The sequence below is a fragment of the Saimiri boliviensis genome, chromosome 17 (genome assembly GCF_048565385.1).
Source record: "Saimiri boliviensis isolate mSaiBol1 chromosome 17, mSaiBol1.pri, whole genome shotgun sequence".
Classification (NCBI taxonomy): domain Eukaryota; kingdom Metazoa; phylum Chordata; class Mammalia; order Primates; family Cebidae; genus Saimiri; species Saimiri boliviensis.
The window spans coordinates 51,055,909-51,125,719 of record NC_133465.1 but is presented as its reverse complement, the minus strand read 5'-3'; the positions used below and the strand labels follow the sequence as shown (position 1 = coordinate 51,125,719).

At 52.8% G+C, this 69,811-nt stretch overlaps 2 protein-coding genes across 3 annotated transcripts in view; one reads left to right on the top strand and one right to left on the bottom strand.

The window, feature by feature from the left end:
* WNT3 (Wnt family member 3) overlaps nt 1-8,227 on the bottom strand; it is a 54,032-nt gene extending 45,805 nt beyond the window's left edge. The window contains exon 1 of the mRNA XM_003943595.4: nt 7,979-8,227. Within this exon, the coding sequence (XP_003943644.1) occupies nt 7,979-8,058 (80 nt within the window). The 5' untranslated portion in view covers nt 8,059-8,227. The remainder of the gene's footprint in view (nt 1-7,978) is intronic.
* Nucleotides 8,228-39,262: 31,035 nt separating this feature from the next.
* Nucleotides 39,263-69,433, top strand: WNT9B (Wnt family member 9B). Of its 2 annotated transcripts, XM_039477057.2 has the most exons (4): nt 39,263-39,397; nt 60,796-61,052; nt 63,340-63,605; nt 65,133-69,433. In XM_039477057.2, exons 1-4 carry the CDS (start codon nt 39,318-39,320, stop codon nt 65,604-65,606), a joined length of 1,077 nt encoding a protein of 358 aa, XP_039332991.1. In that variant the 5' UTR covers nt 39,263-39,317; the 3' UTR covers nt 65,607-69,433. The 2 variants fall into 2 exon arrangements, with proteins under 2 accessions (XP_039332991.1, XP_010329742.1); XM_010331440.3 differs by lacking the exon at nt 39,263-39,397 and having other exon boundaries at nt 54,030-61,052.
* The last annotated feature ends 378 nt before the right edge of the window (nt 69,434-69,811 follow it).

The window sequence follows — 69,811 nt, the reverse complement described above, 5'->3', positions numbered from 1 at the left end:
GACTCACAATGATAGTTAACTTCTCTGGAAAGTGCTTTCACAAAGATTATTCCACCTGAAGCTCTTCATGGCCCTGCAAACAGGCAGGGCAAGTGGTTATTATCGTCACCCAATCTGCAGATGAGAAAATTGAGGGAGGGAGGAGACGCATCCCCTGTCTCACAGCTGTGTGTGTGTAGAGTTTAGGGCTCTGCGTCCCCCCCGCCTCCACCCTTCCTCGAAACCAGCTTTCAATGACCACCCCCTCCACCAGGCACAGATGGTCCAAACAGCTGGGCAATCTGAACGCAGGACACAGCCTCCAGGATAGCAATCTCGGAGGTGGAAGTCCTTGGCCAGCAGTCTATCCAACTCTCCTATTTACTGAGCCTCAGAACAGTTAAGGGTGGTGCCTAATATCAAGATGATGGCAGAGTCAGGTCTCAGGTGCCCTAACTCCCTGCCCGGAAGCCTCCCACCTCCTCACACTGACCCCTCTCGCCCCAGAGCCCGCTCCGGTGTCTCCTTCCTTCCCTAGATGTATGGGTGTGCCTGACATTTCTGGAATTCACTCCACACCATATAATGAGGCCATTTTGAGAAGGCCCGCCTCAGGGGGAACCAGAGAGCTGTCTAGTGTCCCCACCCTGACCCCTGCTAACTCCTCCCGGCTGTACAAGCCAGGCTGCAGCAGATAAATTGACACTGCTGGCCTCAGCCACCCTGCCCTTGCCTGCCCCACACCTTTCCAGCCTGAAGAACTAGCGGTGAGGGATTTGGGATTCACAGCTGCGCAGGCTGCCCGGGAACTAAGCGGCCTTAGAGAGGTATCATCAGGTGGCTTGCCGCATGGGTCAGTGTTCGCATGGGAAATGCCGATGTCACCTCGGCAAGAATCGAAACAGAATGGGGGCTCCAGTCAACAGCGCAGAGTGATTGATCACAGCTGCAGCCAGTGGCATTGGGGTGACTCTCTGAGAAACTAATTTATCTTGAGGATGTGGGGCCGCACCTGCTGGCAGAACCGATGTGCACCTGGGGTGAGACCGGCGGCCTAACACTGAAGAACCAGGTTCCAGCCTCTGAGTGCAGGGCCTTCTCTCCAGCCCCCATGGCCTACTGAGACCCAAGTGACAGAAAAGGAGCAGACCCGCAGGCAGGCCCTCTGAGGCAGCAGCAGGACAGGGCACCAGAAGGAGAGTGTGGAGTTGCCACTCCGAAGATTCTAGAAACTCTGGCCCGGGTGCGGTGGCTCACACCTGTAATCCCAGCACTGGGAGGCTGAGGCCCGTGGATCACCTGAGGTCAGGAGTTCGAGACCAGCCTGGCCAACATGGTGAAACCCCCATCTCTACTTAAAATACAAAAATTAGCCAGGCGTGGTGGCACGTGCCTGTAGTCCCAGCTACTTGGGAGGCTGAGGCAGGAGAATCACTTGAACTCAGGAGGCAAAAGTTGCAGTGAGCTGTGATTATGCCACTGCACTCCAGCCTGGGCAACAGAGCAAGACTCTGTCACAAAAAAAAAAAAAAAGAAAGAAAGAAAGAAAAAAGAAACAGAAACTCTGCTCAGGTGGCTTAGCCACCTGTCCAGAAGCAGTGAGGAGACCCAGGGCTCCCTCCAGCAGCCTGTTTTCCAGCGCATCGCCATCCACCCTCCCTCGGAGAAGTCCCGGGAGATAGGATCCGTCCTCCTCCCTCTTTTGCCACCTTCTCTACTCCCAGAGGCTATTCCTGCTGTCTTGGCCTAGCCTCTCACTGAGAGCAGGGATTCCCTCTCTGGCAGAAGGATAAAGAAGGACCCTGCTTGGAGCCGGGACAGCCAAAGGGACAGGGCCTGGACGGGGAGGAGGTAGAAGTCTAGCCCCTGCCGCCTCCCCACACATACCTCCACCCCCCACCCCCGCCCCAAGAATGTAATTAAGCAGCAGCTTCTGCCAGGAGCCAAGCTTTCTGCCTTCCGACTATAAATCACCTTCTGAATCATCTCAGCTCCTAGAGAAGCAGCTTCTGCTCAGGCTGCTCCAGGCGGCCCTGGTGCCACTCCCCCGGGAAGCCTGCTTCCCCCACCCCTCCTGTGCCCAGCCCCCTGGCTCTAGGTCCCAACAACAGTCTGGCAGACTCTGGGGGTCGGAGGAGGATTAGGGGAGACTCCAGTAACCTTCTCTACCCTGCCCTCCCTGCCCGATCAGGCAGAGCTGAAGTGAGGTTAGCCTGGCCCAGCGTCCTCAACTTGAGAATAAAACTACAGCACTATGGGGCAAAACAGGCAAAAAGAAGAAAAGGAGAAAACAGAGCCAGGTGGGGCAAATCTGGGAGGGCTTCTTGGAAGAGGCAAGTTTGGCTCCAGGACTTCAGATAGGGGGTGAAAATGGCTAACATCGATATACTTCCTGTACGAAAGGTATCGTTTTAAGAAGTATTCACTCAGTCATTTCTGAAACCCTATGAAGTAGAGAGGCAATCATTACATTCATTTTACAGATGAGGAACTGAGGCTTGTGGAGGTTAACTTGCCCTAGGTTACCCAGGCAGTACATGAAAAAGCCAGATGTGAATGCAGACGGCCTGGCTGCAGAAGAGTGGGAGTGTTTGGGGCGAGGTTTGGAAGGGCAAGCGGGCTGGCTTGGGCGAGTGGGGCAGCCAGTTCTTTGGGATTTAGGTCAGATGGAGCCACAGAAAGAAAGGGGCGGACTGTCTTAATACAAGCCAGAATGTGTGCGGTGGAGTGTCGCGCTTCACAGCAATGGGCCCAGAACCTGTCCTAGCCCTGTGACTCAGAGGGAGAAGGGATCCCTCCATGTGCTTAAGGAAAATGAAGCCCAGACGGAGGCAGGGACCTGAATGAAGCCCAGAGAAGGGAAGTGACTTATTCCAGATGACAGGGTCTGTGGGTATTACACTTGGAATTCAGGCACGGTCTCTCCAACTCCCCGTTCTAATCATTTTCGAGCATACAAGGTAACGCGGGTATACAAATGTAACATCAGGATGGCCCTAACCTTTGGGGGGTGGGGGTGGGGCTAGGCATACCTCCTCCCTGAGTTAGGAATGAGGGGTGGAAGACATTTTGTCCTCCTTGGCAGCTGGAGAAAGTTTCTGTGGCTCGCATCAGGGTAGGTGGGAAAGGTTCTGCTCAACTCCCGGCTCATCACATTCTGAGACCAGAAATATCTTCCCTTTCCCCACTTCTTTTTCCCTGGAAGGGTCTGTTAGCTGCATCCTCCTCTGAAATAAGTCACCTTTCCTGTGCCATCCCCCGGTTCCTTGTCTCCCGCCCAGACCAAGGAGAGACTTCTTCCAATTCTACATCAGCCCAAGTACCATTCATGTTGATTAGCATTAAGTTCTGTAGTGAGGAGGATGGGGGATGCTTGCTGGGCTGAGTTCATTCTTTGGCGATTTCCACCCAGAGCCCTCTCTGCCTCAGTTTCTCCACCTTTGTCAGTGACTGAGCATGCAGCCAGAGGCCAGACTGTGGGCCCTGGTAGTGCCTGGCTGGGTTCGCCACTGGTGAAGCTGCAGCAAGTACCCCCTAAAGGACTTGGCGCCGGAGTCCAGCTCCTTCCTCTTTCACCTCCTCGCCAAAGGGCTTCCTACCAGGCCAGAATTCATTGCAGGGCAGACATCTCAGACCCAAGCCCTCGGGATCCCTGGGGTGGAGATGGGGGAGATACTCAGACTCCACCCATCTCTCACCTCTTGGCCCCAGAGCTGTTGATAACACGCTCTGAGAGTCTCGAACTTTCCCTGAGAGCTGCCCCTTCCCCCACGCCATCCCCCCCACATATTAAAGCAGGTTCTTCTAAGAACATAGCTCAGGCTCCTGATATTATTATGACATTTGACCTGTTTTCTTCTTTTTAAGCAAAATGTGATCCCTTCAGAAGAATACCAACCGATCAGCCACGACTTTTGCTCCCTCTGGACTCCGAAGCCCCGCCCATGATGGGGGCGGGGTGAGCAGGAGGGCTGTTAACTCACTTCCAAGAGACCTGGACTAATTTCCCCGCCACTTCCCCCCAGGGAAAGGTCTGCCCTGGAAGGAAGACCACCCGGTTAAAGCCTGGCCATCCAATTTGGTATCTGCCCATCTGTCTGTCTGTCTGTCTGTGGGATCAACAGCCTCCAGCCAGCTCAGCTTCTCGCCAGCCCCAGCCAGCCCAGCCCCAGCGAGCTGTAATTCCTGCCTGCTACAAGTGTTAACACCTGGCCTGGGGCCTTCCTCCCCCGCAGTCTCCAGGTGCCTCCCTGGGCCCAGCCCACTGACCCCCACGGGGTTTGACTGAACATGTTCACAAGCCTCTGAAAGGCGGGTGGAGGTGGGAGTGGGTAGGGGAGGCAACAGGACATCTGACAGACAGGGAAACTGAGGTAGGGCTTAGGCAGGCACTCAAGTGGGAGGATTGTCCTGGGACGACGGAACAAGAACTCAGGTGTCCTATTTCCCAGCTCCCTGCCCTTGTCCTCTGCAAAACACTTTCACCCAAGCTGTGAGGCAGGGACGGCTGGGGACCCCTGGGTGAAGGATAAGGAAGCAGACCCAGATAGGTGACCACTGGTCTTCAGTCACACAGCAGCAGAGTGAGCTCCTGACCCCCAGCAGGCCCCCTCCATCACTGGAATGTAGCAGGTGCTGGGCTAGGCCCTAATAACATAGGTTTATCTCCCCCCCATCCCAAGCCCCCAAGAAGGAGAAGAAAGACAAGTTTCTCCACCAGCAGCTGACTGGGACTGACAAGGGGAATTCGAGAAATCAGTGCTGCTGCTTCTGTCCCGGCTCTGTCACTACCTGGAGCACATCTCTCCTTTCCAGGGGCCTCAGACTGGTCTCTTCTGGTCATCCTTCACTCAGGACCAGGGTCAAGCCGTGTGGGCTGCAGGTGTCGTCCTTGAGGGGTGGCACGGACAGAAATCCCAGGTACAAGACTTCCCCTGTCAATGCTTCCTGGGGAATGAGTGAGCGGGTGGGGCAAAGAGGGCAACGCAAGATGGGCTTAGATGCTCAAAGTATTGGAATCTGATTGCCCGGCGGGGTGGCGGGTGGCTGGGAGGGGGAAGTGGGGCCGAAATGGGATCAGGAATCAGAGGCCCATCCACCCTACAGCCCCAGCGCCAGCCCTGAGAAGGTGACTCACCCTCCACCCCAGCTCCAAGACCAAAGAAAACAATCTCAGAGAGTGACTCTAGTGACTCTAGTGCCTGGACAGACAGGACAAGCTGGTGCCAAGGAAGCCCCTGCCCCTGCCTCTCCAGCATGCCATCCCTGGCCAGCTGAGCCCCCTGCAGCCACCTTGTGAGACTTTTGCTTCCTGTTGGACCTCCCCTCCAGGCCCATGGCTGCCCACCAAACACCCAAGCTCAAGTGTCATTCATACCCACAGGTAGCTGTCTGTAAACATATTCACAGCCACACAGCCCCAGGCCCAGCACCTGGGGACAGGATCACAGGCAGACTCAGACACAGCCCTCACACAGTATGGACTTGAGGCTCACTCTCCTTCTTACAAGCACAATCAGGTCATGGCCATGAGCACTGATATTCACTCACAAAGACATCTGTGGGGCTTTCCCCACACTGTCATGAAGGCATGCGCGCAGCACACACACACACACACACACACACACATACACACACTCACATGCCCAGTCATGAACACAGTCAAACCCAGCATCACAAGCAGACATAGGCACTGACCTTTACATGGGCAAAGATACTTCTAGACTTCTCTCAGTCTCTCACACAGGTACATACACACATCACAGCATCAGCCACTTGCTAACACTTGTGTGCAGAGACACAGCATACCCTACCATGGGCCAAGGATTCCCCAACACACCCACACGATTTCACATCCACAGTTGCCCAGTTGCAGGCACAAACACTTTTGCACATAGAGACACATTAGTGTATAGACAACACCTCTTAGGATCATAGACCCAGAAACACACACACACACACGCACACGCACACACACGCACACACACACACACACATACACACACACACCCCCCTCTCCTTGGCTTAGACAAAGCAGCATCCCTGTCCCCCACCAAATTCCCAAAAAAGCCATGTGTCTAGCCTGATGTGAGGGCCAGCGTCTTGACCTTCCAGCTTTCCCCAGCATTTCCTCTGATTGGGTAATTCCTATCTAGGTGGTCCCCAAGACACCATTTCACACCAGAATCTCCACCAACTGGAAGAGTGTCCTCTTCCAATCCATAGGGCTGGAGAGCCTGGTCTCTCTTCCCCAGTCCCTGCCACCTATGGGCCACCAAGCCTTTCCTTACTACCCTCCCCCACCCACCAGAGTCCCTGTGAAGACAAGGCAAAGAACAGCATGGCCTTGGCCCGGGAATGAGAAGAGGGTCAGGAATGGCTGGGTAAGGCTGGACGGGTGTGGGCAGCAGCCTTTTCCCAGACCCGTGGAGCCCCCTATCCTGGAGTCCCTCGCTGTCCCGGCCACCCCATGGACTTCTTTATGTGCTGGAAGCCTCAGGTTAGCCCAGCCCCACGGAAAAGTATGGGTTGGGCAGAAGAAAGACTTCCCCTTGGCTGGCTGTCCTGGGAGCAACTCTTAGCACCCTCTAAATGGAGACCCTTGGCCATGCCCCTACCCTCTCTCCCAGGGGCCCCCAAACACGCAGACACAAATGCTGCCACCCACAAACAACTAGAAGACTTGGGGTGTGGCCCCCAAATCCCGCCATCTCTGCTCCTCCTACCCAAGGCTCTGGGGTGGCGAGGCAGGGAGACTGGGGGCCTGCAGGCAGTACCGCAGCATGGTGGCACTTCTCTCTGACTTTCACCCTGGGGGCCAGAGCCCACTTCTCACTCACAAATCCCCAATTCTTCCTCCTCACCTCCCACCCCCAGGCCAAGGCTCTCCTACGTCCAGGAGGGGAAGATTCTTTAATTAAAGTTTTCCGGAATGCAGGGGGCTGGAGACTGGGGAGAGGCGGGGTGTAATTTAGAGAACTGGTTTCAGTGTCTTCTCCTCTGGCCCCTGGGACCTGCAGAGGGTGGGGGAGCGGCGATGGGGCCGATTGGAAAACAAGGGGACTCCTGGAGCTGAGGCTCCCAAAGGGATGTTTATTCCTCACACAGGCCCCCCAGACAAGCACAGCCCCCCAAGCACTGCACCCGGCTTCCCAGCCTTATTTACTAAAATGTCTTTTGTATCCGCATTTCTCGGGGACCGAATTCTCCTTTCCCTCTCCCTTTCTCCTCAGTCCTCGGTTTTCCAAAAGGAACAAATGTGACATGGAGAATTGGGTTTTTGGTCAAAGAACAACAAGCCTACCCCTCCAAGACAACTACATTTTCAAGGAACCCCCTTTTTGCCAGGGTGGACAAGCAGGAAATGAATAAAACCCGAATTCAATGGCATCCCGGATCAGCAAATACCATATTCACTCCAGAGGCTCAAGATGAATCTAGAGCAGTGGGGAGAATCTGATGAAATCCCCCCACTCCCTTGCCCCGGGAGGAGCCCTGACGCCTTTGGGGTCTGAAATACGAAGGCAAGGGGGGTTATTGTGGGGAATCTCTTGATGGAGGCGCCGGCAGAGGTGGGGTGGCAGTGAAGGAACAGGATGGTTTTGCCCATGAAGACCCCAAAATGGAGAAGAGGAGTGGCTGGGCCCCAGGGACAGTGCTGGATTTCCAGAAACCCAGCTGCAAGCAAATGAGGGGTCTTCGGGGGGGCCTCCAGATTGGGACGGGCAGAGGGTTAGGATCTAAGAATAAGAAACCTCCTGAGACGGGGAAAGTCCTCCAGCCTCTGCAGCCGGGAGCAGGGAAAATGGTGAGGGAGCCAGGAGTTGGATTCCGAAGGCGACACCAGCAGAAAATCCAGGAGGGGTGGGCGGGTGGGGGGCTGGAGGGAGGCGAGGAGAGGAGCCCCAGCCCTGCCGCAGCCCACCCCCAGCCGGCGCCCCCACCTTCCCCGGACGCGGCGGGGAAACCGGGCCGCGGGCAGACAAGAGGCGAGTCTTACCACCAAATTGGGTAGCCGGCGAGGACCCTGGTGCCACCGAGCAGGAGGCCGAGGAGCAGCCCGAGCAGGTGGGGCTCCATTAGAAGCGGCTCGGAGGAGGAAGTTTGCCCGCGACCATGAAGAGGGGGAGCGACGCCCCCAATAGTTGGAACAAAGTCCACTTGAGATTGGAAATGACTTTCGGGCTTGTCAGAAGCGCACCTCCACCCGCAGCCGCCCCCCTCCCGAGCCCAGCGCGGAGCAGCCGGGTTTGAGGATGTCAGCGAGCAGCCAATCAGCGCCCGCGGCCTAAGGTAAGAGATGAGTCTGTAGTTCAGCCTGTCAATCACACACCCCTCCCGCCCGGCCCACAACTCGGGCTCCGGGAAGGGCATCGCCCAGCAAACTTGGGCAAAGCCCGCGCCCTGGATGCCGCAAGGCTTCGCGGGGGCGCGGGGGACCGGACCCCCTGCTACCGCCGCGGCCCCCAGCCGGCCAGGGTTAGGGCGCGGGGGCTTTGACCCGGGCGTTCACACGGCGAGGGCTTGGCATGGGCATGAACGGGTGGCTCCTCCGCTGGCGAGGACCGTGACCCGTTGGGACGTGGGCCTGTGAGGAATCGAGGGTGGAAAACACAGGGATGTTTCCAGAAGCCCCACTCGGGTGGGTCAGGATTGGGGGCTGGTGGAACGCACCCCCACCCAGCTTCCAGCCTCCCGAGCCCGCCCGCCCTCCGGGCCCTAGTCCCGGCCGCGGGAGGTCGCTTTCCGGGCGTCCGAGGGGCGTGCGGAAGAGTCCGCGGAGGCTCGAAGGTCTGGCTGCGGGCGGCGCCGGGGGACCGAGCCGAGTGTCATTTGAGTCTTTTGTCAGGGATCAGATCGGTATCGGGACCTCCTGCTGCCTTTGCATTTCCTGCAACTGACACCAGCGGCCAGTCGCATTTCCTGCTCACGGAGTCGGGTCACTTTCTCCTCCTTGAGGGGTTTAGGCCCGACCTCGGGCCCAGGTCGGAAGCTTGACCCACAGCCTCATTGGGATTATCGGTGGGACCATCAGGGATCGGTGTAACGCGCAGCTCTGGCCAAGGGCGGCCCCGGTCCTCGGAGGACCCTGCTGCCCTCCGGAGCGTCCCTCAGCGCCCGACCCTCCCGCCTGAGGCCCTGGTTCTTCTACTGCTAGGGAGCTCCAGCCTGGGGTTTTGCGGTGAAGACCTTTGCCCTGTGTGGACACCAAATGACTCCCGATCTCCAGTCCTCCCCACAGGAAAGGAGTCCTTCCAGGCCCCCTCGGGGCTTGCTTCCTCTCCTCTCCCTCTCCAGAGCGAGGAATCAGGTCTCAGCCCTGGGAACTATCGACATTGTGGTCAGGCTTTGGGGACTCACGCCCGGCCACCTGGGTGCCTTCCCCTAGGCGCCCTCCCCGGCCACCTGAGGCACCAGGGCTCTGCGCAGCCCCGGTCTGGGTGAGGGAAGCCCCGCCGGTGGGGAGCCGTGGACCGCGGTGTAGGGAACTGTGGCAGAAGGGGCAGAGAATGAGCCGACCCGAGTCCTGCAGAGGCCTGGAACGGCGGGCGTTCCTTGAGGTGGGGGCCACGGCTGGAGGAAGTCTCACGCCAGGAGCCAGACATTCCTGGCCTTTGATCTGAGCCCCCGTACCCACAGCTCGAACCTGCGGCCCCTTCTGGTCTGCAAGCCCGCTCCACACGCGGCTGCTGCCGGCACTGGGAGCGCGGGGAAATGGCCCTGGGGGCACCAAGGGTCGGGAGAGCCGCCTGGGCTTGTCACGGCTCCTGCTGCGTTCCTAGCCCGGTGCTGGAGTGGAGGGGGTTGGAGGCGGGGGTTGAAAGAGAGGAGGGAAGGGGAGGAAAAGGAGAGACGGAGAGGAGGAGAGAGAGAGGGGCTCAGAGATGAGAGAGAAGCTGACAGAAACCAAGAAAAGGGGAGGAGGCTGAGCCACCGGCGTGAGGAAGAAAGGGACAGGGGTGAGGGGAGAGGACCAAGGAGCCGTAAGGCAGAGAAAAATCGTGAACCTGCCGAGGAGCGGTGGAGCTGGTGGGGGGCTGCAGAGATGGGGATCCCTAGAGATGCTCCCCATGGCTGGGCTGATTCTGGGGTGCCTTGCTTCTGATTCACCTGGAAAGGGGGTTGCCCTTGGCATGAATGCAGAGCCTCAGGACCAAGACTCTGGGAGTGGAGAGCCTTCCACATACAGCCTTCTTGTCTGGAGGCCTGCTGGGTCCTACCTGGGGTCCTGTCCTGCTCATGGAGCTCCCAGGTAGCTTCTACTCAGCGCTGCCTGCTAGAGTCCTGCCCAAGGGCTCAGGAGTTCTAGAGCCCCATGACAAGTCATGCTGAGAGCTGAGGAGGGCTACCTTCCCTGGCCACTCAGACGCCACTGTGGATGCAGTGTGATGGGCAACAGGGCCTGGACTTGATGACCTCTTGGAGTCGTTGCTGGGCCTCAAGATTCCACAGGGGCCAGCCCTGTGAGGTGGGGGCAAAAGATCTGGGGCTGCCGGTGGGAGGGTGTGTTGGCTGATATGTCCAGCCAGCATCCTGGGTGCTGTGGGCAAGACCGGTCATTCCCTGAAGGGCCGTGTGTACCTGAATGCCTCCTCCAGGGAGCCTGGAGCACTTGGAGGCCCAGCTCATGTGCATCAGGTGGGAAACAAGTGGGTGGGAGGGCGGAGTCCAGGAGCTGCTGGCAATGTGCACCTGGGAAGTGACAGAGGAGAGGACTGGAACCTACCACCGACCCTGTGGGGCGCCCTAGAGAGTGGAGGCGTGTGTGGGGATTTCCCCCACTTGAAAGCTCCTCAGAGGAGGGGAGCCTGAGCCCCTTCCCTTCCGCCAGGTGTCTTTCCTTCAACACAGATTTAATTTCCGTCCTCCTGCGAGGCTTGAGCTGCCACTAGTGAGACCTAAGAATGGTTTCTGTCAGGGGAGGGCAGGCACCCCAATCACAGGTCACAGAAACATCCTTCTCCAACAGGCACCCCAAGCCCCAGGGTGGTTTCACTTGGTGGAGAAAGGGTTAAATTAACTACAAGACCTGGAAGGGTGGGCGGAATGAGGCATCATGAGCCTCATGGACTGGGAGGCCTGTGGACTGGGAGGCCACCGCTCTGAACGGGAGGGTGGTCTCTTGGAAGAGGACAGAAGAGGCAGCAAGAGCCAGGGAACTGGGGACACGGGGTGGCACGTGGAAAGCACTTTTGTTGTGTGTGAATGTCTGGGACCTTCGACCTGGGAAGGGAACCCCAGCCCCAGCCCAACCCCTTTCCCTAGCTGGCCCGGAGGTTCCTTTTGATGTGCACTCCCCGGGGCTCAGAGTCAGCCTCTGTGTATTCGGTGTGTGGGAGGGGGAGGGGGAGCTCCACTGGACCCCCTGCGGAGGCAGCGGGTAAACAAAGAATCCCGGCCAGGCCCACACCCGCCCTCATGGGGCTACCCGTCTGTCGCCGGAGGAGGGAGGAAATCTCCGATCCGGGCACTGTGCGATGCATTTTTGCTTGAAACACGTCTTGAGACTGCCAGGCGGGAGTTGGGAGCCAGACCAACCTTCGTGGATGAAGAGAAAGGCAAAGCCGCTGCGGGCGGGGAAGGGCGAAGGGCCGAAGGCCTAACACCACAGGTCTGGGGAGGAACGGCTCGAAGGGGCGTAGGGAGCTCCAGGGCCACTGCGAGAGAAGGGCGTTTAACTTTCTCCTAGGAGCTGTAGGAACCACAGAGCGGTTTTAGGGGAGCTCCCCAGAGGCCACTGGAAGGCTGGACAGCAGAGCCTGGAAGCAGGAAGGCCCTAGCGTGGGTGGTGGGCGCAGGAGTAAATCAGATTCCTTTTCACCGCCCAGCTGTTTGCTGGCATAGAGGCGGAGTCCTGGAAGTGCAAGAAGCCCCCGACTTGCGCGTAGTAAGCGAATAGTAAGTGAGCAACAGATGTTAATCTAACACACAAAGCGCAGGTGCTCCTAGGTCGGCTGGGAGCCTGGCGGTCCAGGCACGCCCCCTGGCGGTGGTGCTGATAGCAAGGCGGAAAGTCAGCAGGCGAGGAAGGGGCCCCGCCTGGTCTCACTCTGCTCCCTGTGGCTCGGCCTGGCATCCTCAATCCTTGCTGGTGAGCAGCCCGATTGCGGAGGATCTTGGTTAAGTAGGTGCCCTCATGAGTGAACGCCCTTAAGCTATCTCGCAATCCCGGAGCTTAGCTGGGGATAAGGGGTGCCTGGCTTCAGGCTCCCCTCTCCTCCCCAGACAGGAGGAGGGCGGGCAGGCCCAGGTGATGCTTGTCCAGGGCTCGCTCTCCCAGGAACCGCCAGATCCACCCTGCAGATGCCTCCTGCTTCTGCTGACATATGGGAGGCTGCCAGCTGCAGGCCAATGTCACCGGCTCTTCCTGGACCCTGAGATCACAGGGGCCACTGTGGGCACGTGAGACATTCTTCCTGTGGCAGTAATTCCTCCTGTCTTAGCTCTAGCTTCCCAGAGCATTTTGTTTTATTTATTCATATATATGTATTTTTTTAGACGGAGTTTTGTTCTCATTGCCCAGGTTGGAGTGCAACCTGGAAGCTCACTGCAAGCTCCACCTCCCAGGTTCAAGTGATTCTCCTGCCTCAGCCTCTCAAGTAGCTGGGATTACATGGGCCTGCCACCATGCCTGGCTAATTTTTTTGTATTTTTAGTCGAGATAGAGTTTCACCATGTTGGCTAGGCTGGTCTTGAACTCCTGACCTATATTTTTAAGACAGAGTCTCCCTATGTGGCCCAGGTGGGAGGGCAGCGATTCTCCTGCCTCAGCCACTCAAGTAGCTGGGATTACAGGCATGCACCACCACACCCAGCTACTTTGTGTGTGTGTGTGTGTGTGTGTGTGTGTGTGTGTGTGTGTGTTTTCGTTTTGTTTTGTTTTGTTTTTGGTAGAGATGGGGTTTCAATATGTTAGCCAGGCTGGTCTTGAACTCCTGACCTCAAGTGATCCACCAGCCTGGGTCTCCCAAAGTGCTGGGATTAAGGTGCGAGCCACCATGTCCAGCCTCCCCAGAGCATTTTGGAAAGTGATTTGAGGTGAAAGTCCTTTAGAAGGGAGGGAATGGAGTGGAGCGGGGTAGTGTCCGGCTGCCTGTCATCTCTAAGCCCCTGGCTTCAGTTGTAAAGTGGAGATTACACTTTCCAGCTTGTAGGGAGCTGTCAGCGTTAAATGAGAACAGTGCTGATGGAATGCCAGACCACGGACGGTGAATATGAAATATTGGGTTTCTTTCTTCTCTTGAGGTGACGAATAAGCCTCTCTCTCTCTGGTCTCTCCTGTCCCAGTCAGTGTCCGATAAGCAGTCCCCCTTCAGATGTCCAGGAGCCTATTTCTACATATCTACTTCAGAGAGGCCCCTCCAGACTGCTCTCTGCTCCCCAGCCCTGTTCTGTTAGGCCTCTTATTCAGCTTTATTTTCCAGCATGGCCCTGACACTGATGCGATTAATATATGATTACATATTATTATTATAGTATTACTATAGTATTATTATTACTGAGAGCCAGGCTAGAGTGCAGTGGCACAATCCTGGCAACCTCCGCTTCCCAGATTCAAGTGATTCTCCTGCCTCAGCCTCCTGAGTAGCTGGGATTGCGGGTGCCTGCCACCACGCCTGGCTAATTTTGTATTTTCAGTAGAGACAGGGTTTCTCCATGTTGGTCAGGCTGATCTCAAACTCCCCACCTCAGGAGATCCCCCGGCCTCGGCCTCCCAAAGTGCTGGGATTACCGGTGTGGGCTACCACACCGGGCCTGATTATTATTTATTTATTTATTTAGATGGCGTCTTGCTCTGTTGCCCAGACTGGAGTACAATAGTGTGATCTTGGCTCATTGCAACATCCACCTCCAGTATTCAAGCGATTCTCCTGCCTCAGCCTCTGGAGTAGCTGGGACTACAGGCCCCCGCCACCATCTCTGGCTAATTTTTGTATTTTTAGTAGCGACAAGGTTTCATCATGTTGGCCACTATGGTCTTGAACTCCTGACCTGAGGTAATCCACCAGCCTCAGCCTCACAAAGTGCTGGGATTACAGGCACGAGGCACCGTGCCCTGCTAGTTATACACATTACATAACAGACAAATTCAGTTGCTTGTGTGTGTTATCTGTCTCCAGCTGTAAAATCTAAACTCCACAAGACTGCTGAACCCCCAGTGGTGCGGGGCCCAGCACCTAGCAGCCCCTCGAAAACACTGTTGGTGACTGGCCCGGAGGAAAGGGAGCAGGCAGGGCTAAGGTCTCAGATGGAAGGACCACCGACTCAGGTCTGGGCTGCTGTGACCCCTCAGGGGCCTCAGTGCCCCCATCTTTAGTGGCTCTGGCTCCTACAACTCCCGCCTACCCCACTACCCTGCTCTGTGGTTTGGTTCCTGTGTCCCTCTCGGTTTTTTTGTTTGTTTTGTTTTCCGGTTTTTGAGACAGAGTTTCACTCTTATTGCCCAGGCTGGAGTGCAATGGTGCAATCTTGGCTCACCACAACCTCCCCCTCCTGGGTTCAAGCGATTCTTGCCTCAGCCTCCCGAGCAGCTGGTATTACAGGCATGTGCCACCACGCCTGGCTAATTTTATATTTTTAGTAGAGACGGGGTTTCTCTATGTTGGTCAGGCTGGTCTCGAACTCCTGACCTCAGGTCATCTGCCCACTTTGGCCTCCCAGAGTGCTTGGATTACAGCGTGAGCCACTGCACCCGGCCTCCTGTGTCTCTCTCATATGACCCTGTGCTGCCTCCACTGGGGTGAGATTAAGGGTGGGCAGCCTGTTGGTAAGTCACTGTCACGTGGGGACATTGGGCTTGGTGGCCCCTGGTGCTGTCCCTCCAGCTGTGCGCCACACCTCTCCCTCCCTCCCTCCCTCTCTTTCTCCTCCTCAGCCTCCCTCCACGCCCCTTTATTCTGCCTTTGCCTCAGAACCTTGAGCCCCATCCCCGGACATGTCCGGCCTGCCCGAGGCTTTAGGGCTCTTACCCAAGGCCAGTTCCTGGCGTGGGTGTGATCCTATCTGAGGAGACAGAGCCAGGGCTGTGTTCGGCTGTCACAGTCTCTTTCAATCATCTGGAGCTAGAGCTCTTTGAGTTTCCTTTCATTCCCCGTGTATGGGACACAAACAGGCAGGGGAGAGGAGAGGAGCCCTCGTTGTGACCCAGGTGGGGCTTGGAGCCATCCTTGGTCTCTTCTGTCTCCAACCTTAGTCATGATGGGCCCCCATCTTCCACTTGGGCTCTGAGGGTGGGAAAGTGTCTGTGTTTCCCATTGCACACGTTGACTGCGTGCCTGCCGTGGACAAGGCTCTACAAGGAATGGGACCACCTCACGGAGGCTGCCTTCTCCCTTATAACCCACCTTCTGCTGATGCACACAGTAGGTGCTCTGTGAATTTCGGCTGGTGCATTTCTTTGACGCATCTTCATTGAGCAACTCTGTGTGCACAGCCCCTTGGCAGGTGAACACTGATGAACAAGGCAGCCCAGGTGCTGGTCTGCAAGGGGCTTGCCATCTGCTGGGGACAGTCACTCATCAGAGGACCAAATACATAAACGTGCCCTTAAAAACAAAACTCAGAGGTGTGGAAGCTTTTTCCATCTCAGGAGTCTTGCAGGGAAGACTTTTGTGGGGGCACATTAGGGAGATAGGCTCACAGGCCTGATATTATCCTTGGAGATGGTGAAGAAATTTCTAGTGAAGTCCTGGTTTGCATGTTCCAGAACTCTGCCAGCTAACAACCTTCTCCACAGACCACTATGGCCAGTAGTGGTCATTGCTGGGACCTCAGGGTAGCCAGCTGTGAGCCCTGAGTCCTGGGAGCCGAGTCCCATGGATGGAGGCCCAGGAGGCTGGTAACGAGGTCATAGCTGCCTCACTGGAAGGGGCCTAGGCACAGCTGGCACAGATGTGGGAGGGTCCTTGGGCAAACCAGGGACATCTCCTGGCATTGCCCACATCTCAGCAGGACCCACCTCGTATGCACCTTTGTCTTGGCTTCCAAGTAAGGCCTGAATGGGGATTCGCATGCCAGGCTGGGAAATCCTCTCTAGTGGTTGCCTTAGAACCCAGGTCTTATGCTACCGTGACCCCAGTGAATCCCAGCTCTGCCTCTTACTGTGTGACACCGAGCATGTTACCTAACCTCTCTGCACCTGCTTCATCACCTGGAAAATGGGTATGATAACACTTGTCTCAAAAGACGATTGCCTATTCAGTGGAGTGATAGCTGCTGTGTTTGAAGTGGCACCTGGGACACATAGAATGATTGGTGAGCATCCACTCCCTCCCTTGTGTCAATCACCTGCTTTTTTTTTTTTTTTTTTTTTTTTTTTTGAGACGGAGTCTCGCTCTACCACGCAGGCTGGAGTGCAATGGTGCCATCTCGGCTCACTGTAACTTCTGCCTCCTGGGTTCAAGTGATTCTCCTGATAGTTGGGACTACAGATGCAAGCTGCCATGCCTGGCTAATTTTTGTATTTTTAGTAGAGACGGAATTTCACCATGTTGGCCAGGCTGGTCTTGAACTTCTGACCTCAAATGATCTGCCTGCTTCAGCCTCCCAGAGTGTTGGGATTACAGGTATGAGCCACCACGCCCAGCCTCAGCTGCTGTACACTAAACAGCCTCAGGCTTCTGTTTAGGTTTAGTGTAGCTCACACTTCTGGGGGTCCCTTCCCCCAGGATGGCAGAGGCCCGCAGTTTGTTCTGGTCTTGACCACTCCCCTACCTTGCTCAGAGATAAATCCTGACTGATCTAAGCCAATTGTGGGGACCCATTCTGCTTTCCAGGGATTGGCCTAAACTGGGTGACATGAGCATGAGGGAGATCTGCTGAAGGGTGCAAGAGGGTTTCTGGGAAGAGTTTTTGGGGCTCTTAAAATGACACACAGTAAGAAATACCTTTTCCCTGCTTTTGGACGTTGTTGTGTTTGGGTTGGGATGCATGGAGCTGCAGCAGCCATTCTGTGAGTATGAGGAAAGCTGCCTGAAGATGAAGCTGACCAGCAGAGGAAGACAAAGCACAGAGAGAGATACAAAGTTTGTCTCTGACACTATTTCTGAGACATTAACTGCCTTCAGAGGAGTCCTTTGGAACCTCTCATGATACGAAATAAGACGTTTTCCTGGTTGGTTAGCTCACTTGACACCGTCACTTGCAGCCAAAGGCCTCCTAACTAATATCTGTATCCTCCTCACCCATCATGTCTAGTGTAGGGTAGTTGGATTAAATGTTGAGATTAACTTACAAGGTGAGTGGCTTTTGCTTAGGGATGGGTGAGTGGTAGGATTCCTTTTTCTTTTCTCTTTTTTTGAGGCAGAGTCTCGCTCTGTCACTCAGGCTGGAATGCAGTCGCACAATCCTGACTCACTGCAGCCTCCATCTCCCAGGGTCAAACGATCCTCTGACCTCAGCCTCCCAAGTAGCTGGGACTACAAGCATATACCACCACACCAAGCTAATTTTAAAAAATTTTTGGTAAAGATGGGGTCTCATCATGTTGTGTAGTCAGGCTGGTCTTGAACTTCTGAGCTCAAGTGATCCATCCACCTCAGCCTCCCACAGTTCTGGGATTACAGGCATGAGGTGCCACACCCTGCCAGGGCTTCTTTTTCTTAATTTGAGCGTTTAGTCTAGGTGGGGGTGAGATTGCAACAGGCGCCTGGAGCTGGGAGCCTCATTCCGAGATGACTTGTGGGGAGAAAGGAAACAGCAAAAGGGAGAGGTGAGATTTAAAAAGAATACAGGATGTAGTTCTACCCAGATCGGGCACAGTGGCTCATGCCTGTATTTCCAGAACTTTGGGAGGCCAAGGTGGGCAGATTGCTTGCTTTGAGCTCAGAAGTTCGAGACCAGCTTGGACAACATGGTGAAACCCCATCTCTAAAAAAAAAAAAAAAAAAAAAAAAAAAAAAAAAAAAAAAAAAAATTAGCCAGGCATTGGTGGTTCGCGCTTGTAGTCCCAGCTATACAGGAGGCTGCAGCTGAAGAATCACTTGAGCCCAGGAGGCAGAGGTTGCAGTGAGCTACTGCACTCCAACCTGTGTGACAGAGTGAGACCCTGTCTCAACAACGAAACAAACAAAAAGAATATTGTTCTGCTGAGCGCTGCCTTTGCATTTTCCTTAAGAGGCTGCAAATTTGACTGCTGATGGGTTTGAGGTTAATGAAATTTTTTTGGAATTAGTGGTGAAGGTTGCACAACTTTTCAATATACTGGAATCTACTGAATTGTGCACTTTAAAAGGATGATTGGTATGGTGTATAAATTCTATCTCAATTTTTTTTTTTTTGAGACAGAGTTTCACTTTTGTCACCCAAGCTGGAGTGCAACGGAGCGATCTTGGCTCACTGCAACCTCCGCCTCCTGAGTTCAAGCAATTCTCCTGCCTCAGCCTCCCTAGTAGCTAGGACTACAGGCATGCGCCACTATGCCTGGATAATTTTTTTGTATTTTTAGTAGAGATGGGGTTTCACCATGTTGGCCAGGCTGGTCTCGAACTCCCAACCTCAGGTGATCTGCCCACCTCGGCCTCCCAAAATGCTGGGATTACTATGTAAGCCACCACACCTGGCCTCAATATTTTAAAAAAGAGAAAAAGCACTAGCCCAGCCGCTTGCCTCTTACAGTCTTCCCTCTGCCTTCATTCTCAGGGAGTCTGGGAGCCATTCTCAGGCTCCCTGAGTGTGTGTGTTGGCGGGGGCAGGCATCAGCCACACCACACAGGAGCACTTTCTAAAGTCCCTGCTGGGAGGGGCTGATGGAAGACTTGCCTGAGGACACAGGGACTCATTCTTTCACCTGAGGGGATGGTTGTCTCCTAAGGTCTAGTCCTCACTGGCCGAATAGCCTCAGGCTGGGGATGGGGGGCATGATCCTGTGATAGGGTAGGGACAGCATGGGCTCTGTGATCAGAAAGAACAGGATCACATCCTGGCTCCCTGCTGCTGAGCTGTGACTTTGGGCAACTTATCCAGATCTCTCTGTGGCTGTTTCTTATCTGGCAAATGGGTATACTAATTCCACCCTTGGCAGAGTTAAGTGGCATAATTTACTAAAAAAGCTCAGGGCATCTAGTAGATAACAAAGGCTGACTTCCTAACACCTATTATTATCGTGAGACCAAACATAATGGCAGAATCCTGACCAGGCCATCTTGGTGATTGAGGGCTGATGGTGACAAGATGTTCACAGCTCTCCTGCTTTTCTCAGCCTGCCCAAAAGCCTTCCTCCCTCATCCTCATCATCCACCTGTACCTTGGCCTAACACAGCCCTTCCACCCCCACCCCCGGCCTTTTGCTATGCGCATCAGCAAGTGTGGTAATGTGGAAAATCTTATTTTCTTTCTTTTTTTTGAGACGAGTTCTCGCTCTGTTGTCCAGGCTGGAGTGCAGTGGCACAAACACTGCTCACTGCAGCCTCGACCTCCCAGCTCAAGCAATCCTCCCACCTCAGCCTCCTGAGTAGCTGAGACCACAGGTGTGCACCCCCACACCTGGCTGACTTTTATTATTTGAAGAGATAGTGTCTTCCTATGTTGCCCGGGTTGGTCTTCAACTCCTGGGCTCAAGAGATCTTCCCCTCCCAAAGTGCTGAAATTACAGACATAAGCCACCATGCCTGGCTGGAAGTCATATACTCTGAATTCCAAATCAGAATACATGGCATAACCAAAATATTTGTTCTTTTACTTTATTTTTTTTTCTCCAGAATTTAAGAAAATCTGAAATATAGTTTGGTCAAAGGTTGAACTTTTGAGAGAATTTTGATGGCTAGTGGTGACATTTCTCACAGTTAGAAATGGGCCACGGGTGCTCTAGGAGGTGAGGCATGGGTTAAGTAACTTTGAATCACACAGTGAGAAAGCTCATTTATTCACATCCTCTGTTCCATTCTACTTCATTCCTTCTAAGTATCCTCAGAGAGAAAGTTTATTTGGTCCTAATACGACTTCAGCGCCTCTGCAACACTTGCTAAGATCCTTTTCTAATAAGGAGAGAAAGTCACGCATTCAGAGCCTTGGCGCGGCCATAGTGTCTGGTTAGAATGAAATCTCATTGCTGAAAATCACAGTAATCTACAGTCTTCTCTTCACTCCATGTTATTAAGAACAATGCAAATCAATGGAAATAAAAATGTTCAGAAAATAGCAGAACAGGTCACCTGCAGCCATAGAACGGAGGTAGCATGGAAATGCCTGGAGTCTGGAAAGCACCACAAGACCAGACAACAGAGCTGAGTGCCTGCAGGCCGGGTGCCCTGCGAGTGCCAGTCTGTGCAGTCAGGGCATCTTAGTTGACCGGAGACCCTGTGGGTCGGCAAGGCTGGAGCTGGCAGAACCCCAGAGCTGCACGTGGAAGCCACCCAGCTATGAGCTGAGATTCTCCCCCAGCATCTGCTCTGCCCATCCAGCCTTAAGGGTGCGTTGGACGACAGAGGCACAGCACTAGGCCCCTGTGACTCAGATACTCACATTGGAGGGAGGGCGGAGGAGGAAGCGTAACTGTCTTCCAGTGTTCAGAGGGGCTGGGCAAGGTCCTTCATCACCCTCTGTTCTAGGACCATCAGAAGCTTTCTTCAGGGTCTAGGAGAAGGCGGGGAGGGCCCCAGACTGGCTGGGTCAGACCCCCCTGAGCACTGCTCCAGGGGCAGGCAGGTCAGGCCCAAAAGGTGCATGGGGCTCAGGGAACCATTTGTTCCCCTCTGGTTCCCCTCTAGTGAAGAGCTACAGAGGAAGGGACTGGGAAACCAGGGTTCTAGCCTCAGCTTCCTTCTGACCTGCTGTGTGTCCCTGGACAAGGCACTCACCCCCTCTGGGCCTCAGTGTCCCTCCAGATTGAAGCTGCCAAATGAAGAGGTCTTCTGGTCCTGTCTGCACAGATGGGATGCTCTGCTCCCCACGATCCTGCAGGCCACCACTCTTTGTGTCCCTGTCCCCTTTCAGGGCAGACCAGGACACTGGGCTGGAGCTGGCTGCAGGCTTCGGGCGAGGGCTACCCCAGCTTTCTGCAGAGGCTTGTCCTCCTAGGTGAGGGGTTGTCCATGCCCAGCCCCATGAGGCCCGCATGGTTTCAGGCAGTGCGCAGTGGCACTGTTGGCAGGCTCCAGACACTAAAAGAGGAAGCCGAGACCCTGAAAGTTCGGGGAGGAAGACAGGGAAGGAAGAGGTGCCTGTGGAGGGGGTGCTGGTGGCTGCGCCTCATCAACGTGCCGAAGGTTGCCAACGTGAGTTTAAGCCTTGGCTCCAGAACACAAAGCCTCCTCTCTGGGGGCCTCGACCCCTCGGAGCCCCCACCCCTGGGGCCGGCTGAGCTGTCCCGAGGGAAGTAGCCCCAGAAGGGCCTGGTTGTTGGCTGGGAAGTGGCTGGGAGGGAAGTTTTAATGATACACAACACAAGACACAGGGGGGAGGGGGGGCGGTGGAGGAGAGGAGGGAGGTTGGGGGGGAAAGAAAGACCTCCTGCCAGGCCTGTTGCCAGGAGACCGCCAGGCAGCCAGAACCAGCCCTGCTCTTTTCACAGTTGGCTTTAAGCACCGAGAGAAAGCCCGGGCCATAAAGGGGGACATGTGTTGCTGGGTGTGTAAGGCTAGCCTCTGCAGTTAGGGGAGCCCCTGCCCCCGCCCCCTGCCGCTGCCCCAAGAGAGCCCTTTGCGCCCCCAGCCCTGCCCCCGCACCTGGGGGTTGTGGATGAACGATCGATCGGGCCTGCAGAGCAATGGAAAAGGCAAGCGTGGCCCTGGCCTTCCAACGTCGCAGCCACTTTGGGGGTGAAACTCACCAGCTGGGGCCCCCAGGAAACTGGCAGGGGCTGGCGGGGCGGGGAGGCCCAGGATTCCAACATGGCACGTTCACAGAAAAGTATTCCTATTGGCTCTGGGCGGGCCCTCCAGGTGGGGGTGTCTAGAATTCTAGGAATCCTCAACAGGGCACTCGGATGGGAGCTGACAAGTCCCAGAAACCTGCATTCTGGCCCCTGGTTCTTGTCATGGATGCCATGGTGGAAACAGGCCCCTTTAGGCTGCGCCTTGGCACTTGGGGACTGTCCCTGCAGCACAGTGGATTGCTGTGACCCTGAAGAGTCCACCACACAGCCAGGAAAGAGTGAAAAGAGGGGGAGGGTTGTTGACGAAACAAGGGCTCAAGGATCCCAGGCCCTGGCTGCCAATCCAGAGAGATGTCAGCTGAGGAGTGACGGCACTCTCAGCACAGAGGACGTCAGTGAACAGGAAACAGCATGGTGTGGAAGCTGGGCTAGAGCCCCAACAGTTCAAATGAGCTCCCCGGGGTGACAGCTCCTTCCACGCTGTGTTCTTACACCCTGCTGAAAACAGGCTGCGATTTCGGTTGCTTCTTGTATCAAGTGCACTAGAGGAAGGGCAGTTTCTTTTGATCCACTGGCATGCCAAGGCCTGAGTGCCAGTCCTGGGAGCCTTACCAGCCCTCTGAGAAGAATCAGAAGTCAAGTCAGAAGAATTAAAAGGGAATCGGGGTGGGAAGGAACAGCCAACTCACCCGGCTTCCCCACCTGGTCACCTGGCCGCCTGACTTCCCTCTGAGCCTTCGGAGGCACTGCCGGAGGCCGACCTGAGCTCAAACTCCAGTCTCCTGCTCAGTGCGGTGGGCAGCCCTGCTTTCCCGGCTTGTGGAGTGAGTGAGGGTGTGCGTGAGCCAGTTCTGGACAAAATCAGGAAATCATTGTATCTTCCAAGAAATCTTGACTCTGCATATGCGTGCACTGAGCTGTTTCCCACGCAAGTGAGCGTCCTGGAAAACAGGCCTCCTAGGGGAGCGAGGGAGCCAGGCTGCCTGCTAGAAGCAGCTGGGCTCCTCTCCCAGAGGCTTGCTTTTCCCCCAGCTTCCTTTGCCTCTTTTTCTGGCTGCAGTGTGTGGTTCAGCTAGTTCTGGAGTCTTTCCTGTCCCCATTCTGAGCCATGTCCCACCCCAGGCATCAAGAATGGTTTATACCTGTAATCCCAGCATTTTGAGAGGCTGAGGCAGGAGGATCACTTGAGGCCAAGAGTTTCAGATCAACCCGGGCAACATAGTGAAACCCTGTCTCTGCAAAATATTTAAAAATAATTCAGGTGTGGTGGCATGTGTCCGTCGTTCCAGCTACTCGGGAGGCTGAGGTGGGAGGATCCCTTGAGCCCAGGGATTTGAGGCTGCAGTGAGGTAGGATGGCACCACTACATGCCAGCCTGGTCAACAGAGCAAGACCCTGTTTCAGAAAGAAAAGAAAGAAAATGACTCACTTCCAGCTGGGCTGAATGTCCATGAGGTGGTAACCATAAGGGTAGATTTGATGACTCTCAGAAGGGGAAGTGGTGTCCCGGGCAGTGGCTGGAGGAGCAGGTGCTACCTGGGTCTGACCGCTGGAGGGAGGCCTTCTGGGTTCTGCCTCTGGGAGAGGACAGGCTGCTGGAGAGGGCGAACAGTAGGAGGTGGAGAGATGGGCCACCAGGGAGCCCACTGGGGCACCTGGCAAGTTCTGCTGGGCCCGCCAAGTCATGGCTGGGCTTTACAGCAGGGGGTATGGAGCTCCTTGAGTGGAAAGCCCCTCTCGCCGACTTGCCCCTGATGTCATCCCAACAACGGGCAACTCGAGCAAGCAAATCTAGCTGCTGGGTCGTAGGTAGGGCTCAGCCTTGTCCCTGAAGCTGGCACAGGCTTGGTCTGTCTTGCCTGCCTCCTCCCTTTCTCTGTCCTCTGTCACATCCTTCCCTGATGCAGAGGGAAATTTTAACCTGGAAGGTTCCCTCTGCCCTCTCACAACTCAGCACCCCTGTTATTCCTTCAGTACCCCTCACCAGCTCCTCAAGGGCTTCCCCCACCCTCAAATACTCTTAGAGTCTGTGGCTTCTGTTTCTCTAGCTTGTTTGGGGGAGAGTCCCCAGAGGCCCACCCCACCCCCAGAAGCATTCTAAAACATGGCCCTTGAGCTCACCTGTCAGTGTTCCTCCCCCAGGCAGCACCAAACTCCCTAGATTGGACCTCAGTCTTCCTTCTTCTTCTACTTTCTTTTCTTTTCTTTTCTTTTTTTTTTGAGACAGGATCTCACTCTGTTTCCCAGGCTACAGTGCAGTGGTGTCGTCATCACGCCATGTAGCCTCAATCTCCTAGGCTCAAGCAATCCTCCGACCTCAGCCTCCAGAGTACCTGGCACTACAGGCACACACCACTACACCTGGCTAATTTTTTTGATTTTTAGTAGGCAGATGGGGTCTTGCCATGTTGCCCAGGCTGGTCTCAAACTCCTGAGCTCTAGTGATGCTTTTGCCTCAGCCTCCCAAAGTGTTGGAATTACAGGCGTGAGCCACCATGCCCAGCCTAGTCTCCCTTATTCTTAATGAGGGGACCATGAGTTAATCTCTTAGGTCCACCCTCACCTCCTCCAGGAAGCCTCTCTGATTTACATCCCTTTCGCTTTGTGCCTTCTGGTTTCTCATCAGTGTAGTCATTCCTGACCCAGAGTGGCCCTCAGCATTTGCCAAGATTTGGCCCCAGAGCTCAGGGCTGGTGGCCGGGTGGGTTAGGGGTTGGTTGTCAGGGGTTGGGAGAGCACCTCTCCTAATGCAATGAGGAACAGATCCAGCTGGCTTGGAGGGAAGGGAGGAGGGCCTGGGCACCCTTAGCCCCCTTCACCCCACACCTCTGCACCCTGCCTAGCCTCTTGACCAGGAAGCTGAACTACCTTCGCTAAAGGGAGAGTGGAGACAGGAGACAGGGCCCTTCCCTCTGGGACAGGACCCTCCCCGTGGGGCTCCTTAGAGGTAAGGTCCTGCCTCTTGGGCCCCTGGGAGTCCCTGGACCTCAAAGGTCTTGTGCCCACACATTCAGGATGGAGCTTTCAAAGATGGTCAGGGTCACAGTGCCACCTGCTGGGGCTCCCAGGAACATCATCAGCTGGAGAGACGCTGATGTGCTTGCATGCGTGCGTGCCTTCGTGTGTGTGTGTGTGTGTGTGTGTGTGTGTGTGTGTGTGTGTGTGTGTGTTGTGGGGAGGGCAATTAATAACATCTCACCACAGATCTTAAAATTCGCCTGACTTTGAACCCTCACTCCTTTCCACGGAAGCGGCCGAAAGAGGGCAGAGGAAATGTTATTGGAATTCAACAGGGGCTCCCAGGGAAAGCCAGATCCCCAGGGACATGATTGCATTCCTTGGAACTGGTGTTTTTTGAACTTCATTCATTGAAGCCTGGTTTCTAAGGATGGTTTCTCTTTTTCATTAACTCAGAAGGAAGGTGGAGATTGTTCTTCGTGCTTCTATGTGAAATGGGGTTTCAAGGGCAAAAAGTGAGAACGCACTTTGAATATCTTTGTTTTCTATTACACTGATAAGAGTAAGAAAAGTATGTTACATTGTAAACATTGATGATTGGAAACAGTCCAAGGTGACCATTGTAATGTCAATTTCTGGAGCAGCTGGGAGAAATAAGTAGGATAATGAAATGAATCGGCACAATGCCTCTCACTTGAGAAATACTCTGTATGTTGGGCAATTCATTGATAAAACCCACTGTGGAGAAAGTGATTGGCCTTCCTGGCAGGCTGAGCTGGAGGTGAGCAGAGTTGGACAAGATCATGGGGTGATGGGTGATGTCTTGGTTGAGAGCCACTAGCTGACCTGTGTCCTGCTGATGCACAGATATGCTGCTCAGTAAGTCCCTGGAATTATTTTTTAAAAGGTAGATGTGTGAATAAAGAATTTGGGGGATTAGAATTTTGGTTTGTAAATGAGCCCTTTGCTTTAGGAAGAACTCAGCATTGGATCCTTGCAAGTATTTCTCTCTCTGTCTCTCTCTCTCTGTCTCTCTCTCTCTCTTCTTTCTTTCTTTTTTTTTTTTTTTTTGAGACAGAGTCTCACTCTGTTGCCCAGGCTGGAGTGCAGTGGCTCGATCTCAGCTGATTGCAACCTCCACCAGGATCAAACGATTCTCCTGCCTCAGCCTCCTGAGTAGCTGGGATTACAGGTGTGCGCCACCATGTCCAGCTAATACCATCCCTTGACCTTGTGATCCGCCCACCTTAGCCTCCCAAAGTGCTGGGATTACAGGTGTGAGCCACCGTGCCTGGCCGACCCTTGCAAGTATTTCCCATGACATTTGTTTTGCCCCCCTCATCCCTTTACTGATATAACTGAAGTCCACCTGCAGTGACAGGCTGGCCTGATAACCTACTCATGGAGCCAAATGCAGATGCTCCTTAGGCAGAGTTTGGAGTACAAATGGGGGAATATTTGGGGGTCTGGAGGGTGGGACTGATGTTGGGGACTCAGCAAGCACCAGGCCCCCATCTTGGTGTATGACATTTGTTTTCCCATCGAATCCTCACTGGAACCCCATGCAAGAGCTGCCACTACCACCCTCATTTTACCAAGAAGGGACTTGTGACCCAGGGAGTCTGTGTGGCCTGGCTGAGGTCACAATCCTGATAAACGCTGGAGTTGGGATGTGAATTCAGGGAGTCTGGGGTGACTCCAAGGGACTAAGGCTAGGAACACAGGAAGGTGGTGATACCCATTTGGGAATGTGCCTAGGGGGAGGTTTGGAGAGGTGGCTCATGGTCAGTGGTGATTCAGCTTCCCACTCACCAGGCAGAGGACTGACTTGGTATGTGCCTTCAGGGCTGACGTGTATGAATGTGCATGTTGTGCACTGCCGAAGGTTACCCCACATATGAGGACACTGTTCACATCACGGCCTTATTTGCAGTGACCGTTTTCTGACAGTTGGAAATAAATTGCCTAGAGGAGGAGGGACCTCTTTCTAAATCACTCAGAGGGGCTTCGTGGGTGGGCAGCCTTTTCCACGTGTACATCACCGTCTTCCTCCACCCACGGGAGTGAGCAGGTATCGGGGCAACTTTAGGCCATTGATCTAACCCCTGTGCTGCAGGGGTGGAGGAACCTTTTGCATTTTCTTCCCCCTCTGCAATTCTCCCAGAAGTCATGGGAGGGGCAACAGACAGCAAAAGGCTTCTCTGTGTCACTGGCCCTGCTGTTTCCTCTCTGGGAAATCTGGTTGAAGATTCAGGCTCTTGCCATCCCTGCAGTAACAAGACCTCATAACTGGCAGTAAGGGAAGGAAGGAGAAGTGAGGAAGAGCCCAGTAGTCAGTGGATCAGAAGAGATAGAACAAGGCCTGCCTTAAAAAAAAAAAAATCACAGGCCAGGTATGGTGGCTCATGCTCGTAATCCCACTTTGGAAGGCCAAGGCAGGAGGATCGCTTGAGCCCAGGAGCCTTGGGCAACATACTGAGACCCCATTTCTACAAAAAATGAAAAGATTAGCCAGGCATGGTGGTGTGTGCCTGTAATCCCAGCTTCTCAGAAGGCTGAGGGAGGAGGATCGCTTGAGCCTGGGAGATCAATGATGGTGCCACTGCGCTCCAGCCTGGGCAACACAGCAAGACCCTGTCTCAAAGTAAATAAATAAATACAAAAAAATAAAATTTAAAAATTGCATATACACACATCCACATATATGTAAAATGTCATAGATCATTTGGGTTGTTGTAATAAGCATGTATCAGGCTTCAATCAGATGCAGTCCATAAAATCTTGGTTTATAAAAACAGATAATTTGGCATAGAGGTCTGTGCAGAGAGAGGGGATTAGTCTCCATATAAAACAGTTCCCAGGGATGCCGGGCGCGGTGGCTCAAGCCTGTAATCCCAGCACTTTGGGAGGCCAAGGCGGGTGGATCATGAGGTCAAGAGATCGAGACCATCCTGGTCAACATGGTGAAACCCCGTCTCTACTAAAAATACAAAAAATGAGCTGGGCATGATGGCGCGTGCCTGTAATCCCAGCTACTCAGGAGGCTGAGGCAGGAGAATTGCCTGAACCCAGGAGGCGGAGGTTGCGGTGAGCGGAGATCGCGCCATTGCACTCCAGCCTGGGCAACAAGAGCGAAACTCCGCCTCAAAAAAAAAAAAAAAAAAAAAAAAAAAAAAAAAAAGGGGCCGGGCGCGGTGGCTCAAGCCTGTAATCCCAGCACTTTGGGAGGCCGAGGCGGGTGGATCACAAGGTCAAGAGATCGAGACCATCTTGGTCAACAAGGTGAAACCCCATCTCTACTAAAAATACAAAAAAATTAGCTGGGCATGGTGGCGCATGCCTGTAATCCCAGCTACTCAGGAGGCTGAGGCAGGAGAATTGCCTGAACTCAGGAGGCGGAGGTTGCGGTTCCCAGGGGATTTGTTTTCTTTTCTAAACAATTTTGTTTTTTGTTTTTTGTTTTTTTTTTGAGATGAAGTCTCACTCTGTCACCCAGGCTGGAGTGCAGTGGTGCCATTTCGGCTCACTGCAACCTCTGCCTCCGTGGTTCAAGCGATTCTCCTGCCTCAGCCTCCTGAGTAGGGACTGCAGGTGCTCGCCACCGTGCCTGGCTAATTTTTGTATTTTTAGTAGAAACAGGTTTCACCATGTTGGCCAGGCTGGTTCAAACTCCTGACCTCAGGTCATCCACCCACCTCGGCCTCCCAGAATTCTGGCATTACAGGCGTAAGCCACCGTGCCTGGCCTCCAAAGAATTTTAAGTGTGTTTCCAGGAGTTTCAAAGATGATTGCTATGTTTATGGAATGCTTATTCTATTAGTTCTGAGCTCATGCTAGTAAGTTTGTGGCCACTCAACCAAGCACACACTCTGTCCTTGTGGCCACTGCCAATGGGACCAGCTGTGGGTACCTGACCCTTGGCACCCTTAGCCCCTGGCGGGTCCAGGCAGCACTGACGTGGTGTCCCCTTTTTTTCTCAGACACTTGCACCAGGATGTATAGTAGATGAATGGCTGTGGCACAATGCTGAAGTCACGGCAGCCTTGAGGGCCATGCGAAGGTTGCAAATTCTAAGCAGCAGGAAGTAGGTGTGAGTGGAAGTGGGGCAAAAAGCAGCGGGTTCTGTTTTCCACGGGCATTCTCCTTTCCTGTGCCCCTGTGTACTCACCATGGGGCCCCTTTCCTGATGCTGCTTCCAGCAGGAGGCAGAGGGTGGGAGAATTCGGGTGGGAAGGCTCGTCCCTAGGAAAGATGATGCCAGCAGACAAGCCTCCCTGGAAGCCTGACAAATTAAGATTACCGTTTACTGAGCACCTACTATGTGCCAGGAACACGACACACATGATCTCATGTAATCTTCACAACCAGCCCAAAGAGAAGCTTTCTCCCTATTTTACAGTCCGAGAAACGGAGGTTCTGAAAGATTTTAAGGGACTTGCCCAAGGGTACCCAGCTAAGAAGGAAAGCCAAAAGATCAACCTAGGTATCTTGGCCGTCCAGGACCAGAGACACTGCTGTGAGACTTCGCGGTGGGAAGAAGAAAAGTCATGCATCAATAATCCTCACCAAGTGAGAGTGAGTTCAGCCCTACCCCTGTATCTCTGGGCGGGTGGGTGGAGAATCCGAAAGAGAGAGGCCCCTCCCTGGTCCTGAAGCAACAGGGCTTTGGGGAAGGGAGCGCTGGGGGCTGCAATGCCAGAGGGTTCCTTGAGGAGACCGGGCTTGAGGGGCGAGTAGGGGCTGGCCGGGAGCAGGACCGGGTGGAAGGGACCCTCTGGAGTGCGGTGCAGCTGGAGGCAGGGGAGATGAGGCTCCGCAGCGTGAGGCAGGCGCACCGGGAGGCCGGCGTCCAGCTGAGAGACCCTGAGCAGCCACGTCCTCCTCTGAGCTCCGTGTTTGCCGTGTGCAAAGTGAAGGGGTGGGCCGGCCCCGCAGGGCCCTTCTTGCGCTCCTCTGCGGAGTGGCGCTGGGGGTCTCTGGTCCGCGGGAGAGCAGCCCCTGCCACGCCGCCCAGCGTCCTCCAGGGTCCGCGGCGGCCGCGAGCAGCGCTGACCGGCAGGGGGCGCTCCTGCAAAGGCTGGCCGCGGTGGCGCCCTCGGCGGGGCCTGGCTGGGCTTGGGGACCCGGGAGGCCTCCCCGTCCCGCTCCCGCCGCTTGCCTTCTCACATCGCCCCTTCCCATTCCATGTTCTGGGATTAGAGGCCTTGGAAGTTGCTGGTATCTAGGTCGTTGGGCGGGTCACTTGGCCTCTCTGTGCCTCAGTTTCTGGCTTGTGTGAGGAAGAGATGAGTTAATGGTCAGGAGATGCTTCCAGCCACAGGTGAGGTCGATCCGATCCGCGCTGCTTCACACGCCCATATCACTCCCAGGGCGGGGGCTGCTGCTCTACCGCCTCAGGGTTACAGTTTGCTTTAAATCCTTGTTTGTTTTTTCAGATAGGGTCTCCCTCTGTCACTCAGGCTGGAGTGCAGTGGTGCAATCACGGCTCACTGCTGCCTCAAACTCCTGGGCTCAAACCATCCTCCTGCTTCAGCCTCCCAAGTAGCTGGGATCACAGGTGCATGCCATGACGCCCAGCTATTAATTTTTTTTTTTTTTTTTTGTAGAGATGGGGTCTTGCTATGTTGCCCCAGGCTGGTCTTGAACTCCTGGGCTCAAGCGATCCTCCTGTCTCAGTCTCCAAAAGTGCTGGGATTACAGGCATAAGCCACTGTACCCTGCTTCAAACTTTGTTATTCAAAGTTCTTTTGTGCAAAGATGGAAATAATTCCCAGATCCTACAGAGCGCCTGGCATGGTGAGTGATTCTCAAAACATAGCTGTGGAATGATTGGTTTTTTGAAATCATCCGGACAGAAGCTAGGAGAAAATCAGACAGTGTACGTCTTCTGAATCACACTGGAAGGTGTCCACATTCACCTTCACATTTCTAACCGCTGTTCTGTGAGGAAGACAGACAGGGAGTGTTGTGTCATTTTATGGATAAGGAAATCAAGGTTGCAAAGGAAGCCAGAGACAAGACTTTAAGTTAGGACCCAGGGTTCTCTCCATGCAACCACAGGTAAATTATCCCGTTGTAGCCAGTGACTCTTATTGGAAACATGTGGTATTGCAACCAGGCTACATTAGCCACTGAACACCCCTCGTGTGGAAGAAGGTGGGCACATCCTGGGTGCCAAGCCCAGAAAGGAAGAAACTAGGGTAGATATTAATATTGGAGCTGGGGGGTGAAAATGATAGTTCAGAGTCAATAACAGATTGGAAAGGCTTAGCTAGTTTAAAAACATTCCCTATTCTTAAGTCCCCACACTTTTTCAACCTCCTCTCACTCCAGAGTAGAACTTCATATAGCAAAGGCATGCTTTGTAGGGTGAACCTTTAGAATTATAATGACAACCGGTAGGAAAACTTGGCTTCCTTTTAAACATTTATGTGGCTAATTAGGAGCGACTATTCCATTCCTTAAAGTGAAGAGAGAAGGACTGAAAAAAAAATCAGTCTACAAAGTCCAGCTCAAATATTGCGGAATCTCAGTCGCTATTGTCTTAGCTACCTTTTCCCTGGAACAATGAATGGATTGTCCTCTTTCCTGGGTTCCTGCCTTATTTGACACTTTCTTTTCTTTACTGCAGCACAGTGGTTAAATATGTGTCTTTGGTGCCAGCTCTCTGGGTTCGAATATCAGTTCTAAGCTTATTAGCTGGTGAGTTACTTGATTTCTCTGTGCCCTTCTCATTTGTAAAATGTTGTGAGGATTAAATGGGTTAACAGTTTTATAGGACTTAGAACAATGCCTGGTGCAATTGTTAGCACTCAGTAACTAGTTTAAACTTACATAGAAATGTCAGAATACTCTCTCTATTTTTTTATGTGTCTTTCCTAAGAAACTGTGTGCTCCTCAAGGACAAGACTAACTTAATCATCTCTTACTCCAGGGATTAGCATCAGATGCTTATTCAAAGTATGTTAAATTGAATAGTATATATTCATACTTTATTACTTTTTCTAAGACAGGGTCTTGCTCTGTCACACAGGCTGGAGTATAGCGGTGCCACCATGGCTCAGGGCAGTCTCAACTTCCCATGCTCAAGCAATCCTCCCATCTCAGCCTCCAGGGTTGCTGGGACTACAGGCATGTGCCACAATGACCGGCTATTTTCTTTTTTGTATTAACAGGGTCTCACTGTGTTCCTGAGGCTGGTCTTGAACTCCTGGCCTCAAGCAATCCTCCTGCCTCAGTCTCCCAGAATGCTAAGATTATAGGCACGATCCACCATATCCAGCCTATACTTCATATAAAATGGAAAATGTGCAGTGAGGTGGAGTTAGTCACCCTTTTTTTTTTTTTTAAATAAGTTAAGCCTCAGCTTACTGCTTCCCAGAGATAAACCAAGCCTTGAGTCTCTCCTTTGTTTAAAAAAAAAAAAAAAAAAAAATCTGGCTGGCCACCGCAGTCCTACCCTGAGTTCAGGAACACATGCTATGTCCCAGATGGGACATGGTTAGTGAGCACTTCCTGCAAACTTATTTATACCTGCAGTTATGATAATGTGACATAGAAGAAATGATCTGGTGGTGGCTGGCTCCTAAAACTAACTGCGTTCCTCCAGGCACCTATGAACTTCAAGATGGGACCCCTTTCCTCTCATCTCCTTCTTTTTAGAGAGCAAGAACTTACTCAGATGAAAACAAACTAAAAGATGTTGAGAATGCCTCTGTGCAGATGTAAATCTATAGAATGTTATTTAGAGTAAATTCTGGCATTATTTTTTTAACTTCTATTCCCTAAGAAAGTTATTTTCTTACCTCCCTCCTTCCCTTCCTCTTTCTTTCTTTCTTTCTTTCTCTCTCTCTCTCTCTTTCTTTTCTTTCTTTTTTTCTTTTTTTCTTGCTCTTGTTGCCCAAGCTGGAATGCAGTGATGGGATCTCTGCTCACTGCAATCTCTGCCTCCCGGGTTCAGGTGATTCTCCTGCCTCCGCCTCCTGAGTAGCTGAAACTACAGGCATGCACCACCATACCTGGCTAATTTTTTGTATTTTTAATATAGACAGGGTTTCATTACGTTGGCCAGGCTGGTCTTGAACTCATGACCTCAGGTGATCCACCTGCCTCAGCCTCCCAAAGTGCTGGGATTACAGGTGTGAGCTACAGTACCTGGCCTCCTTCTTCTTTCTTTTGAGCAGTATCCATAGCTGTGCCCTGTTTGGAACCCCTTTCTTTTGTAAACCCCAATATAGTCTTTCATTAGTGCTTTGCCCATAGGGGACTTCACAATGGTTGAAGACAGAACATCCCACTGCCTCATGCTGCCTGTCCAGGTGTCTCCTGGTCTCCAGGTCATCTCACTGTATTCTATGCTCCTGGAAGTGGTAACCAGGGCTGGTGTGGGGGTTATATTCATGGTGAGCCCAGTGCCCAGACAGAGCTTGGACATATATGTCACCTGACATATATGAGTCAACTTATGGGGGACAGTGGAGTGAGTTACCTGATTTTTTTTTTTTTTTTTTTTTTGACATGGAGTCTTGCTCTGTTGCCCAGGCTGGAGTGCAGTGGTGGGCTCAGCTCACTGCAAACTCCGCCTCTTGAGTTCAACCGATTCTCCTGCGTCAGCCTCCAGAGTTGCTGGTATTACAGGCGCCTGCCACCACATCCAGCTAATTTTTGTATGTTTAGTAGAGATGGAGTTTTGACATGTTGGCCAGGGTGGTCTCCAACTTCTGATCTCGGGTGATCCACCCACCTCAGCCTCCCACAGTGCTGGGATTACAGGCATGAGCCACCACGGCTGGCCATGTTATCTGAAATTGAGATTTTTCATTCCAGGTCACTACTTACTTACCTGTAACTACCAGACAGAACTGGACTGCTCAAAGCACTCCTGCTAGTGCCAACCATGTCAGTGTAGATGGCTCATCCTGTCTCTTGTGAACATGTTAAAATCAGGGGCAGGGTTTGGAGCCATCAGTAAGTCAGTTCTGACCTGTCTAGGGTCCAATGTTCATTCATTCAGTTATTTATTCATTAATTCAGTTATTTAACAATCTCTTTACTGTGGGCTGAAACTCAGTACCACTATGGGAAGAGATGTGGGATAGAAAAGAAAGAGGGGATAGGATCTCAGATCTTGAGGTATCGGCAAGCTACACATAGCAGGGATGCCTAATCTCCCAAACTCAAGGTCTGTGTGTATCAGCATAGGCACTGGCACAGAGTACAGTTATGCCAATAAAGGTTGTAGAACTGGGAGTTGTCAGTCAAGGTGGGCTTCCAGGAAGAATCCCACTGGCCTTGGCCACAGAAGCATGGCTGGGTAAGGAGATACCAAAGAGCATTTTCTTGCTCTGTTGCCAGGCTGGAGTCCAGTGGCACAATCTTAGCTCACTGCAACCTCTGCCTCCTGTGTTCAAGTGATTCTCCTGCGTCAGCCTCCCGAGTAGCTGGGACTACAGGTGCATGCCACCATGCCCAGCTAATTTTTGTATTTTTAGTAGAGACGGGGTTTCACTATGTTGGCCAGGATGGTCTCGATCTCTTGACTTCGTGATCTGCCTGCCTTAGCCTCCCAAAGTGCTGGGGTTAGAGGTGTGTGCCCGGCCACAAAGGGCTTATTCTCTGCATTCAGCCTCCCTTGGCTGTGCTCAAAGATGCTGCTTTATCAAGGGCTGGAGAACGGCCTTGGACAGGCAAGGGGTGAGAGAGTCAGTCCCTCCTCATACACAACTCGAAGTGTTCTGTGAGGAAGAAGACGGAGGGAGGGAGGAACAGAAGTGAGAAAGCCTCCAGCTGGAATTGCCGTGGGGAGTGGTGAGCTCTGTCAGCTCTGGAGTGAGCTCCCTAACAGGGGACAGGGGCCCTTCCCACAGAAAGACAGATGAGTGACTGTCACAGAGGACTCCAGTCCAGAAATACTGCCCTGCCGCTCCCGAATACCTTTCCTGCAAATGCTTAAAGTTCCACCATCAGAGATTTATTGTTCTACATTTGTCTCCTCCCCACTTTCAGTAATTTTTTTTCGTTATGAATGTCAAACCTGCTTGTAATAGAACACTAGGAAAATGAAAGGGTGAAACACTTCTTACCCACATTCCCAGCCTCCAAGGCAGCCACTGTTAACATTTCGGTGTCCTTCTCTGCCCCTTTTTTTGTCATTTTCAAGCATGGCTGAGTTCCCGAGAGGGGATTCTGAAGCCCACTTGCCCCACTCAGCTTCAGTCCTATTTCAGTCATGTGTTCCAGAAAAGTGAGTTCTATGACCTTGAGGAAGTCGTTCATCTTTCTGGACTTTAGCGTCCTCATCTGTATAATGGGACAATCATGGCCCACACCCTACCTCACAGTGGTGCTCCAGAGTCAATGCTAGTAGGGCATTGCAAGGGCATTGCCAATACACTTCCAGTATGTGGGGCTAGGACTGCTGGGAGTGGTCAGAACACAGCCAGTCAGAATGAGACCATGGCAAGAGGGCCAGGCCACAGGGAGGTTGGGGAAGGACAGGGAGAGGGACAGGTGAGCCCAAACCCACACCAGTCCTGTCTGGGCTCCCCAGGACCAGCCCTCCTGAGCAGCTGTGTCTCAGGTCAGCATGGGTGTCTTCCCTTGGAGGTGCTGGGGCATCATCCTATTGGGTGCAGAGTTCATTTCCGGTGCAGTTTGAAGGAGATTAAAGGAGTCAGTCAGCCTGGGCCACTGCATTTCCCCTTGGGAGGCACAGGAGATCTGGAGTCAACCAAAGACGATGGTTCCTGAGGGTTTGCTTAAGGCAGGGTGGGCTGGCGGCAGGTGGCGGGGAAGGTGCTGGGAGGAGGAGGATTTGATGTGGAGCTAGATTTGATGTGGCCATGGTGAGCTTTCAGCCTCATCGTGTTTGTGACTTCCAAAGTGTGTGTGTGTGTGTGTGTGTGTGTGTGTGTGTGTGTGTGTGAGCATGAGCACGCACAGGCACACAAGAGAAGGAGAGGGCCCCAGCCCTGAGCGGTGGCTGCCTTGGGCTGGTTAATGGAGACAGGTAGCTGCATGTGGATATCTAAGAATGCTTCTCTTGCATACCTGTATCAACGTGTGGACCCAGGAGCAGCTGTGGGGCTGCCCAGGAATGCAGACACCCATGGGGGAGCTGTGGGGGCCTGTGTGTCACCGAATGCCTGGACTTGGGCTGTAGTGTGTGTGTCCTGTGAAGGCTGTGTCTGAGCCCAGGAAGGCCTTCCATGAGCATGCATTCTGTTTGTCTGATACTTTGCAAATTTACAGCTCCACAAAAGGGCCACAGACCAGGGTTTTAAGCTGAAAACAACACTTGTTTCCTGAGTACCTACTATGTGCTGGGACCTGTGCCAGGCTCTGGAGACACAGAGAGAAGTAAAACTCAGGCCGGCCCTTGAGGAGCCCACAGGGCAGAGAGACGGGGGCAGAGCAACAAATCATTGATGGCACAGGCTGTAGGTCCCAAGGGCTGCTCTTCCTGTCCTTCCTCGGGAATCCCACAATTGCGGGGATGATATGTTTTACTGCCAGCTCCCCTTCCAGGCTATGAGCCCCTTGGGGACGGACACTTAGGAGGAAAATGACGCTCTGTAAAGATTTATAATCCAAAGGTATCTGTGAGTCATGCTGTGCCTGGGGAGTCCTGAGCCAGCCACAGCCAACCAAGAGCCACAGCCAGTAGTGACAATCCCGCTAGCCTAGAGCTGGGCTCAATTCCTGCCTCCACTACAGCTGGGCCACCTACACCGCTACTTAAGCCCTCTCAGCCTCTGTTTTTTCATCTGTGCAATGGTGTTAATGATGGTCCCAGCCTCCCAGAGGGCTGAGACTTTAGTGAGACTGTGAGCCAAGCCTGGCACGTGCGCGCACGCGTGCACACATGCACACACACGCACACACACACAAACACACACACACAGAGCTTGGTCCACAAGAGCTGCTATGGAATGATTATTATTATTAGCAAGAAGGGGCTATTATCTGGGCAGTTCTGTGCAGCCTTATTGGCCAAAAAGGCAGAAGCAGAACCCGAAGCCTCCATGGGCAAGCTGGGGAGGCATCCAGCAGATAAAAATCTGGTACAGTTCTAACATCAGAAGGAAGGAGCCCAAGGGTGGGGCCATGCCATTGGCTCAAGAGCATCCATCTCAATATTTTCCTCGTGTTTCTCACTCCAACCACTGATGTCCCCATAGTCTTTGGTGCTTCCTCCAGTCTCTTTGATTCATAGGTTTACCCATCAGATATCAACATGTAACTTTCATGAAATTTTGAAGAGGTGTCACTTTGAGAGAATGTGCCCTGCCTTCCCCATGCACAAGCATTCTTGTGTGTGCTTAGGGGCATGAGAACAGGAGGAGCGGCTGGGGCAGCCTGATCCAACCCACTCCCTCCTCACCTGCCCAGGGGGTGTGCCTGGGGCCTGGTGGGGTCTATCTGCCAGTCCCTGGCTCTTCCTTCTCTCTGACACACTGGTCCAGCTCAGGCCCCTTATCCTCTAGCTTCTGTGATCATGGTTCAAAGTCTTACCAGTGATACAATGGAGCCGGTTCCAGCTGGCCTGTAGGGCTGACTGTGCACATCTCTTCCTAACTCCAGTGATCAGAAATGATGCCACATTGGTAGCATGAAGTCAGCAATGATAGGAATATTTAAGGCAGAGAGATCAACAAGTGATACAAATCAGACCCGTCATCCCTCCTCAAGAACCGGTTGTAAACATCATCACATCCCTGGTCCTGCCTGCAGATATAACAACCACTGATACTAGGTGTGGCACCTGCTAGGCATTTAACCCTTTTTTTTTTTTTTTTTTTTTTTTTAAAGACAGGGTCCTGCTCTGTTGCCCAGGTGGGAGTGCAATGGCATGATCTCGGCTCACTGCAACCTCTGCCTCCCAGGTTCAAGCAATTCTCTTGCCTCAGCCTCTCGAGTAGCTCAGATTACAGGTGCATGCCACCACTACCACATCCGGCTAATGTTTTTGTATTTTTAGTAGAGATGGGGTTTCACCATATTGGCCAGGATGGTTTTGAACTCCTGACATCTAGTGATCCACCTGCCTTGGTGGCCCAAAGTGCTAGTATTACAGGCGTGAGCCGCTGTGCCTTGCCAGCATTTAACATCTTATCTGCACAAAAGTCCTGTTAGGTATTTCTCATCATTCATATTTCATATGGGGCTCATAACTTACATGATTGACTCCAGGTCTCTGCATGTTACACTGGGCCATGTGGCCTCAATAAATAGAACAATGGGATTTGATAGGGCTGACAGAGCTGTAAGGAATCATTGGATCATCTAATCACTGCGCTGGTTTGACAGAGAAACTGAGCCCAAAGAGGCTCAAAGAGGTGGGGTTCCTCTGTTAATGCCACCTAATAGGGTAGCCACCTGTTCCCCACACCTCTCCCAGCCCCCTACCATGCTGGTGTCCACTGAAAAGCCAAGGTCGCTGTCACCTGAAGTTCCACATGAATGGCTGATTTTTTGGAAACCTTACATGTAGATCTTGACATTCATTGCAAGTTATATTTTGTTTTGCTTGATTTGACCCAGCATTCGAGACTCGCAAAAATTCTCTCGCTTGGGTCATTGGTTGTCTGTCTCCTTTCTAGACAGGTACCACCCTCTGCTTTGATCTCTGCACCTTCGTGCAGGAATTGGGGTTAAACTTTTAAAAAATAATAAGCAAACAGAACTTTGGGGCCCAGCACTTGAAGCGCCCACCCTATCTACCAGAGATTCTGGCATCTACCCACCTTGGAAAGTGGGTTCCTCCTCCCACAGGGCTCTGTCTGCTCCACTGTCCTCTCTGGGTTTCTGCGCTGGGGAACATCAGCGGCATTTTATCAAAAGCCCACGGAGGCCCACGCAGCGCACCTCGCCGGTGACAGCCACTCTCCCGCTTAAAGACAAGGTGCCCTCTCCTCTCTCCCTTCTGACCAGGAGTTCCCTTGGGGACTCCATTTGCCCGGCCACAGAGTCTCCCGAGCCACTGAACATGTGTTTCCCTCGCTTCCAGAGAGCGGTTCCGCGTCAGGATCCTGCCCTGCCCCGAGTCCGGGGCTTGCGGCGAAGAGACCGGCTCTCGCTGGGCAGGAGGGCGGACAATACCCGGGTTTTCCACCGACTCCAGGTGCTTCTCTTCTACCCTCCACAGTCTCTACCTCGGAGAAGCTATTGCACTTGCCTCCGCCCCACCCCAGAGAGGCAGAATCTCCTCCGTCCCTGCCTCGTACCCTCCTCCCAGCCTCTCCGGACCCGGGGGGCTTCACGTTCCGCCGCCACGACCTCTGGCGGGCGCGGCGCCAGGTGAGCGCTCACCTGGGACCGGAGGGTGGGACAACGGGGGTAGGGCGGGCCAAGGGCGGCGGCCCCACCCGCGACGGGGCGGGGCGAGAGCGGTGGGGCCAATGGGGCGGGGGGCTTGCTGCCCTGGGTTGGGGCGCCGCCCGATCTGCTCCCTCCCCCAGCGCCGCCTGCTCCGCCTCACCCGGGTTTAAAGCCCAGCGGGCAGCTGGTGGCGGCGCTGCGAGCTTGAGCGGCGCGAGGAGATGCTACAGGGCGCCGCGCCGCCGGCACCATGCGCCCCCCGCCCGCGCTGGCCCTGGCCGGGTTCTGCCTGCTGGCGCTGCCCGCCGCCGCCGCCGCCTCCTACTTCGGGTCAGTGCCCGCCGCGCCCCCCGCCCGCTCCCCTGCCCGCCCGCCTCCCCCTCTTCCAGCTACAGCTGGGTCAATTTTCCCTCCCGCTGTCCTTGGCCCTGCGGAGGTCTCGAACTCAGACCCTAGCTCAGCGCGACCCAGCCCACCTCTCAGTGGGAGTTCGCGCCCTAAGCTCGGTCTCTGGCTTCACCGGCTCCGAATCCATTGCCCTGTTCGGTGTCCGACTCTCTGGTCCCCTCCGCTGCCGCTGTCCTCACCCCGCCGGGTCTCGGACTCTGAGCGCTCCTCGGACCCTGCCCCGCCCGTCCAGGCGTTCTGCCATGCGCTCTGATGCCCTCTTGGGATCCTCACGCGGGTGCCCCGTCTGCCCCCATCCTGGCCTCTATAGAGCCGTCCTTGCCTCAGACTCCTTCCCCACCCTCCGCCTTTACCCTGCGGAGCGGAGACCGAGAGGGCTGGGTGGATGGGTGGGGTGGGCTGTTCCCGGTCTGGGGGCAGAGGATCGTGCGCGTCCACAGGGAATAAGGGAAGCCTCGGACCGTGAGACGCCAGCTGCAGACGCAGGAAAGAACCATGCGCTTGGGAAACCCGACCACATCTTAGCCCCGGCATGGGGCGATTTCTCAGGAGAATGCCGGAAAGAGTGAGAGTGCCCAGTGTGTGTGTGTGTGTGTGTGTGTGTGTGTGTGTGTGTGTGTGTGTGTACATAGTTGGAAAAGGAGGATCACAGTGGGGGAGAGTCGGGCAGGTAACACTGGGGAGAGAGAGGGACAGGAACTATGAGGGGAATGTTTGGAGCAAAAGTTATAGGGCAATTGTTTCCAAGTTCCTTCTTTTTTTTTTTTTTTTTGAAACGCAGTTTCGCTCTTGTTACCCAGGCTGGAGTGCAATGCAGCGATCTTGGCTCACCGCAACCTCCGACTCCTGGGTTCAGGCAATTCTCCTGCCTCAGCCTCCTGAGTAGCTGGGATTACAGGCACGCGCCACCATGCCCAGCTAATGTTTTGTATTTTTAGTAGAGACGGGATTTCACCATGTTGACCAGGATGGTCTCGATCTCTTGACCTTGTGATCCACCTGTCTCGGCCTCCCAAAGTGCTGGGATTACAGGCTTGAGCCATGGGGCCCGGCTCCAAGTTCCTTCTTGTCTGACCCTGAATTGCAGGGACTTGGTGAGGGAATCGGTATCATGGGTAAGAAGGCACCTTCCCACCCTCCACTCAAAGCCAGTTCCAATATGTGCAGCCTGTTGCTTTAAACCTTGCTTTCTTTTAAAATCTTCACCCCAAGTCAATAGGAGGCTTACAGTCTGAGTATATACAGCAAAGGCAAGAAAACACCAAGCAAGTGACCTACTAAAGGCTGTTTTGAAGAAGTAGCCAGGGAGAGGTGTGTGAAGGTCTGAGAAATTCTGTACAGGTTGGAATAAGGGCTGTGGGCTCATTTCTAGGTCGTGACCTGTGGTTAAAACACATCTAGGCTGTGGGTACTGGCTTTCCCTGAAATATATGGGGAGGGGAGGAGGGCATCATCCCAGATCCTAGCTTTGGGCTCAGCTTGCTGAAGACATGGGAAGACCACTCAGTGTCTAAGCCTCAGTTTCTCCTTTTGTACAAAGAAGGGGCTGAACTTGATATGACTGACCCTTTTGCAATCCACCCCAAGAACTGTGTACAACATGTTTGCTTCCTGAAGATTTCAGGCTTGAAAGAATGGTTGTTGCCTCGGCAGGCAGGATGTCATCACTAGGGCACAAACTGGGTTCAGTCTCACCACTTGCTAGCTATGTGCTCTTGGCCAAGTCACTTAACCTCTCAGTCTCTCAATCTGTATAATGAAGATTATACTGCCTATTTTATAACAGGATTGAGCTAGTACATGTAAAGCACTTAGGACATTGTCTAGCACACAGTAAATGCTCAAATAATGCTAGCGATTTTTTTTTTTTCAAGATGGAGTCTCCCTCTGTTGCCCAGGCTGGAGTGCAGTGATGCGATCTTGGGTCACTGCAACCTCCGTCTCCTGGGTTCAAGCGATTCTCCTGCCTCAGCCTCCTAAGTAGCTGGGACTACAGATGTGTGCCACCATGCCCAGCTAGTTTTTGTATTTTTAGTAGAGACAGGGTTTCACTGCGTAGGTCAGGCTGGTCTCGAGCTCCTGACCTCAATCTGCCAGACTGAGCCTCCCAAAGTGCTGGGATTACAGGCATGAGTCACCAGGCCTGGCTAGTGATTATTTTCATTAAGGAAACCAGGTGTAGAATCTTGATGTCCTGGCCCTACCAGTTTTCTGAGCTGGAATGGAGAGGGACAGGACAAATGGTACCTATATCCTCTTACACACCAGCTCATTTCTACAATTCATTTGTTTACTTGGGTTTTATGGTTGGAGACAGGGCAAGAGTCAGGTGGGATGAGAGGAGAGGGATTCCAGGAGGACCACCCTAGCTGCTGTGTTGGAGGGGAAGGGTGTTCTCAGCAGTGTGTGGGGTTAGAATTTGGGGGATCTGAGTGAGGAGCAGCCTTGAAAATGACAGGTGAGATGTTCGAGTAGGCCTGGGTTAGGGCTGAGAGGGGTGAGTATCTGAGCCACTTCTTCCAGGTCAGGAGCCCAGCTGGAATGAGCTGACAAAGGACACAAAAGCCACCACCACCCCAATCTGGGGAGCAGGACAGATACTCAGAGAATAAGCTAAAACTGGGGTCATGCTGTGAAGTGTTGGGTCTCAGGAAACAGACAGGATTCAGCCTGAGCTCTAAGTGAAGAAATGCTCTTGTGACTTAGACCAGGTTTCCCAGCTTCCCATCCACATTTGCCCTCTGGGAGAAATCTGGGATCAGTCATCTACACTGGGGTGGGCCAGTGAGGCACACTGCTTCTTCCTTCCTCCACAAGTCATTTGCATTTGCTTGTAATACCAAGTGCTTTGGCATCCTGATCAGAAAAAAATGCAAACATCAGGAGGGCAGCTGAGGCTGATCTTCTTGGGCTCTTTCGGATCATAGTATCATAGACTTCAGAGTTGTAAGTGACCCCAGAAGGATCTCTGGTCCAAAACTCACTGCTTCAAGCAGCATGTATTATCCAAATTTTTTCAGATGAGGTGACCCTCCAACCCCAGTGAGCCAGCTGTTGCTGCTGCTGCTTTTGAATGAGCCTAGAGCCTAATTCTGTTAATGGTGATTAGGACAGGGTTTCACCATGTTGGGCAGGCTGGCCTCGAACTCCTGACCTCAGGTGATCTACTTGCCTCAGCCTCCCAAAGTGCTGGGATTACAGGCATGAGCTACCATGCCAGCCCAAATTACTTTCTCATACAGCTGCCTCTGTCATCTGATCCTCAGAGCCATTCCTCCAGAGCCATGTAGGATGGGTGTAAATAGTTCCCACAAGAAATCTGAGGGTCAGAAAGGTTCGGTGAGTCACCCGATGTCACACAGTGAATTGGTGGGGGAGGCTGAATAGAAACCATGTCCTGCTTCCAGTTTGAGCCCTTCACTGTACAGGGAGCAGCCTCCCGAGCTAAGGCAGTGAGATTCCCCCAGGGCGGCAGTGGCTGCAGAGAGGCCGCAGAGGGTGAGAGTGAAGGGAGGCTCTCTTCCCTGCTTAATGGACTCTTTCAGACCCTCTTGGCTATAATGGGATGGGCAAGGCCACATATTCTCTTCTGTCCTCAGTAATGAGACAGGATGCACTGACCCCTGCTTGGCTGTCAGGTGGGAGCAGAGAACAGCATGCTGGCAGTGGGACAGAAGGCAGACCAGAGGTCAGGGGCAGAAATAGTCCTGGCTCTGGGATACTCTCTGTATTGTCCTTGATCAAGTCACTCCACTCCAAGGTCAGCAGCACCCGGAGGTCCTAAGTTTCCCTAATGTTAACAGTCCCAGTCCTGGGTCTGGAAGTCTAGGATTGCCAAAGAGCTTTTATTTTGACTTTGAATGCCTAAGAATTCTACAGATGCTAACTTCTGTGATGTCGTATAAATGAAAATGCACTGCATTATGTGATGAGCTGGGCACAAGACAGGCGTAGTTACCCAATCCAGGCTTATTTATTTATTTATTTAGAGATGGCGTCTCGCTCTGTCACCCAGGCTGGAGTGCAATGGTACGTTCTCAGCTCACTGCAACCTCCACCTCCCAAGTTCAAGAGATTCTCCTGCCTCAGCTTCCCAAGTAGCTGGGATTACAGGCGTGTACCACCACACCCAGCTGATTTTTGTATTTTTAGTAGAGACAAGGTTTCACCATGTTAGTCAGGCTGGTCTGGAACTCCTGACCTCCAGTGATCTACCTCAGCCTCCCAAAGTGCTGGGCTTATTATAGGTGTGAGCCACCATGTCTGGCCCCCAATCCTTTTTAAGTCATCCCAATGGCTTTGTAACTAGAAATCGTTTCTGTGGATGCAGTTTTTAAAATCATAGTTAATCTTGGTGATGTTTCTTCAGTGTGTGACCTCTGCAGTCATCGAGTTTCTTTCCTCTCTAGGGACAGTACTGAGAAGTTTATGAAAGCACAGGATAGTGAATCCCAGCTTTGCCGGTTGCTAACTCTGTGACTTTGGACAAATATCTTAACCTTGCTGAGCTTAGGGTTATGAGAACACCCATCTCAAGGGCAAGGCTGAGCCTTAATTGAAACAATGAAGGGAAGGGCTGGATGGGGTCCCTGGCATATACATGCCAAGTGCTTAGTCCAGGCTCACTTTCCAGTTGCTGGGGTTCTAAACATCACCCCAGGTGGTGGAAGTGTCATTACTGTAATTCCACTGGAGAAACAAAACGTAACCTTTATTTTTGCCCCAAATCATTGTTATATACAATGAAATGCATGCTTTTTTTTTTTTTTTGAGATGGAGTCTTACTGTGTCGCTCAGGCTGGATTGCAGTAGCATGATCTCAACTCACTGCAACCTCCACCTCCCGGGTTCGAGCGATTCCCCTGCCTCAGCCTCCCAGGTAGCTGGGATGACAGGCATGCACCACCATGCCTGGCTAGTTTTTGTGTTTTTAGTGGAGACAGGGTTTCACCATGTTGGTCAAGCTGGTCTCGAACTCCTGACCTCAGGTGATCCACCCACCTCAGCTTCCAAAAGTGCCAGCACTGTGCCTGGCCAATGCACACATTTTGAAATGTACAGTTTGGGTTTTAACAAATTATACACCTGTGTAACACATTTGTGGTGACTACAATGACTACATGGGACATTTCCACCGTCCCAAAGGATCCCTTGTGCCTCTTTGTAATCAGTCCTCTCCCACCAGCCCCTGGCTACCCCACTTCTCTGCGTTCAGTCACTCTGTTAGTTTTGCCTGTTCTAGAAGTTTACATCAATGAAATCATGCAGTATGTAGCCTGTTATGCCTGGATTCTTTTGCTTATCACAGAGTTTTTGAGATTCATCTATGTCATAGAATACAGCAATAGCCCATTCCTTTTTATGGCTGAGTATTCCTTTGTATGACTGTACCACAAATTGTTTATTCGTGTCCTCACTTGATAGATATTTGGGTTATTCTGGCTGGGTGCAGTGGATCACACCTGTAATCCCAGCACTTTGGGAGGCCAAGGTGGTGGATCACTTGAGGTCAGGAGTTCAAGACCAGTCTGACCAACATAGCGAAAACCTATCCTGCTAAAAATACAAGAATCAGATGGGCATGGTGGTGGCAGTGGTGCATACCTGTAATCCTCCTGAGAGGCTGAGGCAGGAAAATCACTTGAAACCAGGAGGCAGAGGTTGCAGTGAGCCGAGATTGTGCCACTGCACTCCAGCCTGGGCAACAGAGCAAGACTGTCTTTAAAAAAAAAAAATTGAGTATTTGCAGTTTTGGACTATTCCAAACAAAGCTGATATGAACATCCATGTATATCTCTTTTAGTGGGTGTATGCTTTCATTTCTCTTGGATAACTGTCTAGGAGTGGGTTGTTGGATCATATGGTTGATAATCTGCATAACTTGTAGAATTGGTGTTTTTCAGAGTGGTTTTACCATTTTACACAGAAATGTATGAGAGTTCCAGTTGCTCCATATTCTATTGTCAGCTATTGTCAGTTTTAACTGTGGCATTTTCATAGCTATGTAGTAATATCTCATTGTGGTTTTAATTTGTATTTCCCCATTGATGAATGGTGCCTTGATCATTTTTTCACGTGTACATTTGAATATCATTTCATTGAGTTACTTCTTATTTTAAGAATTCTTTATATATTTTGTTGTTGTTGCTGCTGTTGTTTGAGATGGAGTCTTACTCTGTCACCTAGGCTGGAGTGCAATGGCACGATCTCGGCTCACTGCCGCTTCTGCCTCCTGGGTTCAAGCAATTCTTGTGGCTCAGCCTCCCGAGTCCTGAGACTACAGCACTAATGGGACTACAGGCATACACCACCACAAAATTAGCTGGGCTAATTTTTGTATTTTTAGTAGAGATAAGGTTTCATCATGTTGGCCTGGCTGGTCTTGAACTCCTGAGCTGAGGTGATCTGCCTGCCTCGACCTCCCAAAGTGCTGGGATTACAGGTGTGAGTCACTACACCCGGCCTAAGACTTCTTTATATATTTTGGATACAAGTATTTGTCAGAAGTATTGGTAATATTTTATTCCTGCCTGTGACTTGCTGTTTCTTTTTTTTTTTTTTTTTTTTTTTTTGGTGTCTTCTGAAGAGCAGATCTTTTTAATTTTGATGAAGTCTAGTGTATCAACCTTTTCTTCTATGGTTTGTGCTTTGTTGGTGTCCTATCCAAGAAATCTCTGCCTACCCAAAAGTTGCAAAGATTTCTTCCTATGTTTTCCTTTTTTTTTTGTTTTGTTTTGTTTTTTGTTTTGTTGTTGTTGTTGTTGTTGTTGGTTTTTTAGAAATAATATCTTTCTTTCCATCATCCAGGCTGGAGTTCCTTCTGCTGCTTTTGAGTGAGGCTAGAGCTGAATTCTGTTGATGGCAATAAAAACATAATAACTAGTATTGCAGTTTACAAATCACTTTCTCATACAGGCCATTTGCTCATGTGATCCTCAGAGCCATTCCTTTAGAGCCATGTAGGATGGGTGTAAATAGTTCCCACTAGGAAACTAAATGTGTTACACATCATGACTCACTGCAGCCTCGACCTTCTGGACTCAAGTGATCCTCCTGCCTCAGCCTCCTGAGTATCTGGGGCCATAGGCATGCACCAGCTAATTTTTTATTTTTTGTAGAGATAGGGGGTTTTGCTATGTTTCCTAGGCTGATCTCAAACTCCTGGGCTCAAGTAATTCTCCTGCCTAGGCCTCTCAAACTGCTAGGATTCTGGGCATAAGCCACAGCACCTAGCTGTATTTTCTAGAATCTTTATCATTTTCTCTCTCTTTCTTTTTTCTTTCTTTCTTTCCTCTCCTCTCCTCTCCTCGTCTCTTCTCTTTTCTTTTCTTTACTTTCTTTAGTTTAATTCTTGTTGCCCAGGCTAGAGTGTGGTGGCATGATCTCGGCTCACTGCAATCTCTGTCTCCTGGATGCATGTGATTCTCCTGTCTCAGCCTCCCAGTAGCTAGGAGTACAGACACCTGCCACCATGCCTGGCCAATTTTGTATTTTTAGTAGAGATGGGATTTCACCATGTTGCCCAGGCTGGTTTCGAACTCCTGACCTCAGGTGATTTACCTACCTTGGCTTCCCAAAGTGCCGGGATTACAGGCAGGAGCCACCACACCCAGCCAATTTTAGCTTTTACACTTAAGTCTATGATTCATTTTGAGTTAACTAGTGTGTCCATTATGGAGTAAGGGGCAAGCTTATTATTTTGCATATGGATGTCCATGTGTTTCAGTGCCATTTGTTGAAATGATGATGTTTTCTCCACTGTCATCTTCATTGCTCATCAATTGATTCACTATGAGTGGGCCTGTTTCTGGATGCTCTATTCTGTTTCTTTAATCTATATGCCTATCCTTAAGCCAATACTATACAACATTGATTACTGTAGCTTTAAAAAACATTTTTTTCCCAATAAGCCTTTTGTAATGACTATAGCGTTATAGTAAGTCTTGAAACTAAGTACTGTAAGTTCTCTAACTGTGCACCACATTTTCAAAATTGCATTGGCTATTCAGGATCATTGTATTTCAGCATAAATTTTAGTAGTAACTTGTCAATATCCACAAGAAAGGCTCCTGGGATTCTGACTGGGATTGCATTGAATCTATACATCTGCTTATGGAAGATTGACTTTCTAACAATATTGAGTCTGCTGATTCCCACAGAGGTCGTATCTTTCCATTTAGGGTTTCTGTAATTTCTCTCAGCATTGTTTTCTAGTTTTCAGTGTACAGGCATTGAACATTTTAAAAAAGAAATTGTTCCTGTGTGCCTTAGGTATTTGGATAATATTGTTTTTATTTTTAAAACCCCCGTATTTTTAGAAATTGAATTGGGGCCTGATAAAAACATAGTTGGAGGGAAGAAAGGGTAAAAGAAATTTTACTGCTTTTGTGGGGGCGGTGGATTGAAAGCCAAACATCGCTGATAAGAATCATTGTGTTTTGGGAAGGAATTTAGGCCAGCTTGTCCCTGGCTGAGCTGTAACCCCTGAGGTGTTGGGCTCCAGAGTTGGGCTGAGAGTCAACCTAGCCTCTTCAGTGGATGACAGTGGACTTTCTGTGGTTGAGGACAGAAAGGAGGAAGGCAGGACCAGCAGACTCCTGAGCTGGAATCTCCTAAAGAAAAGTGGTCCTGGTGCCTTTGGGATTATGTTCTCAGGTGGAAGTTGGGCTCAAGGGGAGGAGGGGCAGGTGCCGTGAGGGTGACTTCCACCCTGGCATCAGCATGAGCAGGATGGGACGTGGCCCAAGGCCCTGTTATAGTTTCAGGAGCGCTGGGCTTGTAGTCATACAGATCAAAGTTCAAATCTCCATCTACCACTTACAGACTGCCCCAGGGCAAGTCAGGTAACCATTCTGACCTCAGTTTTCTCAGCTGTAAAATGGGCTAATCTTGATCCCTTAGGCTTGTTGTAAGGGTTAAATACACGTATGTAAAAGTATTAAAATGCTATATCTATATAAGAATTTCAAGAAATCTAGTGATCTGCCGTACAGCATCCTGAGTTAAGAAGGGTCTTTGGTGATGACATCTGGTCCTTCCTCTCTGCACCTGTATCCCAGCCACTGTACAATTCAGAACAAACCCAGCCTTTTCTGTGCTCAGCACGTTATATACAGAACTTTACCTCACACTGTGGCAACCCAGGAGGTAGGTGCTGGATAATTCTCATTTAACATTTCACTTATTTTTTCATTTTTAGAGAAATATGTTCTTGCTCTGTCACCCAGCCTGGAGTGCAATGGCACAATCATAGCTCGTTGCAGCCTTGACTTCCTGGGCTCAAGCTATCCTCCCACCTTAGCCTCCTGAGTAGCTGGGAATGCTGGTGCACACCACCATGCCTGGCTAATTATTTTATCTTTTTTAAGAGATGAGGTCTCACTATGTTGCCCAGGCTGGTCTTGAACTCCTGGCCTCAAGCAATCCTTCTGCCTCTGCCTTCTGAATAGCTGGGATTACAGGCATAAGGTATCATATCTGGACAGTTATCCTCATTTATAGTTGTATGTGTTGGGGGGAAACTCAGAGAGGCCAAGTGCCTTGCCCGACACAGCTAGTGCCTAACAGAACTGAGGCTTGAATTCTAATCTGTCAGAATCCAAGGCAGCCTCTTCATGTCTGCCTTTTGCTGCCAGTGGAACCCCAGCTGAAGGCCTGTCCCTCTAAGCCCTGACTCTGTGGCCCAGGCCCTGCACTTGGCACATGTCCTGGGCATCTCTGGCCTTGTGTGGCTCAAACTCTTGGCTTGTTAGCTGATTTTTCAGGTGCTCATGTCTTCGATTCACTTGTAGCTTCCCTTCGCAGAGAACTTGGGACCCTGCTGTTGGCTGAGTCCCACAGTCCCTAGCGCTGCTCCCTGGTCCGCAGTCTTGGTGGACAGTGCCCTCTCCTTTTCGCTGGCCCTTCCTCCCCCCAATCCCCCCGAATCTCCCTCCATGCCCTGTTCCATTCACTCCTTCACCTGCTTCCACAGGGCTCTCTGGGGCACATGCTACCTCACCTAGGCCTGGCCAGCAGGAGCCATGGCCTGGCTTCTGTCAGGACGGGAATTGGACACAAAGCAGAGAGCAGAGACATATCCCCAGCAGACTCCAGAAACCAGCCACACCCACTGCTTCACAGCATACTGGTAGCAGCAGGGATGAGCTGGGGGGACACGGCAGCCTCTTCCACACCCAAAGCCCTCGATGGAGAGATGAAGGCTGAAGAGCCTTAGAGCCAGAAAGACTTCAACTACCAAGCTCTGGTCAGTCCTCAAAACTTCCAAGAGGCTGGTTTTAGGGCAAGACCAGAGGGTTTGTCTTTCCTGATGCTACAATCCCATTGAGATCAGATGCTTTCAGAATTCAACATTTGTTTTTGAATTTTAGAAAAGTAGGCCAGGCAGGGTGGCTCATGCCTGTGATCCCATCATTTTGGGAGGCCGAGGTGGGTGAATCACCTGAGGTCAGGAGTTCGAGACCAGCCTGGCCAACATGGTGAAACCCCGTATGTACTAAAAATACAAAAATAGCTGCTCATGGTAGCAGCCTCTTGTAATCCCAGCTACTTGGGAGGCTGAGGCAGGAGAATTGCTTGAACCTAGGAGGCGGAGTTTGTGAGTGAGCCAAGATTGTGCCATTGCACTGCAGCCTGGGCAACAAGAGCAAAGCTCCTTCTCAAAAAAAAAAAAAAAAGACAGAGAGAGAGAGAGAAAAGAAAGAAAAGTAATATAGGAGGTAGGGGAGGCAGAAAAAATAAAATTAAAAAATAAAAACTAAAAAATTAAAAGTCTAGAAAAGTAATGTATTGTGTATTCTGTGGCTAACAGCACCTCTAGCAACATCTAGGGCAGCAGCTGTAATCAGACTGTATTATTTTTGCAGGAAGACGTCTACAGGTTGGGATAAATAAAGATGATAATAGTCTCCCTGATTCAGGTCAGGGCTTGCAGCCATATGAGTCCACCACAATTGTTAAAAAAACAAAACAAAACAAAACAAAACCAACAACAACAACAACAACAACAACAAAAAACCTTGTAGTTTTCTGAGTTTCCTGGAATTTGGAATTGTGGATAAAGGTTTGTGAACCTGTGGCAAACTTGGAGCCCATGTCACCACGAGAGGTTGTGCAAGCTGAGTTTTTGTTTCTTTGTTTTGGTTTGGTTCGGTTTTGTGAAGGAGTCCTGCTCTGCTGCCCAAGCTTGGGTGCAATGATGCGATCTTGGCTCACTACAACCTCTGCCTCCCTGGTTCAAGTGATTCTCTTGCCTCAGCCTCTGGAGTAGCTGTGACAATAGGCATCTGCCACCACACCTGGCTAATTTTTTTTTTTTTTTTTTTTTTTTTTAAGGACGGGGTTTCACCATGTTGGTCAGGCTGGTCTTGAACTCCCAACCTCAGGTGATCCACCTGCCTTGGCCTCCAAAGTGCTTGGATTACAGGCGTGAGCCACCACACCCAGCCTAATTTTTTTTTTTGTTTGTTTTTTTGAGACGGAGTTTCGCTCTTGTTACCCAGGCTGGAGTGCAATGGCGCGATCTCGGCTCACCGCAACCTCCGCCTCCTGGGTTCAGGCAATTCTCCTGCCTCAGCCTACTGAGTAGCTGGGATCACAGGCACGCGCCACCATGCCCAGCTAATTTTTTGTATTCCCAGTAGAGACGGGGTTCCACCATGTTGACCAGGATGGTCTCGATCTCTTGACCTCGTGATCCACCCGCCTCGGCCTCCCAAAGTGCTGGGATTACAGGCTTGAGCCACTGTGCCCGGCCATTTTTTTTGTATTTTTAGTAGAGATGGGGTTTCACCATGTTGGCCAGGTTGGTCTCAAACTCCTGACCTCAAGTGATCAGCCCACCTTGGCCTCCCAAAGTGCTGGGATTACAGGCATGAGCCACTGTGTGCCCAGCCCAAGCCCAGGCCAGTTTCTTGGCTGCTCCTTGCTGGGTGTCACCAGGCTACCCAAGCAGGGTGCCTCCCCAGGAACTGAGGTTCAGAGGGAACCAACCTGACTTTCAGACTCCAAGGTACAGGGCCCCACAGGGGCTGAGGACCAGAACCAGATGGCCCTGAGATCTGGCACTGCGGAGAGCATGCGCTAGGAATCACAGTCTCAGGCTGGGGAGGGTGTGGCTGCAGGCAGCTTCCTCCAGAGCCATGCCCTCCCAAAGCCCACCCAGCCCGAGCTTGGGAAGGTTTGGTGCTGAGGTGTTAGGTGGTAGAGACCACATCGAGTCCAGCAGGGTGGGACCGCAGAGAGGCTGAGGGAGAGCCCTGAGCTGCACTCTTTGGGTTAGGCATCTAAGGGGCATAATATGCAGCCAGCAGGGTCTGTGGAGCATCTGCATGGTGGGAGTAGGCATCTGGACTGGGAAATAATGGATCTCAGGGTATCAGGGTATGGAAAACCATGGCCTCTGCCAAAGAGCTTACAGGGTAAAGCTTTGAAGAGGAAGAAAGCAGTGTCAGCCATGCAGAGCTGGTGGTACTATTTCCACAAAAGTGGGAGAAGACAAAGAAAGGGGATAGTTAGAGGGCGATGGGGCTGGCAAGTAAGGAGGGCTTCCTAGAGGAGGCAAACACACATCACAGCACGCTGTGTGGGACCTCAGGATCACCTTTCCCATTCTCTGCATTTTTAGTCAAGTGTTAAAAAAGGTCGTGGGTATAGAAGATTCCAGGGGATCCATGAAGGCTTTTGGACTGGGAAAAGGTATCCCAGGCAGAGGTTGCAGCATGGAGGTGGGACCAAGTTAGACATGGCAGAGGACAAGGGAGAGACTAGCCTGGCTGAGGGGAGAGGCCCCGTGCTCCAGCTCTGGCTGGCTCTGGGTTCAGCATGGTCTTAGTGGTTCTATTCCCAAGGGAGCTGCTCACAACTGTGTCCATCCCAGGGGGTGTCCTGGACTACTCTGGATGGATCCTTGATCAGGCAGGGAGGTTCCTGCAGTCCCTAGAGCTGGGTGGGGGGTATGGGCCATCCGCGGGACCTGCAGAACAAGTGGAATCTGCAGCATGGGACATCTCTGCCTGTGCAGACAATGGTACTTTCCTCAGCATCAAGGGGTCACCCACAAGGCATTGCCCAGGGACCTGGCCCTTCCAGAGCTCAAGCCCAGCCTGAGCCTGCCTGTGCATGGGAAGAAGGTGATCAGAGCCCAGGGTGCATTCAAGAGCCTGCCAAGCTAGTTAGTTGGTCAGCTTGTCATGGTTAAATAACTTGGCTGGAGTCACCCAGCCAGGACCCCGAGTTGGGTAGGAGCTTGCCACCAGAAGTGTGGCTTCAGCCACAATTTGCCTTTCCCTGAAGTTCCCACCCATCCCTACACCAAGCTCCGCAGCTCCTTCTCTCTTCATATGCCAGGCCCTCTCTTCTGATCTTCCCTCTGCCTAGCCAAGTATGTTCTCAAGCATTGGTATTGTAGCGGACTCTCACACTTTAGTATGAATAGGCAGGCCACTTCAGTAAGCCTGATTTCTGACTTTTCACTGAAAAGAGACTGAGTTTCAGACCAGGGAAAGTAGCCTTTAAACAGAGGGTTTTTCTCTCCCTTCCTGAGGTCCTACCCTTAGGCCACCCAGGAGGTCAGAGGAGTCCTGACCAGCCCTCCTTCCCTCAAAACCTAGCTGTCTTGTATTTCCACCACCTTAGATGTTTGATGTGGTGATGCTGATTTGGCTTCCCTGAAGGGCTGGGGCTGCAAGCAGAAACTACCAGGCTTGGTGGCAGCAATCAAGAGACCTGGGCCACACACACAGCCCTGCTACCAAGTCAGTGGGTCACCTTGGATGACCAATCTTGCGTGAACTTGCGGGGTACCAGATAGGTCAAAGCAGAGATGTGCACATTTGGCTCACCCTACCCCTCCTGCTTCCCTGCAGCGGCCTCCAGGACACCTCCCAGGAGCCAGCAGAGCAAAACTTCTGAGCCAGGGGACCTGAAAGGGTTTCTCCAGCTCTAACATATAATGATTTGAATGGTGTACCTTTGGACTCAGCCTAGGAACTGGGGGAGATGTTTATAGTCACAGACTCATAGAGGTGATGGATCCTTCTGTGCAGGAATGACTGGGGACCCTCTGCAGTCACTGTGCCACTTGACACATGCGTGCCAGGGACAAAGACTTCCCCTCCTTGGCTTCAGCCGAGGCTAAAGAGAGGGAGAGAGCCAGGAGGAGGAAGAAGGAAGCATTTCCTTCGCAGATGTTGAACCAGCCAGGCTGTAAATGCCGGGCATTGTTGAGATGCAAAGCATGTTCCCCGTGCGAGCTGAGAGCTGCCCACTCAGCCCTGAGCACATCTCCCTGATGCCATCCCGAAGGCAGCCCAGTCTGCGGCTGTGAAACAGGAAGTGGGGCTGTGCTTGGAGAGACAGAGCCCACAGCTGGACCCGGCTCTTTCCTCTGAGTCAGGGATGGGTGGGGGACAAGGCTGTCGGGTGGGCTCCGGGGAGAGGTGTGGACAGATTCAGTCCTCCGGGTGGGTTTGTGCGGATGGAGGATGAGAGCTGGGGAGAAAAGGAGGGCTGGATCCAGAGGTGGGGCTGGGGGTGGGGGCGCCAGATGGGAGGAACAAGTAGTCTCAAGGTCTGTGGGTGGATGGGGCACAAAGCTGATGCTCAGAAAAGTCCCTTTTGGTGTATGTGACAGGGTCTCACTGTCACCCAGGGTGGAATGCAGTGGTGTGATCACAGCTCACTGCAGCCTTGACCTCCTGGGCTTAAGCAATCCTCCCAGCCTGTAACTGGGACCACAGGCACATGCCACCATGCCCAGCTAATTTTTTAAGTTTCAATTTTGTAGAGACAGGACCTCACTTAACGTTGCCCAGGCTGGTTTCGAACTCCTGGGCTCGAGTAATTCATCTGCCTTGGCCTCCCAGAGTGCTGGTGCTACAGGTGCATGCCATCATGCCTGGCCAAAAGATCCTTTATAGTTGTGCTTTTGTTTACTGATACTCTCTTAATAAAGGTATAAGGGAATGAGCGAGTAAGTGAAAAGACGGGCTGGAGAGAGTTGGGCATAAAGGTAGGAAGGTAGGCAACAGTTGTTTCCGAATTTCCCTGGCTGCAGGACATCATGGAGGTGGTGCACGGTGGCTCTAGGTGCTGTAGAGGAGAAAGACGCCTGGAAGGTGGAGGGGAGGGCGTGCTCACAGTATGGGAAATCTGGGGCCTCCCAGTGTAACAGCAGGAGGGGAGAGAAGCCTGGAGTTGGTGTTGAGTACCCACTTTCAAAGAAGGGCTGCCCAGGGCCATGGTGCCCTCTCCTACTGGGCCAGACACTGCCCTCACCCAACTCCCTGCTGCTGGGAAGAGGTAGGGAGTAGAGACCACAAAAGGGGATGGGGTCTGAGTGTGTGTGTGAGTGTGTATGTGTGTGAGAATGTGTGTATGTGTGAGAGTGTACGTGAGAGGATGTGTGTGTGTGAGTGTGTGTATTTGTGTGTGTGGGGGATCAGTGAGGGCCAGCAGAGGTAGACAGATGTTTGAGATGAAAGCACAAAGGGCGCACTCACCATGCAAATGGCCCTGCAGCGGAAGCCTGTTATCAGGAGCATCTGATGGGGTCTTGCAGGGTGGCGGCCAGCACCCACGGCAGCACAAGGCTTTCCTGGTTCCCAGGCAGCTGCCTGCAGTTGGCATGGCCCTGGCACAACACATCATTCCTGGACCCTCCAGCTGAGAGTCCAGACACACTGGCATTACCTGGTGCCCTGGAAACCACCCGCCTTGTCCTGTGCCACCCACCCACCACATCCTGGGCATAGCCTCTGCTGAAACCAGCAGACCCTCTCAAGCAGAAACAAGGGTGGGAATAGGTGGAAGAACAGGGCGTGGGGCACTCTGGGGTGATGAGAAAAACTCTCCGTCCACTTGGTCTTTCCCAGACAGCCTGGAGTGCTCCCTGAGAGCTCCCTCTTGCCTCCTCCCCACCCCCACGCCTCCTACAGGCAGGATGGGACTGGTCAAGATCAAGTTCTTACGTGCACAGTGCCAGGAGTTCTGATCTGGGTCCCTAGGCAGCTACTGGTGGTTCCTCAAGGAGCCAGGCCAGTTCAAATCTTTCTCTTCCTTCCCCTTCTTGGAGTCTCGAGAGAGTTTGGAGGACTCCTGAATCCAACCAAGTTCCCTCCAGATTGTGAGCTTCTTGAGGGCAGGACCATGTCCCAGCACAGTGCCTGGCACATGGTAGATGCTCAATAATGACAAATACTTATCTGGAGCATCCAGTGTGCCAGGCACTGCTCTCAGAGCGCAGGGAAGTAAAGCACCTTGCACAAGGGAGCGCAACTAGGAAGAGGTGGAGGCGGGATTTGAACCCAGGCAGTCTGGCTCCAGCCATGCCCACTCATGAGTTAAGGTGTATTTGTTTGATGGAATGAGCTCAGGTGGTGAGGGGACAACCCTGAGGCCACCTCTGAGTGAGTCAGTCCTGGGACCAGACTACCCAGGCCAGAATAGCCTTGGGGCATGACATCCTGGGGGCCCCACTCTCCAGGCAGGGGGTGGGTGATTATTGAAGGATGAGGTCCCTGGGATCCTGCAGATGGTGGACAGAGCAGTGTCCTGGGAGGCTCCCCAAAGCCTGGGAGAGCCATCTTCTGCTTCCTTCAAGGTCACCCCAGTGGGTCAGCTTTAGCCACATTTGTGGGTGCTGTGTACATTGGAGAGTGGGAAAGGAGGTGGGCGGGAGGTGCCAGGAGGGTCAGAAGAGACCTGAGGGTGGGAGTGTGTGTGACATGAAGTCCTGAGGGGCACCCTTGACTTCTCCCACTCTAGAGAAAGACAGGCTGGTCTGTCAAGTGGTTGAGGGTGCCTTGGGGTCAAAGCCAGAGGTCATCGCATGTGTGGGGGTGGGGGCTCTGGTCTTATGATCAACCTGACCACGAAGGAACCATGAGGTGAGGGTACAGAGAGCAGAGAGACACAGACTGGGGCAGAGAGGGTCACTTGGGGTAATTGCTTTCTTAATAGGAAAAGAGAGGCTAGAAGTTAGCCTGGGGGAGCCTGAGACAGACAGTAATAGGGGAGGTCGCTGGGCCAGAGCAGGCGCAGCCTGAAGGAGTGGTGGCCCCAGGAGGCGCAGGAGCAGCTGAGCCAGGCAGTTGCCCCCAGCCCAGAAGAGCAATTAGCAAGTTGGCAAACAACCCTTCCTCTGCTCTTTAGTTCAGAACCCTGGTTACCCTTACTTGTTTGACTGATCTGATAGCAAGCATCTGACTGGCCACAAGGCAGCGTCTTTATTAAGACCCCCATATTTAGCTAGGCAAGGTGGCTCAGGCCTGTAATCTCAGCCCTTTTGGAGGCCAAAGTGGGCAGATCCCCTGAGGTCAGGAGTTTGAGACCAGCCTAGCCAACATGAGGAAAACCCGTCTCTACTAAAAATACACAAAAAAACTAGCTGGACATGGTGGTGTGTGCCCATTACTCCAAGCTACTCAAGAGGCTGAGACAAGAGAATCGCTTGAACCCAGGCGGCAGAAGTTGCAGTGAGCCAAGATCACACCAGCCTGGGTGACAGAGTGAGACGCCATAAAAAAAAAAAAAAAGAATTCTGGATTCACAAGATTAAGGAAGCTCACTCGAATTTCTCCAGTTGTCCATCTTACCCGCTTGGCACTCAGCTAACTGTGGGTAATCAAGATTTCACAGAGGGACGCAGTGAGTGGTGTCTGCAGGCCTGGGATGCCAGAGAGTATGACTTCCTCCAGAGGATGACACCATGCCTGCTGACCTCTGAGCAGGCTGGAGCCTGCCACACCCAGAATTATTCTGGGGTCCAGGAAGATAGCTTCCCAGCAGAAGCCATGGGCTGCGCATATGTGGCATTCACTGCTTAGTAGGTGGTCATTTTCTAAATATGATGTCCTGGTACTTCCTTCAACGGAAATATGATCCCAAACTGCAACACAGAGAACAAGCAGAGGGAAACTGGGTCTTGGGGGTCTCTCAGGCTGTCTTCCTGGGTCCCATGGGGTTCCCGAGGCAGTACCAGGGAGCCTCCTTTGAGAGCAGCCCTGGGCAGACCAGGGCCCAGTGTGGCCTGAGGCCTCTGTGCGGTTGGCTGCCTTTCCTGGTCATTAATCGCTACTAAGTGTCATTACCACTAATAAAATTAACCGACTTGATACTAGACTCCCTGAGCCATCAATCTCAGGGTCCATTAGATGAAATTTTAAAAACAGATGCCTCTGGGGTGGGGCCCGAGGATTGGCGTTCCACCGAGCTCCCAGGCAAGGCTGGCTGTGCCCAGCTGGGCACCGTTTGAGACCCACTGCCCCCTCCAGGGTCTCTTCCCCTGGACGTTGTGGACAGTGAGGTGGGGTGGGTCCCTTCTGGGCACTGCAGGGTACTGGGCAGCATCCCTGGCCTCCACCTACTCCATACCAGAAACATCAAAAACAAAAACAAACCAACCAAACCCAGATGCCTGTTGAATGAGTGGAGGGGTTTGCTGGGTCTGGCTCCCACGGGCAGCCTGGGGAATTCTGGCACTCTCCAGATGTCAGAGGTCGTAATCAAGGACGATGCCTTTAGTTAGACAACCAACTTTGAGCCTCCACTCCACACTATAGGGGAGTCTTAGACAAGAACACAGCTTGGGCGGGGTGCAGTGGCTCACATCTGTAATTCCAACACTCTGGGAGGCTGAGGCGGGCAGGTCACTTGAGATCAGGAGTTCGAGACCAGGTGAAAACCCCTCTCTACTGAAAATATGAAAATCAGCCGGGCGTGGTGGTGCATGCCTGTAGGCCCAGCTACTCGGGAGGCAGAAGCAGGAATTGCTTGAATCTGGGAGGCGGAGGTTACAGGAAGCCAAGATCACACCACAGCACCCCAGCCTGGACCACACAACAAGACTCTGTCTCAAAAAAAAAAATTATGTTACATATTATGTTGTATCATATGACATATAATGTAGCTATAATGATATAATAATAGCTATTATTCTTAAAATGGCATTTGAGGCAGGTCTTGAAGGATATGCAGCCCCATTGGCGAAAATTTCCATCACTCCCTGCTTGTTCTCTTGTCTGTCAATCAGCTGCTACCAGGGAGGTCCAGTTTCTAAAACAGGAATCGTAAGCCCCCAGGGTGAGGAGGAGGACATTGGAGGGCAAGGTAGCTGCAGCCCCCAAGCCGCCCTCCACACTGGAAGCCAGTCAAGGCGTGGCCTCCTCAGCTGGAGCTGACATCCAGTCCTGCTCTGGACCTGCCAGGGGTCAAGCTCTGAGGGTTTCCTGCCAGGCTGCAGGGAGGGTGTTGGGTGTAGACCTGGTGGACTGGAAAATTACCCATTTACCCCCAGATTAATGATTAACGGGCCCCTGCCCTCACCCTGTCTGGGAGAGGAGCCCAGGGCCAGGCTGGGCCAGGGGAAGCCCGATAGCATCTGTCTGTGCTCGGAGGTTTCGGAGATATGCTCCATGATGGGTTGACTGCACCTGATGGGTGTGGAATCCGAGGGTGATTTCTGAGGGCACCTGGGTGATTTCTGAGGGCCTGGTCAGGCCGCATACCCTCCGGTGAGGCTTCTGGCTTCTGGGCACACAGAGAGGGCGTGGCATCCAGCCAGACGTCCTGGCTAAGGCAGGTGGCTCCAAACACGAGAGATGTGTCCTTGGCTCAGAGGGACGTGGGCCTCTCTGACCACTCCTGGCTTGACCACAGGCCTTGCCGTGGCCAGTGGCACATGAGCAACATGGCAAGTGCCACATCCAAGCAGGAGCTCTAGGAGCCACTGCCTGCTTCCTCCTTTGCTTTTTTTTTTTTTTTTTTTTTTTTTTAAGACCAGGTCTTGCTCTGTTGTCCAAGCTATAGTGCAGTGATGCAATCTCAGCTCACTGCAGCCTCCGCCTCCTGGGCTCAATTTATCCTCCCACCTCAGCCTCCCAAATAGCTAGGACTACAGGCTTGTGCCACCACACCCAGCTAATTTTTCTATTTTTAATAGAGACAGGGTTTTGCTGTGTCACCCAGGCTGGTCTCAAACTCCAGGACTCAGGTGATCCACCTGCTTGGCCTCCCAAATGCTGGGATTACAGATGTGAGCCGCCACACCTAGCCCACCTTTGCTCTTTTACCCTAGCTATGAGGCCAGAACGTCCCAGAATGGGGTTACTTCTTTTGGGCTGGGTCCTGGAATGGTGTATGTTCCACCCACACTGGGGGCGCCAGGGTACAGGACAGCAAATGTTTTGAAGCAGCAGAGCCATCTCACAGAGGGCTTCTGGGAAGAGGGAGGGAAGACGAGCTCTCACTCCAGTTCCCACCCTGCTGCTGGTCTGTTGTATGGCCGGGCCAGTCACTGGCTCATCATCAATCCTTCATTTCCTCCTCTGGACAAAGGGGAGACCCTGCTTAGTTGGAGAGTAAAGCGTCTTGCAAAACGAGAGAAGTTTGGAAAGCCCCAGCCAGCAGGAAGGCAGGCCTGCATGTCCCAGGCACTGGGGTTAGTCCATTTCACATGATCCTCCCAGCGACCCTAGGAGGTAGAGAAGATCACTCTCCCCAGTTTCCAGAAGGGAAAAACCAAGGTGTCAAGGCTGCGCAGCTGGAAAGTCAGCCTTAGAATTTGGCAGCTGGGCTCCAGAATCAATGAACTTCGGATCTAGGAGAACGAGAAGTCTGGGATTGATGGCCTGATGGGAACTCAGCTCCTTCGCCTGCATCTAACCATCGAAGTCCTTCCTTCCTTCCTTCCATCCCCTCCCCTCCCCAGGCATCTATCTGTACCAGGTACCAAGTGGTCAGATGGTTGAAGAGCTATCTGGGGTTTATGGAAACATGTCAGATCGGAACGGGGTTACTTGGGCAGCCACATAGTGTAAGGGGGAGGGGGTTGTCAGGGGACCTTGGCTGGGTGTCCGCTCAATGTCCACATCCCCTCGCTGTCCCCTCTTAGGAATGTGGCTTTCCTGGCCAGGCAGCCACCAATACTCCATGTGTTATTTCCCTGAATTCCCAGATCACAAAAGCTGCCCAGGGAATGTGGTAAATATACAGATTCCCAGGCCCAATTCCAAACCAAGAGACTCAGAATTGCCCAGCATGGATCCTGGGAAAGCGTATTTTTAATAAGCACCCCAGATGATTTTTCTAACTGAGCAAGTTTGAGAAATAGGTGGATAAGAATAGCAGAGACCAGAATCTGGAAAACAGGTTTAAGATCCCGCAGCAACCCTGGTTACGTGAGCCTTAGTTTCCTCATCTGTAAAAGGGGGACGGGACCTCCAGGGGGTAATGAAGGGTAATGAAGCCCCCGAGGAGGCCCCTTCCCTTCGCCTGCCCCTCACCCCCATCCCCACCTGTCTGCCTCCTCTCGCCCTCTCCAGCCTGACTGGGCGGGAGGTCCTGACGCCCTTCCCAGGACTGGGCACTGCGGCGGCGCCGGCACAGGACGGGGCCCACCTGAAGCAGTGCGACCTGCTGAAGCTGTCCCGGCGGCAGAAGCAGCTGTGCCGGAGGGAGCCCGGCCTGGCTGAGACCCTGCGGGACGCTGCGCACCTCGGCCTGCTCGAGTGCCAGTTCCAGTTCCGGGACGAGCGCTGGAACTGCAGCCTGGAGGGCAGGACGGGCCTGCTCAAGAGAGGTGGGGGGGCCGGGGTGGGAGGAGGGCTGGGGAAGAAGGCTTCGGGCAGGAGGAAGCTGGGAGAAGCTGCCCTTTCCTCTCCCCTGGCCCCCGTGCCCAAGCCACGCTGCCTTTCCTGCCCGAGCGTGGTCCCAAATACAGAGTCCCTGGCGTTAGTGAGGGCGGTTGAAGGCCAGGTGTGGCCCAGCCTCAGGTTTGGGGGAGCAGAGGAGCAAGGAAGATCCGGGAGAGGAGGAGACACAAGCCCGTTCCTGGAGGAGCCCACAGATGAGATGGGGTCCCCCATTACCACCCTCTACCTCTTCACACACACGAAACAAGGCTCATGAAGACGTGAGGACGGGTGGCCGCTGGTTCCAGGTCCGATGACATGAGCCAGGCCATGCATTTGTCCACTCCTTCATCTGTCCCTTTGTTCGTCACATCCATCCATCCATCAGTCCCTCCCTCCCTTCTACTCCCATTCTACCTCCCTCCCACCTTCCCGCCTCCCTCCCGCCTCCACCCACCCCCTAAGCATCCATGGAGGCCCACGGTGAGGCAGGCACTGTGCTAGATGCTAAAGGGTCAGAGCTGAACAAGACCCCAGCTGCCCTCAGGAAGCATGCAGTCTAGAAGGGAGAACACAGGTCACCATGTGACTCCCTCGCCAGGGGGAAAGGGCTTCTGATGGGCAGGACAAGGGAATGTGGTTTCAGGACATAGCTTCGCATGGGTCTTCCTGTCAGTTGCTCCTTAAACTCTGACTGCAAGTTGCCATTTAAATGGAACTTCCAGGATGGGCAGAGTGGCTCACACTTCTAATCCCAGCACTTTGGGAGGCTGAGGCGGCCGATCACTTGAGGTCAAGAGTTCAAGATCATTCTGGCAAATATGGTGAAATCCTGTCTGTACTAAAAATATAAAAATTTTAAAACTGCAGTTGGCCAGTTGCCATGGCTCATGCCTTTAATCCCAGAACTTTGGGAGGTGGAGGTCAGGAGTTCGTAACCAGCCTGGCCAATGTAGTGAAACCCATTTGTACTAAAAATACAAAAATTAGCCAGGCGTGTGGCAGGCACCTGTAATCCTAGCTACTCGGGATGCTGAGGCAAGAAAATTGCTTGAACCCAGGAGGCAGAGGTTGCAGTGAGCCGAGATTGTGCCATTGCTCCACCCCGGGCAACAGAGTGAGACTCCATCTAAAAAAAAAAAAAAAAAAAAAATGCAGTGATGCTGTACAGGGCATCCAGGCCCCTCCTAGGCCAGCTCCTCTCCACGGTCTGCCGCCGAGCTAACGGCCTCACTCTGTGTCTCTCTCGGGATGTCACCAGCACCCCAGATGCACTGGAGGGCAGGTAGGAAGTAGTGAGCGCGTGGGAGGCCAGCTTTGGGCCACACCCAGCAGAGAGGAGTGGTCCCGGAGTGGGTGGGATGGTCAGTCTGGGGCAAGCCAGCCAGGAGACTCAAGGTCACTCTATTATTGGGTCTATTCCACAGTGGGTGGCAGAGAATGACATCTGAGAACGACATCATGCATCATGAGAAGCCCATGGGGCTTATCTCAGCGGCCTCAGAAATGGGCTGGTCCGAATGGTCACACACTGACTTGGTGTCAAAATAGCAGGTTTAGCCACAGCTGTGCCTGCACCAGGTGTCTGAGTAGCTTCTCTTTGCATCTCAGTGTCTTCTCTGAGAGGCGGGGGCAGTAGACCCTGGCCTGCTGCCCTTTGGGAATCGGGGCATGTACTGCAGAGTGAATTTGGAAGTTCTATTTATTTATTTGTAATTAAAAAAAAATTTTTTTAAGACAGGGTCTCCCTCTGTTACCCAGGCTGGAGTGCAATGATGCAATCTCAGCTCACTGCAACCTCCACCTCCCCTGTTCAAGCAATTCTGCCTCAGCCACCTGAGTAGCTGGGGTTATAGGCACACGCCACCATGCCCCTCTAATTTTTGTATTTTTGGTAGAGATGGGGTTTCACCGTATTGGCCAGATTAGTCTCGAACTCCTGACCTCAAGTGATCCACCCACCTCAGCCTCCCAAAGTGCTGGGATTAAAGGCAGGAGCTACTGTGTCCAGCCTGGAAGTTCCATTTAAAAGGCAACTTGCAGTAAGAGTTTAAGGGGCAATTGACAGGGAGACCCACGTGGAGCTATGTCCTCAAGCCACATTCCGTTGTCCTGCCCATCAAAGCACTGCCACCCCGCCTCCTGCCCTCAGATGGCAGCAAGCAGCCTCTGAGCTTCCTCCTTTCCTCTCTTTCCCCTTTCCACCCTCCCTATACCCCTGGGTGCCTGATACAGGCTTCAAAGAGACGGCCTTCCTGTACGCAGTGTCCTCTGCTGCTCTCACCCACGCCCTGGCCCGGGCCTGCAGTGCCGGGCGCATGGAGCGCTGCACCTGTGATGACTCTCCGGGGCTGGAGAGCCGGCAGGCCTGGCAGTGGGGCGTGTGCGGTGACAACCTCAAGTACAGCACCAAGTTTCTGAGCAACTTCCTGGGGTCCAAGAAAGGAAGCAAGGACCTGCGGGCACGGGCAGACGCCCACAACACCCACGTGGGCATCAAGGTGAGCATGTCGCGGGCTGCCCACAGTGCCCTCCCACCGGGATGTGGAGCTGGGGAGCAAGGCTTGAAGGAATCCAGCACCCCATCCCCCAAAACACACGAAGAGCCATGAACTTCAGGAAGGCAGGATGAACTTCACGTCTTCAACCAACACTCCCTTAGCATCTACTCTGGGCCATTCCTGGGTACCAAGAACACAGCAGAAGTAGGGAGGGATCACGGGTGCCTTTGGTGGCTGGTCAGCAGTGGAAGCCAGGCTTAGGACTAGGTCTTGGTGAAGCAGGGACATGTTTGGAGAGAGGTCTCCGTTCCTTCCTGGAGGACCGGGCCTTCCTGGAGGTCCTAGAAGCAACATCGTTTGAACATCTCTATCTAGAGCATCCCTGCGTCTTCTCCATTTTACGGGTAGGAAGATGGAAGTGGCCCCAAGAAGGGAAGGGGCTGAGGCTACACAGGAGTGGGAGACCTGGAGTCTATTGAGGTGAGGAGGCCAGGAGACACCAGTGCTCTAACTCTTTAGGGGATTAAAAGCTGAGTTGTAGCCGGGCGCGGTGGCTCAAGCCTGTAATCCCAGCACTTTGGGAGGCCGAGGCGGGTGGATCACGAGGTCGAGAGATCGAGACCATCCCGGTCAACATGGTGAAACCCCGTCTCTACTAAAAATACAAAAAATTAGCTGGGCATGGTGGCGCGTGCCTGTCATCCCAGCTACTCAGGAGGCTGAGGCAGGAGAATTGCCTGAACCCGGGAGGCAGAGGTTGCGGTGAGCCGAGATCGCGCCATTGCACTCCAGCCTGGGTAATGAGAGCGAAACTCCGTCTCAAAAAAAAAAAAAAAAAAAAAAAAAAAAAAAGCTGAGTTGTAATCACTGAGTTGGTGTGAACCAGGGCCGCTGTGTTCAGTTTTGTAAATTGTCTATTCCACAAGAATGCCAGGCCAAGGGGAGGAGCTGGGGCTGAGATGTGGCCCACACTGTTGTCACCAGGGCATGCACACTGGCACGGGTCTGGCTCTATCGAGGGGAAGGGAGCCTTTTACCTTTTTTTTTTGAGATGGAGTTTTGCTCTTGTCGCCCAGACTGGAGTGCAATGGTGTGATCTCGGCTCACTGCAACCTCTGCCTCCCGGGTTCAAGCAATTCTCCTGCCTCAGCCTCCCTGGTAGCTGGGATTACAGGCATGTGTCACCATGCTTGGCTAATTTTGTATTTTTAGTAGAGATGGGGTTCTCCATTTTGGTCAGGCTGGTCTCGAACTCCCGACCTCAGGTGATCCACCCGCCTCGGCCTCCCAAAGTGCTGGGATTAAAGGCATGAGCCACTGCTCCCGGCCGCCTTTTACTATTAATAGTTTGCACGAAGGTGCCTCATAGCTAACTTGGATCCTATCTTTTTCCTTCATGAGAACCTTCCTGTCTCTTTCCAATGCCCTGCTGCTGCCCTGCTGGGGTTGGTGCTCTGGCTCTGGGGGTGGGCTCTGGCTGCTGGGCCCTGGCCTCTGACCATGCCTCTGTTCTGTCTCTCCCCACAGGCTGTAAAGAGTGGCCACAGGACCACGTGTAAATGCCATGGGGTGTCAGGCTCCTGTGCCGTGCGCACCTGTTGGAAGCAGCTCTCCCCATTCCGTGAGACGGGCCAGGTGCTGAAGCTATGCTATGACTCGGCTATCAAGGTGTCCAGTGCCACCAATGAGGCCTTGGGTCGCCTAGAGCTGTGGGCCCCTGCCAGGCAGGGCAGCCCCACCCAAGACCTGGCCCCGCGGTCTGGGGACCTGGTCTACATGGAGGACTCACCCAGCTTCTGCCGGCCCAGCAAGTTCTCACCGGGCACGGCGGGCAGGGTGTGCTCCCGGGAGGCCAGCTGCAGCAGCCTGTGCTGCGGGCGGGGCTATGACACCCAGAGCCGCTTGGTGGCCTTCTCCTGCCGCTGCCAGGTGCAGTGGTGCTGCTACGTGGAGTGCCAGGAGTGCGTGGAGGAGGAGCTCGTGTATACCTGCAAGCACTAGCCTACTGCCCAGCACGCCAGTCTGGCATGGCCGCAGCCCCCCGTGGCACCCTTCCGCCCACCCAACCGGCCCTCTGGACAGGCAGTCATCACATGCGTGCACAAACCGGCATGTGTGCCGAGGCACCGAGTGTGCCATTCACCACCATTCCTTGGTAGCCTTTTGCCTCCCTCAGTACTCAACAAAGGAGCAAAGCTTCATCCCTGAACCCAAGCATCCCCAGCCTTGTTGAAGGCTTGGAGAGGAGGGCAGAGTGAGAAAGATGTGGAGGGAAGTAAGGGAGACCGAGAGGACAGCAGGACTGGAGCTTTGGAGGCGAGGGAGGGGCTGTTCCATCTTGCTTCCTGGGATGAATGGCTTGGAGCCAGCATGTTCTTGGGAGGTGAGCGGCTGAGCGGGGAATACCGAGGGAGGCAGCGCCAGCTAGAAGTGAAGGTGGGAGTCTGGCTGGGATGGGCCAGTCCGGTCCTGTGGCCCTGCTCAGGCGCAGTGAGCTCCAGGTGTCACACGCCTCCACCACTACCCTGGTTTTGCTGTGCCACGGATGGGGAGAAAGCCCAGGTGGTAGAAGCCATCTATCTGTTCAGAGAAAGGAGAGCTTTCTGAGCTTGAGTGGACCCAAGTGAGATCCATGCCCTGGAGCCCTGTGTCCTTAATTTGACTTTTCGAATAAGCCTCCCCTAAAGCTTCATTCTTGCCTTGAGAGCTGGGTTATCCACACCCATCCAGCTGTGCTCACAACGACCACCCGTCAGGTAAGACAGGTGGGAGAACCAGCCGCCAAGGTGGGGCTCAGTGCACCTGAGGTGGAGCAGAAAGACAGCGGCCCCTCCCTGTGTTCCCTGCTGGCCAAAGGAATCTTTACTCCCAGCCCAGAGGAGGAGGGCAACAGCTTCCTGGTGCCCAGCAGTGACATGGTGAGCTGTTTCTCAGCTGGCTCTTGAGTCCTTTTGGTGACTTACTGTGACTGGGGCCTGCCAGGTCTGTGACACCCCCACACCAACTGAGTTCACAATACTGAAGACTAGCTGCTCATGAGCTATGACTTGAGGTGACATGTCTACTCTTGTGGGTGCTCATCTAAGTAAGGCTTTTGCCCTGGTTGGGGTTACAGATGCTTGAGTCCGTGCGAAGCCTGGCTCCTGGGTAGCCTCCTTCAGTTCCCAGTCAATGGCCCCTCACTTGGCCCTCACTTGGGCTCTTACTTGAGGAGGAGACGTGACTTTGTTAATTTCTTCAGATCCTGTGGACATTTCCAGCACCACCTGCCAAGGCCCTCGGAGAAAGGAGAGAGAGACTGGCATCTCCACACAGGCACACACGGACACACAGCCCCTGGACCAGGCTGGCGTTCCGGTCGCACACACCTCTCTGGTTCAGGATGAAGACCTTGCAGAGGTCACCTTGCTGGAGGCATTGTGCTTCCCCAGAGTGGGGCCCAATGCCAGCCAGGAGGAAGTGACTTCTTTCGGGAAGCCCTTGGCCACTTTGCTGGCCCTGCCACACCCCTCTGTCAGCTTCCTTTCTCCCTAAACCTAGAGTTGCTGACCCTTCACCATGACAGGAAACTTCAGAATCAGCCGAATTCTCAGAAACCTCGCCTGTGCCAGCTCCAGGACAAAGGCCCGCTGACGGCCCCAGTGGACTCCCCGAGACCTCCAAGGGTGGAGAGAAGCTGGCCTCTTTCCAGTGGATCAGGGCAGCCTGCTGGATGCTGGAAGGATCTGTGACTGCAGAGGCTCAACTGAGAAGCCAAACTGACCTGAGCGCCTCTCGCTAAAGTGACATTGCTGATCCAAGCACCTGCCCACACCTTGGCAGGAGGAGAAACATGGGGAGAGGGCTGGCTTTCTCGCGTCTTTCACTTCCCCGCAGCATGGAGACTTTCTCTGCCTTTCAGTCCATCTTGCTCCTCTGAGATACCATCTCTGCCTCCATCCAGGCTCAGCCCTGGGCATAAAGCAGCAGGGACCTCACTGGCAGGAAGAGGGGGCCTGGAAGCAACTTGGGGGCCGGAGCACCCTGATCCACCAACACACCACCCGCATCCTGACTCTGGTTGGCAGCATCAGGGTCACGGGAGGGCAAAGGGCAGGCTCTGAGGCACTTGGCCGTGGCTGGCTGCTAACATGGACACCCAAGTCAATGGCACAGTGTAGGTTCTGACAGCTCTTCGGCTTGTGGGGACTTCTCTGTCTCTCTCCTTCTCTTCTTCCTTGCTCCCATCCCTTTCTTTCCGGTTACCCCTAAAGACCCACCTCAGTCCTCTTGGGGCCCCTGGGGACTAGAGTGGCCACTGACCCCCGCATTCTATAGCTTTAAGGGAAATGCTCACAGGGTATTTTGTCTACCTCAAATATATAGTTTTTAGGGCAAAGGAGAATAATTTATATAGCTAAGATATATGAGAAAGTATTTATATTATTTATACAGTTGCTATATTCCATGGACAGCACAGGTGGGGTTGCATGTCTCCCCCGGAAACTGTCTGGGGAGATGCAGCCTGACCAGGCCAGGTCCCCCACTGAGCAGAAGGACAGATGGCAGGGAAGGAGGTCAAGCCTGTATCCCACGACTGGGTCCGTCTCGGAGCCCGTGAGAACACGTCCCTCTGTGTGAGCCCTGCTGGGCTCCATCCAGACGCTGCTTGTGAAGTTTTTGTAGGTGTTTTGCTCTTTTGGGTCCAGGCCTCCTTCTTCTGCTCTGGTCAAAGTGTCTTGCTCATAATAATAATGACAACAAGAGTGACCACACCTGACATTTTGGTAAACAGTAAAGCACTTTGCTGTTCAGAAATGCAAATGTTTGCCCTTTTTATCTCACTTGATTTCTCCATTATCTCTGTGAGGTGGGTGGGGCCACATGACGGTGCCCATTTTATAGAAGAGGCCCAGCGATGGAGAGCTGTGCTCAAAGTCACACTGAAGAGGCTTGTTCAGTGAATATTTACTGAACGTCTTCATGGACCAGGCACTACAGGAGCTGACTTGCTCTGAGCCCAGAAGCTCCAAAGCCTGGGTACCACTGTGAGCCCAAGCACTCAGGGACTTGCCGGGCTGGGACCCTGGTCTTTTGGATCTGGATGGCAGGTTGCCACTTCCCCCAAGTGGAGTCCCATGTCTCAGGGGCTGATACTGCCTGAAAAGTCTGGAGAGACCAGGACCCCACTCAGGCCACTCCAAGAGGTCCTTCTGCCTATATTGCTAGAGAAGGTTTGGCTACACCACCAGGCCCTTCCCAGCCTACAAATAAGTTGTTTGCTCTTATTTGTGTTTTGCTTGTAAAAATGAATTGTCTTCCACTGAATTTCTGGCTTTTTTTGCAAACATCAGCTGCGCTGGCAGACCGGGCCTGCATTCCCTCCTGGCCACAGGCAGCTAGAGCGAGGGAGCCCTATTGGACAGGATGCCCCGAGTGCCCCCGTCACTCATAATGCTCCTACCTGCTTCTCATGAGCGCATAGTCCCATCCCATGGTCTAGATAAGCCCAGCTTCCCTGGTATCTTTCATCGCCTGGCAGACAGACAGACCCATGCCAACCCTGGAGATTACATGCTTTTGAACCTTTCTGTTCTCAACAACAGTGAACTTCAAATGCTTTTTGTCTTAGGACGCTTTTGAATAACAATGAAAACCATCACTTATTGAGTGCCCCTTATGTCCATGTATTCAACCAACGATTATTTAGTGATCTCTTATCGAACACCAAGCAGCATCCTAGATGTTTGGTACAGCTATGAATAGGACCAAGTCTCTGCCTCATGGGGCTGACATCCTAGTGGGTGAGAAAGACGATAAACCAATAAATGATATGCCAGTAATATGCATTTATTTTGTCTCAATTTATTGCAATAACTTTGCACATTGGACATGGTCCCCGTAATGGGTAAGGAGATGGAGGTTGTGAGCTGAGAAGCCGCCTCATTGCAGCTGGCAGGCAGCAGGGCCAGGATTAGAACACAGATCTCTTATCATCCAGTGTATGGGATTCTTCCTCTATACTGGTGTAGGTTGGGCAGGGATGGATCGCCCCATTTTATGGATTCTGGGTAAACTGAGGCCTAGAGGAAGGAAGTAATCCATCCTGGATTACACACCAACTCAGACAGACCAGAGCCTGGGTCCTTTCTGGAGGTGACAAGCATTTCTGGAGCCCTCATGCTATTGCCAGCAGCATGGGTCGGGGTGGGGCGGGATGAAGCTAA

What these genes read in the sequence shown, in the direction of transcription:
- WNT9B (XM_010331440.3), top strand. Translation starts at nt 60,704, where the DNA reads ATGAAGGGTAATGAAGCCCCCGAGGAGGCCCCTTCCCTTCGCCTGCCC. An exon ending in GACGGGCCTGCTCAAGAGAG is followed by an intron (nt 61,053 to 63,339) that starts GTGGGGGGGCCG and finishes TGCCTGATACAG; the next exon opens with GCTTCAAAGAGACGGCCTTC. An exon ending in ACACCCACGTGGGCATCAAG is followed by an intron (nt 63,606 to 65,132) that starts GTGAGCATGTCG and finishes CTCTCCCCACAG; the next exon opens with GCTGTAAAGAGTGGCCACAG.